Genomic DNA, 72089 nt, shown 5'->3' on the forward strand with positions numbered 1-72089 from the left:
CTGCTTGACCTACGCTGGTCTTGTTCTACTTAAGCAGGTTGCTCTTCCACAACTACTTGTGTTTCCTGCTCTAATTCCTCCATAGGTGTATCAATGCTTTGTGATTCTTGAATTTCTTCAAGCTCTACTTTCCTCCCACTGATTCCTTTGGAAATAAAACTCTTTTCTAGGAAAACTCAAGTTCGAGCGACAAACACTTTGCCCTCAGAAGGATTGTAGAAGTAATACCCTATTGTTTCTTTAGGATACCCCACAAATAAGCATTTTTCAGATTTGGGCTCAAGCTTAGTTAAAATTTGTCGTTTCACATAAACTTCGCAATCCCAAATCTTCATGTAAGACATATGTGGTTTCTTACCACTTCATATCTCATACGGTATCTTCTCAATCTTTTTGGATGGAACACGGTTAAGTGTGTAAGCTGCTGTCAATAGTGCATGTCCCCAAAAGGAGTTTGGAAGATCGGCATGACTCATCATGGATCGGATCATGTCTAACAAGGTTTGATTTCTTCTCTCAGATACACTGTTCCATTGGGGTATTCCAGGAGGAGTAAGTTGGGATAGGATCCCACACTCTTTCAGATGGTCATCAAACTCTAGGCTTAAATACTCACCACCTCGATCTGATATAAGAGTTTTAATATTCTTACCTAGTTGGTTTTGTACTTCATTCTTAAATTCCTTGAACTTTTCAAAGGACTATGATTTGTGTTTCATTAAATACACATAACCATATCTACTGAAATCATCAGTAAATGTGATGAAGTACTGAAAACCTCCTCTGGCTGGTAAGTTCAGTGGTCCACATACATCAGTATGTATGAGGGCCAAAAGATCATTAGCTCTTTCACGTTTTCCTGTGAATGGAGACTTTGTCATCTTTCCAATTAAACAAGATTTGCATGTCTCATATGATTCATAATCAAAAGAGTCCAAGAGTCCATCTTTATGGAGTTTGGAAATGTGTTTCTCATTTATGTGTCCTAATCGACAATGCCAAAGGTAAGTTGGATTTAACTCATTAGGTTTTATCCTTTTAGTATTAATGTTATAAATAGGAATTTCAAGATCAAGGACATATAGTCCATTGTTCATTTGTGCAGTAGCATAGAATATATCATTCAAATAAATGGAGCAACAATCGTTCTTTATTATAAATGAAAAACCAAACTTGTCTAAACAAGAAACGGAAATAATATTCCTGCTAATTGTAGGTACATAATAACAATTCTCTAACTGAATTATTAAACCACTAGGTAAAGTCAATACATAAGTTCCTACGGCTAAAGCAACAACCTTTGCTCCATTGCCAACTCGTAGGTCAACTTCACCTTTTGCCAAATCTCCACTCCTTTTTAGCCCCTGCACATTGGTACAAATGTGAGAACCGCATCCAGTATCTAATACCCATGATGCAGAAGTAGATAAATTAATTTCAATAACAAAAATACCTGAAGTTGAAGTCTCTACTCCATTCTTCTTATCTTACAGGTACTTTGGGCAGTTTCTCTTCCAGTGTGCGGTCTTACCGCAATGGGAACATGTGCCTTCCTTTGTTATGCCTCCACTAGGCTTCAAAGCAGGGACAATGGGTTTGGGTTTGGCAACTTCCTTGCCTTTCCCTTTATCACCCTGCTTGGTGGGTTTTTTGTTCAGTCTCTTTCCATTTCCGATCATCAGAATTGACTTCCTTTTTGACTTCAGATTCTGCTCAGCAGTTCTTAACATGGATAGCAGTTCAGAAAGAGATTTGTCCATATCATTCATATTGAAATTAAGGACAAATTGACTGAATCTATCTGGAAACGATTGCAAGATCAAATCAGTTGCAAGTTCCTTTCCGATGGGAAAACCCAACCTCTCAAGGTTCTCCACATACCCAATCATCTTGAGCACATGGGAACCTACAAGGGCTCCCTCAGCCAACTTTCCTTGAAAAAGGACTTTTGAAACTTCAAACCTTTCATGCTTTGCTTGCTCTTGATAGAGCATCTTCAGGTGTTCGATCATATCGAACGCTGCCATGTTCTCTTGTTGCTTTTGAAACTCTGAGTTCATGGTAGCTAGCATGAGGCAAGCAGTTTCATTGGCATCATCGACATGTTTCTTATAAGCATCTCTTTCTGCCTTAGGTTCAGAACTAGGAGATTCCTCTTCAGGAACAGGTTTCTCCAAGACATACAACTTTCTATCATGTTTGAGGACAATCCTCAGATTTCGGTGCCAATCCAAAAAACTTGTCCCAGACAATTTTTCCTTGTCAAGGATTGATCGCAAAATGTTGTTAAAGGTGTTTGTTGTCATGATAATCTACATGAAAATAATGAAAATGTAAGTATCAATAACATATTTAATTAGGCCTTTAATTAAATATGCTCCCACTATTTTACTCAAAACAAATGACTTTCCCCATTTGATTCGGGAAATTCCGTTGGAAGATTTTCTAGTGGGTCGAGATCCACATTTCACTTTGTTTTAAATTCGCGTAGGCAAATTACACAAAATTAGGTTATTTAGGTAGGAACTCCATCAAATTATATCTAATACAACTCTCGAATATTTTAGTTGGGTGAATAACTCCTTATTCCAATCCATCACATGGATCATTTCCAACTCTTGCTTCTAAACATATATAATCTTATTATAATTTGTTTGGTTAAGTTTGACCCATTGTTTTAGCAATTGGATATTACAATTATCCCATCGCACCTTACTAATATAGAATGTGCACCTCACATAGGCGAAATCTACATTATTCGATACTAGTCTTGATGAGTGCTAAAACATGGAAAACATAAACTTAATATTTAATTTGAGAGAATTTGCAATTATTCTGATCTCACCGGCTTATTTATCATATAAATCGTCTCTCACATGCATCAACATACATTCACATGCATCAACATACATAATGAAACAATTATGTCCCCCAGCTCAATTGTTCTCCCAAGCCAATTAGAGAATCTAAGCTAACCTAATAATGATCTAAGCTTCTCCAAGCAAGATCTTCAAGGTTGTCCTCCTTTGATATTGTATTCTTCTCTTTCTTCATAATATTACATTACATAAAAGAAACTCGTTTTACATGTGAGGGAGTGAGATGAGAAAAGAAGTTACATTAAGAGATTAAAAGAGAGGCACGACACGCAAGTCGTATTTTAAAATCCCAAAACAAAATAAAGGAAAACTAAGACCATAACCGATCACCACAAGACAATAATAAAAAACACATTATTATTATTAACTTAAATTTTGTTAATTAATTAAAACCAAATTAAATTTCGGCGACCGATCACACTAAGCAGAGTTAGCCGGCGGTTCCGCTGCTCGGTCATTTGATGAACAATTCATTTGAAATCGACGTCGTTTTACGCATCAACACTTGATACTTTAAAGCACAACTCTTGCGCAGTCACAACCCTAATCGCATAACTCTTTGACAGCATAACCCTTGTGCCGTCATGAATCCTAACGCACCAATTTCAGACCGTCAAACACACCTCGATTGTTAATTCAGTATGATTGATCAACATGTCATTGCTTCACCATACTAATGTCGGATCAAGAAGCAAATGACCATTGATCGCTAAAAGGAAAACAACCATTAAGTGTTTGAATGAACGAAACAGAAATAATATATCATATATACCGCATTTTGCATCAGGATTACTTATATCATATATATAACTTGATCGATCTCAATTGTGTAACCTATGGACGATCGATGTATCGCTACTTCACCATACTAACATCGGATTCCGAAGAATAGTCAACATCAATCATCTAAATCGTACACACATGATGCTGAATTTAATTACTCGTTTATTCTTTGATTCATTCTGTCTTTTAATCGTATTAATACAGAAAATACAGAAAATAAACAGCTATCAGATGCATGGTTTCGTAAGTGGCTCTGATACCAATGAAGGAGAAGAGCGATCCAAAATACAACAGAATTTAAAAAATTTCCTCCTTTAGTGATCCTTACGAATGGGCATGATCAGTGATAGAATCGTTACCTCTTGTGGCAATTGAAACCTTTGATGCAGATCTACGGAGCGATCACGAATGTTGAATGGTGATAATGCCTCTACTCAGTCCACATGAACAGATTCCTTCAATCTCAGTGCTAGCTGCTACGAATGAAGGCTCTGAGTGTGTGTGTGTGTGTGTGTGTGTATGTGTGTGTGTGTTGTGTGTGTGTGTGAGAGAGAGAGAGAGAGAGAGTGAGTGAGAGAGAGAGAGAGAGAAAGAGAGAGAGAGAGAAATGAAATTGCAACTTCACAAATGCTTATGCACAAGGGTTCTATTTATAAAACCACTTGTGTGGACTGCAAGCTAAAAATCTTACTTAAGTGTATGTGGCCCATATCTTATGATATGCCAAAATTACTTAAGCGTGTGGTACCTTACCATATTTCGTATTCTACTTAAGTACACCGTACCTTACGATGTTCTACAATTCACTTAAGTGCACCGTACCTTACGGTGTTCCTTAGTTACTCTATCTCTCATCAATCCGTCCTTTTGTGTGTGACCCTGTAGGTTTTCGAGACATTAGCAATCATATTAAATCACGTATTTAACATAATAAATAATGAGTGGTATCTAGCAACACATCACTGCTACCCAAGACACGAAAATGTCATGTGATATGACAAATCCTTTTGTGATAACACTTATGTGTATAATTACCCTGTTACCCTTATGTCTATATTGAACATAAGGCATAGACCGTGTCATCCTTGTCCATTTTAATATTGGGCCTGTAGACATTTATCCTATTACGCAGGATGGGCAAATTCCATCTAGGTCACTCATGTCCCTCAGCATGCTTCGTGGAGTACCCATCAACTGTCTTTATGTTCATCTAGTTACGGACAATGTTTGATCAACAATAAGGCACTCGACTCTACATCTAGGGTACATAGTGGTTTCAGGTCAAAGGGTGGTATACATCATTATCACTGTGAGAATAACTTATGACACTTAGCATAACATTCTATATAATATTCTCATAGCGGGTCAATCCAGTATAAATATTACTCTCAATATTCATACTTATGTTTAAGACTTGATAACTCCTTATCCATGATCCATGAGATGTGATCATCAGTCTATATACATAATAGTCTTAATGCTTTAATGTTATCCCACTTCACAATAAAGCTCGACTACGGATACTTTAAGAATAGTCTCCTTATGTTTAATGGGATCTCATGATTAAGTCACACTTGATACTAGCTATTCCAGGGACTTTATTAAACAAACATAATAAAGAAAAAGCCTTTTATTATTAATAAATAATTCGATACAAGTACCAAAATTATTGGCCTCTAGGGCTTACACCAACATTGACAACATCAAAAATAGACAAATAAATTTATAAGAAGTATCTTGTATCACACATATTCCAATATAACACACAAAGGCATTTGCAAAGATAAGATCATCAATAAAACATCACTCACATAGAATGATGTAAATATTGAAAATGCTTAAACATAAATAAAAGAACTTAAAGCAATAATATTACATGGTTTCCACAAATCATGCCAAATAATATATACAACAAATATGAAAGATGAAGGATACAATGCAATCAAAAACTCTTGAGTTACTTCAAAAGCGACACGTTTACGTGACATATACTTTTGGTTCTCTAGCAAGGTGATATATAGATTCATCATCAATCAAACCAAAAACAGATATGTTATCACAACAATGACACACTACATGAATTTTGTTGATATTATAACATGTTCAAACATATTTCATGCCAGAATAGATAAACAACATTCTCACATGCATCATGCAATAACTAATGATAGATACCATGCTTATGCACAAAGAACACATTTCAAGTATGAAAGAAGAATAACATAAAGTCATTATAAGCATAAAAATTGACATACATCAATTGAATTTTTTGGAAGTGAACGTTCATGAAATATTTCATATATCAAAATAAAAGACTATATGCTCACATATATGAGGTCATACCAGTTAGAGATCACTGTATATTCTGACTATGATTTTGCTGGATGCCAAGACAGTAAAAGATCCACTTCAAGTTATATCTACATGTTGGTTGGTGGTGCAGTTTCTTGGCGCAATACTAAGCAAACTCTTACGGCTTCATCCACCATGGTAGCGAAGTTTATAGCATGTTAATAGGCATCCAACCATGGGATTTGGATGATGAATCTTGTCACTGGGCTACGAATGAATTGAAAGGTCACTTAAGTTATATTGTGACAACAAATAAGCCGTCATGTATTCTAACAATAATAAGAGCTCGACCAAGTCAAAACGTATTGACATCAAGCTCTTAGTTGTTAAGTAAATGGTACAAATAGACAAATTTCCATATAAAACTTGAGGACAAACTCCATGAAATTAGATCCTTTTACAAAAGGTCTTCCACCCAAGGCCTTTCATGAGCACATTGCTCGCATGGGTGTTGTACCGTTAGAGGAGTCTTTGGTTTAGTGGGAGTTAGTTGATTATGAATTTTATGTTATGTGTTTGGTATTATGTATGCATACTATGATTTTGGATACTTTCCGATTCATAAAGTTTGATATTCAATAATTTACATTTTATACAATAAAGTTATTAAATAATCTCACTAAAGTGAAGTATGACCAGTTGAAAATTGACATATACATACTAAAGTCATGTGATTTTCATGCTGCACATTTCATGATGGATGTATGTCATTTAGTTGTGTCACTATTAGTGATCATTGAAGAGTTTTGTTATGATTGATATGACGAAAATCACATTGATTTTGTATACGGACATGACTAACGGCCGAGATACTTTGGATATGCTTAAAGAATACAATGGTAAATTTTGAGCTCATAAAGTGTAACAAATGTGGAAAGTTACATATGTGACCAGTGGGAGATTGTTAGAATTTTTGGGTCACAAATGTAATATTGTATGTGTTAGAGCCATTATTAATTGGTAAAAAATGCAATCGTCTAATTAATATTAAGTATGTGGTTAAAAGCATAAATATCATGAAATATGAGATTAGTGTATAGATATTATAAGTCAATATCTAATTTGATGAGTGGTTAAATTAAAATATTGAAAACTAAGAAATAACTCTAAGGTTATCTATAGGGGTTATGATCCCCATTTGTAGAGCGATTGAAAAATACGGCTCATTAAAAAAATTCACTCTTCATCCTCATCAGATGAAATTCAATGAGTCATAAGAAAAACTCTACAATTGGAAGATCACATATCCGATATACGTCAACGATTTTCAATGGCAAACTCAGATACGTTTTCATTTTTATTTCTATAATTGTATTCCGATATGGGTATAAGAGATATGAGTTGATCGCATATCTACCTCATAGATATTTGTTTATAGCTCTATTCTTAATTCCTATATAGATAAAAATCATAAAGTTATAAATAGATCTGACATAATAAATCAACAGTTTTATGTTGCAAAATTTTATATTTAAAATAAGATTAGATGAAAATCCATTACAATTTATATGAAGGATGATTTTATAATAGTTTCTTGCTTCATCTTTTCTTTTATATTTAATTATTTATTTGTTAATTAAGAAATTTATTTCAAAGTTTACATGATATTGCGTTTTCTAATTATTGTTTTAAGTTTTTATAATGAACTTAGCATGAAAAATGTTTCTAACTTTTTACTCTATGCCATACTTCATAATTAACATGCAAATATATAATTAATTTGATAGAATAGATTTTTAATTTAAAAGTTTTGATGGATAACAATACTAAATGTTAAAGCGTTTTGCCCAATTTGGTTTTTTTTTTCTCTGCTAGGGTTCTGAGTGAGTCCCAGCGTCGTGACTGCCACCGTCCGGCACAGTGACAAAAGAAAAGCTTCTGAATCTTGTGGTTGTATGCGTCGCCAGATGAGTATGGTTAGCCTAATTTGTCTTTATATAGAGCGAATCAAAATCTTCTATGGGGTTTCATCTGATTTTGGTTTAAATTTCTAACTCAAGGGTTAAGGACCTCATCGGTAGGGCTCCTACGGTGGAATTCTGCTTTCAATTTGTTTATTTTCCTTCTTGTATGGCTTCAATATATGCTCCTTCCTCTCAAGGTGTGTTGTGCTAACGAGTTTGACGCAATCTTTAGGGTTTATTCTCACAAACCAAATTGAGAAAGATGAGGATCATTTAAATTGTGTGTCCACCAAGGTTAAGGAATTTGAAGACCTTTTCGCTACAAATGGTGGGAAAGAAGATACTGCTGATAAACCTTCTCGATTGACAACTATATCCTCTAAAAATATAGTTACAGGTGATTCCTCGAGGAATTTGGGTTCTTCGAGAGATGATGAAATGGACTTGCAAGACACTGATGATGTTTCACAAGTTATCAGGGTGGAAGAAAAATGGATTGCTGGATATGAATGCCCGGAGTTCATCCTATCAGAATTGGAAGAAAGATGCATAGCCAAGCCTTGGGAGCAAGGTGTCATTATTAAGATGCTTAAAAGAAGCATTGGATACAGGGCGCTTGAAAACCGATTGCAAGTCATGTGGGCCAAATGGGGTTTTTTGAACATCATTGATCTCGGTCAAGAATTCTACCTGGTTACCTTTACTAATCAGGAAGATCAAGCCCTCGCGCTTCTTGAAGGATCTTGGTTGATTTTAGACCACTATCTCACGGTGCGTGAGTGGAGTCTAAACTTTTGGCCCTCGAAAGATTATGCCAATCAACTTGCAATGTGGGTGCGATTATTGGGTCTTCCTATTGAGTACTATGACATAAAGTGTTAACTTTTATTGGAAATAGAATTGGAAAAGCTATTAAAGTGGACAAGAACACCTTATCTAGAGAATGAGGGAAGTATGTGCGCCTATGTATTCAAGTAGACCTTACTAAACCCTTGTTGGCTATGTTCGCTATCAATGGTTGAAACTTCAAGGTAGAATACGAAATGATCCACCTGCTTTGTCTCAATTGTAGTAAGTATGGGCACTCGGTGAAGGGATGTGAATCTCATAAAGAGTTTTTGCCTGGAAAAGATGGAGGGAACAAGGATAACCCTTATGGATCAAATATCAATGAGGAGAATATGTATGGCCAAGGAATAACTACTGGACTTTGGACTACTGCCCAGAAAACCAAAAAAGGTAGGAGAAACAAGCAAGACAGTGCTAAGGAGGATACCTTTGATTAAAGACATAAGAAGAGTGCTAGCTCGAATGGTTCAAGGTTCTAAGTGTTGTTTTAGGATAACCAAACAGAAAACCATGTTAAAGTTTGTGCTGAACTGGTGCATTCTCATTAGGACAATAACAAGTATGATAGTAATGTCCTTTCACCTACTAATTATAGCGATACAAATTTCTCAAGGAACAAGTAATTGGAGAATACTTTTGTGTAAGATGCTCATCCCCACAAAGGCCCCAACAAATCCATGGTTAGAAGAGCAAAAAAAGAGAAGAATTTCGACAAGCTTCTGATGATAGCCTCAAAAGGAATTCTAGAGGCGAAAGATAAGGACCGAGTGCGGGAAAAGACCAAGGATAACCTTAATAAACTTTTGGAGGAAGAGACTATGGAAGAAATTATTAAAGTAACTCAAGTCAACTCTCCCCAATTTGACAATGCTAATCAAGACAATGTAAACTTCCATGCACAAAAGTCCAATTTGGAGCAACTGGGCCCTAAAGGGATAAGAGCACAGTGAACTATTGGTAATGTGGAACATAATTCTACCTTCTCAAACTTACTGAATTCCAAATCTGATAGCATAATTATGGCATCTGGAGACTCCCCTGAGCAAGTTGAGGAAGTTGGATCAGTTGATGAGGACATGGAGAATGGCAAGCTTAAGGTCTAATTTGGTTTCCTATTTTCTTATTGTGTCTTATTATTAGCAAACCATTATCTTTCCTTTTTTGGAACTGTCGTGGGGAGATCAACAAAGCTTTCTTCTATGTCTGCAATTATTATATCCTTGATAAACGTCCTGACATCTTGATTATTATGGAAACTCATTCTGACCCCGAAAAGTTAAATAGAAGTTTTGCTAGACTTGGTTTCTCTGGTTTCGCCTTTTCGGACTTGAGTAGTTTTGTTGTAGGTATTGATATGGATTTGGAAATCATATTAAATTTCCATATGTCATCCGTCATACGGTATCCGTGTAATTTAAACGGACAATCACATTTTTTCGATCCTGTGACATCTTGTTTCAACTTCCTAATTTGTGGTTGGTATGTGCCACTTCTTTCACATCTCATTGTTACAAATACTTGTCTTCTATCCGAACCATTGTCACACCTTACGATTACAATGCCAAACCCCAATTTCCCGGCCTCCATGCGGACTCATTATATCATATGTTCATGAACCATAATCTCTTATTTATTTGTAAATCATGCACGAACATCTACGTCGAAAACAACCAGTGGATCACCCGATTTAACATCATATAGTTTAACATAATCATTCACTTCATTCGGTTTAACATTCATCCTCACAATAATTTTGGGAAACATATTCAGACACATCATATCTAATACAACAAATAACATAAAAACAAACTTTAAAATTCAAAGTATCAGGCAAATCGGGAGATGCATATTCGGACCACACCAAACTTTGTCCGAAAATACATATTTTTGTGTTGAAGATTTGATTGAGAATGAAATGAACATTTTTAAGGACTTTGAAAATGAAATATGTTTAAGCATGAAGAAAAAGATCATGCAACATGGTGTTTCATCCAATTTTTCGTTTGACATTTCTGAATAAAAACACCATAAACGAATACATGAGTTATTTTAGAGATGCATCTCTATATACACCAAAATAATATACAAATATATGTTTTCGAATCATATTTTATTCAAATAAAGTGGATATCAGACCGACGGAGATTTGTGTGATTATAGATACATACATAAATGCATTTTCAAATACATGAAAAATATTTTTAAATTTTCAAAAGCGTGACGCACCCTTATAATTAAAAATATCATTTTCTTTTTTCGGTTTGACATGGATTAAATCAATTTTTAAATTTTATTTTAGTATAAATCGAATATAATCGGGGAATAAATGGAAACTCTTGAGTTAAGTTTTTTTTAGTTTATCCAAACTTAACCTTTAAAAATAATGTTGTTTCTTTGTAAAAATTAATTATTTTATTTTATTTGCCCGGCCTACTATTCCATCACTTTTTTCTCCGTTCATCATGTCCGAACCTTCCCAGTCCCAACCTTTTCCCAATCATGGCGGCGTAGCCTGATTCAAAACCCTAAACCCAACCCTTCACTGCCCCGTTCCTACCAAACTCCAATGGCTACTGCACTCGCTCTCAGATTCAGATCCAATCTAACCCGCACCGCCTCACTCCTCATCTCCTCTCTCCATCCACCACAATTCAAACCCTCGCCGCCACTCTTCTCTTCCTTCTCAATCACCCCTTCCACCCCCCTCGATTCCACCTCCTGGTTCTCCCTCTCAACCCACCGTTTCCTCTCCACCGCACGCCGCCAACCTACATCGCGGCCTAAGAAAACCATCGACATCGCCGCACGCGCTCGACAACTCCAAGCCAAGCGTCTGTGGACCTACGGACTCTCATTTGCGACGTTCGCCGGTTTCATCGTCGTCGTTCTAAACAACTTCCAGGATCAATTAGTCTTTTACGTCACTCCAACCGACGCAATAGATAAATTCCGAACTAACTCTACCAAAGCCAAGTTTCGATTAGGCGGTTTGGTTCTCGAAGGAAGCGTTGTGTATCCATCTTCTTCTCCAGGTGTGGAATTCGTGATCACCGATTTGATTACCGATATAGTTGTTCGCCATGAAGGCTCTCTGCCTGATTTGTTCAGGGAAGGACACTCTGTTGTTGCTGAAGGGTTTGTGAAGCCTTTCACAGATGAAATCAAAAAAGATAATTCTTTGAAGAAAGTTTCTGCGAAGGCTAGGAGTGGAGAGTATTATTTTTCTGCTACTGAAGTTCTTGCAAAGCATGATGAGAAATATATGCCTAAAGAGGTTGCTGCTTCAATTGAGAAGAATAAAAAGATTCTTGAGGAAGCTAATGCTGTGCTTGAAGTGAAACCCAACATCGCTTCATAATTTGATGGTATTGCTCAACTTTGAATTTTAATTTTATTGAGAAATATGTTACAATGTTGTGATTTTTTAGGGGTTTGGATTGGATATTATTTAACTATACGGAGAATTTTTTTATATAATAATTAGGAGGAACACAATGCTAAAAAGGAAGGGGATAATGGAAAAGAGATTAGAAAATTTTGATTGTTTATGAGGCTATTGTTGTCATGTTGTTGTAATGCATTATTTTGCTCAATAAGTATATACAGGTGATTAAAGAATGTTAACTTTTGATTAATTGCAAAATTCGAAAGGAAATATGTTTGAGCTCAGTGTTGTTAAATGGAAGCCATGATGCTGCCTTGGCATGGCAGATTTTTGGGCCACTGGCATAGCCAATTTGTGAAGGAGAGACCGCTATGGCGGCACCTTAAGCTGCAATGGTGTGTTAATATGGCAGATTTTTGGCCTTTTGTGATCGACAACACTATTTGAGCATGAATTTAGGTTTAAACTGGTGTTGTGTAACTTCCTGTGGTAGTATTGTGGGCATGATTTGTTAAAACTGATAATTGCTCTGAAATCTTTAGCATTGCCTGTTAGACAGTGTTGGTCTCATAAGTCTGTCATATATTGCACATACAATTAGAGTCTGCTTCTCAAGCAGCTTTTGAATCTTTGATTGTGAAACTCGAATGGGTGTAATTTTTGGCATCATAATCTTAATTAGTTGAAATAATGTCGTTACATAAGCCAAAGTTACAGGGTAGGATTTTATAATATAGAAAGAAAATAAATTATAGTGTTTGAATAGTTAAGATGATCTAGTGAAGAAAAGATGTGAGATTCTCAATGGAGAGAATCCATTCCCCATCTTTGGAAGTCTTCTATTCTGTTAGGATTATTTATTTGTGATATGTTTTTTTGAGGAATCAATAGTTTCCAGCTTTGCTGTCATTGTTTAGACCTTCAACAAAATAATAGATCAATTGCAACGCATTGTGATAAATACTTTTGTTTCTTCAAACTTTTGCTTAATGATTTTACATTGATAAGAAGCTTGAAGATATAGCTCTTAAGTTCCTAGGTTTATTCCCAATGGTTGTATTATGTATGTGTATTGTATGATGATGAATGAGCTCTTTATTAAGGGAACTTGCCAAAGGCATCCTTTAGGATTTTGTCTAAATTATTAGATTATTTAGGTAGTAGATGAACATAAGTTAATTACATTTTCACTACTCTTGTTTTCCATGTCATTTTTCTTGTGTCGATCTCATTGTGACATTATTATGCAGCTGCATTGCGTGTACTGTCATACTTGCCATTACCTTACTCTGCTTTGAGCTGGCTGTGGGTGATACCAACTCCAATAAGGGATGCTGTGTATGATTATATAGCAAAAACCCGGTACAAATGGTTTGGCAAGGCTGAAGATTGTTTGGTTTTGCAAGAGAAGGAGCTGCTTGAGCGTTTCATAGATAGGGACGTAATGATGAAACGAGATTCCTAGTTTTAATAACTGCTGCCTCATGAATCATGATAGATTAATTAACACTAATGTAACAGTTATGTTTATGTTTTGGTCCAATGAAAGGGCCTCCACAAGTAGTAGTATCCTTCACCCAACATCAATCACAAATTGTTTTAGTATATCTTTAGAATTATGTGAATAGCAAAAGAGTAGATTTATCATTCATCTTATTTAAACGCTTTCTAGATGCTGTATTGTGCAGAATTTGGAAATATTAATCAAACATCACATTATACACTTCATTTGATGCTGTATTACTCTTTATTTGTTATCTATATACAAATCATTCTTTGATTACCCGTATGGAATGGAGGTATAGGGGAAAAGCAATCTTCGTACCTCAAAAATAATATGCCTGTTTGACTTTTTGTATAAATCCTATAGAGGGAGCATTATCAGAAAGAAAAAAAGCATAGATTTATTTTAGTCTCTGAAAATAATGTGGAACTCAATTTAGCTCCTAAAAACTGCTAGTTTCACTTTGCAGACCGGTATGCTTATACTCATGTGAAATAAAAATTCATTTCCATTTACAAGAGTACTTAGAAATTATTTATTAGGGAACCTTGTGATGGTGATGTTTCAAAGACCTCAAATCTTCAAACACTTGGGATGAATCAACAATGAGTGCAAAGAGTTAGAGTAGCTAGTAAGTGTGGAATCGGTGGCCGATATGACCAATTTAGTCGTCTTCGTTAGTGTTAATTTTGTTTTCATATTTATTATTTATAATAATAATGTGATAACAAAAATAACTAGATCAACTTGAAAAGAATTATTTTTTTGATTTGTTTTGAATGTTCATGAATGAAATGTTTTGGAAAGATTTTGGAAAGAGATGAACCGTATTTTTTGATATTTGGAAGGTTTGTGATCTCATCATTTTTCCTAATAATAACAAATAATAATGAATTTATTTTTTCAATAACTAACCATAATTAATACTAATAATAATACTTGATTTTTCTTGTTTCTTTTTGTTTTTTACAACAACATCAGTTGGAATTTTCTCGATAATGTCCTTGATGAAGTTAGTTTTTCTGTGAAGCTCAAGAATTTGATTATGATGGTTGTTACTTTGGTTTCGCTTCGGGTGTTATGAAAGGTCATAAAGGGGATTTCTTTGAATCTAAAAAATGCCTTTGCCAAGGCGATCCTCTATCGCCCTATATTTTTGTGCTTTGTATGGATAAGCTCTCATATCTCATCCATGATGTTGTAGCTTATGAGTCTTGGCAGTGTCTGCATATTGGTTAATGAGATCAACATTTTGCACCTTATGTTCGTTGACGATCTCATCCTCTTTGGTTTATCTATTGAGCACCAACAACAAGTTGTTTTAGACATTCTTTACAAGTTATGTGATGCTTCTGACCAAAGAATCAACATGGATAAGACTAGCATACTATTTTCCAATAACACTCATGGTTCGGTCAGAAAGAGACTTACTACTAAGTTTGGCTTCAAATAAACTGTTTCTTTGGGGAATCACCTAGGGGTTCCTATCACGGGTAAAACTCATAAGATCAAAGACTTTCATTTCCTGATGGACAAAGTCCAAACTAAGTTGACAAACTGGAAGTGCATGCGGTTATAGAAGCTTTGGCCACTTATCCATGATGTCCATGGTTGTCTCTAAAGCTTGCCTTAAGAAATTCAACATTATCAACGATCTTTCATCTGGGGTGACACTCAAGATAGGAAGCATCTTCATTCGGTTAATTGGAATACGGTGTGTAAAGTTAAGAATCAACGTGGTTTGGGTTTGTGTAACCTCAATATTATGAATTCAACTTGTCTTGCCAAGTTGGGCTAGAATTTCAAATCTAGAAATTCTTCAATTTGGGCTTCAGTTATGAAGTATAAATACCTTTAGAGGAAGATTGTTTCTGGCAGAATTATTGCTAAGCTTACGGATTCTTATCTTTGGAAAGCCATTGTTAAGATGCGTCCTAAGATTGATAGTTTTTCCTATTGGGAGCTTAGAAATGGGAATCCTATCAATGTGTGGGATAATCTATGGGTTGTGTCCATCGTGTTTCTCAAAGATCCTAATTTTGTGTGTCCTTTCAATTTGGAGCACACAATTAGTAATCAAGTTTTCCTCTATAATTTTGGTAGGTTTCTGGCCCGTAGGATTCAAATTGTGAGCTTTAAGTCGCCTTCGGGTAAGTGGTGCCCCTTCCATTTGGTTGGATTTGCCTCAACTTTGATGGATCGAGTAAGTCTTTTGGTGTCGCTTAATGTGGGGGGTTGTTTCGTGATAATCTTGGTCATTGGCGTGGTGGTTTTCATAAATTAATCAAGAATTGCAATAACTTATGGGTAGTATTGGGGAGTGATTAGTGGTTTGGTTTTTGCCCGACATCATAATTTCTCCAAGCTTGTTGTTCAAGTGGATAATAAATGTGTTATGGATTCTCTTGCTAGGAAGGTTTTCGTCTTTAGTCAAGAATCTTCCCTTGTTCGGCGCATCATATGTCTCTCTAATCATTTTGAAGATGTTATTTTTAATCATATTCCTAGAGATTCTAACCATTGTATTGATATTTTTTTTTGACTAAAATGGAGCTTATTCCTTACATGGGGTGATGACTGGTTGGAAGATTGTCCGTCTGAGTTGTCTTTTTTAATCCCTAGTCTTTTTTGTTTGTGTCGTTGATCCTCTTGTTATAAAAAAATAGATTATTCATTTAAGTGTTAAAAATATAGTTAGTTTATGTATTTAAATTAATTATAATTTTATCTATAAATTAAATTGATTAAATTTTTAATTAAATTAGTTATATTTTTACACTAATTAATAAAATATCATAAATTATTGAAAATCCCCCAAAATCTATGAAGAATTTTAATCAATCTTGATGAACAAGATTGCTATTACCCACATAATAGCAATGAAAAAGGAAGAACAATGAAGAAAGAAAGAGTACAAAAAAATGAAGGAGAAAACTATGGAAAATTTCTTATTCACTTTGCAACTGCAAAAATACTCTGAATATAAATGTTATGAATACTCTACTCATCTCGTTACAAAAATAAGAGTTACTCCATCTATTTATAGATTTATGTTAACTTGGACCTCAAGATAAAACCCAAAACTATAAAAACCCAAAATAGTTAACACTACTAAAATAGGCATAAGTCGAAATCTTGTGTGAGGCAACATGTTTCGACATTTTGACACACTAACACAACTTAATATATTAGGTGATTCGATACTTCATTGTTTCTGTCGAACAATCTGATTCGACACAATGAATTAAAATTCAACACAAATATGTATAGAAAGAGATATACAATCATCGCTCTATAATAAGTGTCCATCTATAGAATATGTCTATATTTTTTTAAATGATTAGATAAAATGCACATGTTTTTACTTTTATAGACTAGTACGAGTCTTTCTTTCTTACAACTTTAATTCAAGTAAAATATACAACTAACCGGCTTGAGTTAAACACAATTCACAAGGACTTTTTTAATAACCTGGTTTTATCGCTTATGAAACACGATAACTTATACTATATATTAAAAAAATGAAAGATATTGGGGTCTTATCGTATTTTGATTATTTGGAATATTATAAAAATAAATGGATTGTTACACTAGAAAACATACACGAACACATCAAATATATTTGGGTCTATCTGATAGGTGTCACTATATTGTGTCTCTTATTCAATCAATGTCTGCAATGATAATACAATATGGGTCCATCTACTACTACTATATAGTCTATATTAAAGAAAAACGAAAAAACACCATTGAAATATGTGGTGGACAATGTCGAGTCATTTTGGCATGTTTTGTATGGTCAATAGGATAATGATAGTGACTCTCATCCACTCATCCTAGCTATATAGCACTCAACTTTTTTTTTAATAATTATTTTTTGATACGTTAAAGTTTTTATCTGCAAATTAATGTATGTTTTTTAATGTTTAATATTTTTAAGTTTTATCGCTAAATCTATATCACAAAAAATAAGTGATAATTTAGGTTTAATATATATATTTTTTAATTTAATTTTAAAATGTATTTTAAGTCTCTATTTGTTTTAAGAAAAATTATACTAGTATTAAGGAGTATAGGGATATTCCAACTCATAATTACAAAATATTAATTTCATTATATGAAGCGTAGTAATCAATATGTATTAAATTTAATCCTAATAGCAAGTTATGGCCGAAACAAGAGTTTGATGGTAGGTATCCATCTCTTCACTTACTCTTCTCATGTCTCTTTTAAAGAGGATTGCATTTCTCTTGAGCCACAATCTCCGGCATGTTTTCAACCAAATTATATTTTTTCTATGTTTTGCTATTTTTCACTTAAATCAAAGGAAAATGATAAAAAGTGTACAATGACTTAATTTTTTTCCACATTTAAAATATTCAACAAAACACATATAGTCTACTAGATTACAACATAGAAATTACATTGAATAATAAGTGAAATAAATTTTTTTATGCGATATAATAAGAAAAATATACTTTAGTTTAAATATTTTAACGTTAGCTCTGACTCCGTCATTAATGGTATTGATTTTCTGTAAAAGAAAATAAACTCTAATTAATTTATTCATTTAATATTCATTGTTAAATATAATTTAATTATATTGTCTATTAAAATCGATGCTAAATTCATTTTATATTATTTATTTAATCTTAAAAATTAATGTTTTCTTTGACCAACGCTACTTTTCTTAAAAAATAGACTAAATTTTTTATTTATTGATTAAAATGCTAATATTGGCCACTAGGTTATTCCCCATAAATTTTATACGTAAAAAAATTTCATTTCCCCACCTCAATTTTTTGTTCCTCCTCCATAAATTTTGTTTTCATGGTCCTATTTTTTTTTTAAAGCAAAAAATTAAAACAAAAAACATCTCTCTTTTTTATTTTTCAGAAACAAACAAAAATTAAAGGGTTTTCTCTACTTTAAACGAAAAAACCTCAGAGCAAACCGATTCATACATCTTTTTAACCGTTCACTCGTAATGGCTCACAATCAACATCAACATCATTGTCTTAATCTTGTTCCCTTTTAGTAATCGTCTTCACTTTTTCCTCAATGGCTTCTCATTCTCCCCCTTTCTTTGTTATTGCTCAAAATATCAACCCACAAATTTATATTTTCTTTGATTATCAATTTTTAGTTATACCTTTTTATTTTTCACTTTATGGTCTTTTATTTATTTCAAATTTTGATCGTGTATATTTCGACGCTTCTATAATTAAATAAGGGTTTGGGGTTTGTTTTCTTTTTTCTTAGTTTGTTAGATTTTGTTTTTATCTCTACATGGACAATACAATTTTCTTGTGTGATGATATTTTTTATAAGAGTTATCTTTTGATTGAATTTTTGGGGTTTATAAGCGTTTCTTGATATTATAATGATTTTGAGGTTTGACTTTGATATCTTTTTTTTCTTTGCTTTGATTTCTATTTGGTTGTGTGACAAAGGATTGATTAAGAAAATTTTACCCTATACCCCTACAATTGTACCCATACCCCTACATTTAAAATTTTTTGACCAAAATACCCTCATATAAATAGGGTATATTTTCCATTTCAAAATTTTTTTACCATTTTCGTTGAAGACTTCCGGAGAAGAAAATTTTTTGGCGTTTTTGCATTATATACCGGAACACTTAAGAGTAAGTCTTCCGGTTTGAAAATGGTATACCGGAACACTTCTCTTAAGTGTTCCGGTTTGTTGTTTTTTTTGGACACTGAACCGGAAGTCTTCTAGAAAGTCTTCCGGTTTGTATACTTATATACCGGAACACTTTCTTCAAGTCTTCCGGTTTGGATGATGTGTACCGGAACTCTTCTTTGAAGTGTTCCGGTACGTAATTTTTTTTTTTTTTTTTTTTTTTTTTTTTTTTTTTTTTTTTATTATTTTTGCAGTGGTTCGAAGAAGAGGTGCAGATGGCCGGATTTCAGTCCGCACGTTAGACCGGGGTGCATCTTCATCTGCAGCTGCAGCTGAGCCGACTGGATATCCAGGAGGGCCGTACGATACATCGCTTTTGGTGAAGTACGAGCATCATGTTGCTCGACATATATGGTTCGGTGAGGTAAGTAAACGGACTATATTTGAAAATGAATAATAGTTGAATATTTTATAATTTGTTTTCTAATATGTGTTTTAATTGTTTTTAGGAAAGAGGACCAAAGAAAGAGTTGAAGGTTGCCGAACATGGACTGAAGTTGAATTCTAGGGTTCCATTGGCTCTTCCACCACAGATGGAGAGTTGGGTATCTAGATCCGGTTTAGCTTCACTGCAGAGAACGAGTCTGAACAAGATAGACACAAATCTTGTCTCTGCATTTGTGGAAAGATGGCATCTAGAGACATCTTCATTTCACATGCCGTTTGGTGAAATGAGCATTACTTTAGATGATGTCGCATGTCTACTTCACTTGCCCATTAGGGGTATCTTTTGGAGTCCTCAGGATGTGACTGAAGAGCTAGCTGTTGAACTTGCTGTGGACTACCTAGGAGTGTCACAGAGTCAGGCACAGTCACATGTTCGGAGCTGCAGGGGGTCGTATTACAAGTTGGAGTGGTTATATGATATATTCGTACATCATAGGGCTGCTTCCAGCTGGGCATATGCGACTAGAGCATATCTATTGATGTTGGTGGGTTCCACCATATTTGCTGATAAGACATTTACACTTGTAGAGGCACGATACCTCCTCCTGTTTAGGGACTTGGATGGATGTTCAGGATATAGTTGGGGAGCAGCTGCACTAGTTACCCTCTACCGATATCTTGGAGATGCGTCCATGTACAGTTGCAAACAGCTAGGTGGATATCCTACTCTCCTACAGGTATATAATTTAATTTTGTTAATTAAGTGTTGGATTCATTTTAAAAATATTGTAACTTAATTTGTTTTATTTATTATGTTTTTATTTTGTAACAGTGTTGGATTCACGAGTATTTTCCAACTGTTGGAAAAAGAGGGGAGAATTGGAATCCTGCTGGAAACTGTGGTCTTCCCCGAGCGATGAGATGGTCATATAGACAGGGAGTCCTGAAGGTCGATGATTTACGACCTATTTTGGACGAGCTGACACCTACCGACGTCATCTGGCAACCATTTGAGGATCATAGAGCATGGCGTGTATTTGATGAGATATGTCTTTACAGGGGCTGTTTGAAGTGGGGTGAAACAGTTGTTCCATACTTGCCTGATAGATGTTTACGTCAGTTCGGGTATAGACAGTATGTTCCATCCCCACCTCTGGATTGTATGATGGCGACGGATATTGATGTTGATTGGATCAGTTACCATCAGAGTGTTGTCGATGTGATCGGTTCATCTTCCGTGGCCACCACTCCATCTGAGGTAGTAGACGGTTATCTGGAGTGGTATTATCGTGTTTCCCATCCACGGTTATCTGAAGGTCGATGATTTACGACCTATTTTGGACGAGCTGACACCTACCGACGTCATCTGGCAACCATTTGAGGATCATAGAGCATGGCGTGTATTTGATGAGATATGTCTTTACAGGGGCTGTTTGAAGTGGGGTGAAACAGTTGTTCCATACTTGCCTGATAGATGTTTACGTCAGTTTGGGTATAGACAGTATGTTCCATCCCCACCTCTGGATTGTATGATGGCGACGGATATTGATGTTGATTGGATCAGTTACCATCAGAGTGTTGTCGATGTGATCGGTTCATCTTCCGTGGCCACCACTCCATCTGAGGTAGTAGACGGTTATCTGGAGTGGTATTATCGTGTTTCCCATCCACGGTTGGTCCCTCCCCATCGTGACGCTCCTAGAGAGGTACCCGTTCCTGTATATGACGCCGGGCCATCTGATCCTGATTGGGCTCGTGTATCTACATTGATTCGTCGCTATCTGAGACAGGTTAATGCTGAAGAGGAAGATCCACAGTTTTCTGATTTATTTGAAGCTTTGCATATTTCTCGTTCACATTGATTATATGTATTAAGCTTTGAATATAATAGACATAATAATATAGATTTCATGTTTTGATTACATATTTATGTTTTGATTACATAATCATGCTAATACAGGTGTAAGTAATTGCCAATGTTGCATACGTCCTGCAAATCCTAGCATCCAAGTAGTTGCTATATGAGAACGAAATTTCTTCCAATCTAATGTGACCGGTGGCAATGGAAACCCCTCTTTCATGTTAACCTGATAAAGTAAAATAATTAAAAGATTAAGTCATATAACATAAAATATTAACTGGAATAATTAAAATATTTAGACATAAAAATACATACCTGAACCCAATGATTCTGGTTAACAAAACCAATGCAATAAATAGAGACATTTGGTGAATGTGAACTTGTCATCGGAAAGAAAGTGATGCACGGATTGCCTAAACAAACAAGTACAACATTATAACGATTGGCTATCAAGTAACCCATATCTGGTAGACTCATCCATTTTTCAGGTGGCTGTGAACCAAACGATTCTATCATCAAAGATTCTCTCACAGCTGACAACCGATTAGAAAATAACTTGTCATACAAAGTTGACCTATCCTTGTCTATTAATTCCAACCCCAACTCTCTGCGAACCATTGACCAACCATCCTCACCATATCCATGCAATGATGCAATGACTCTAAATCCACAATTACCATCTGATTCAACATTAACTACATCTTCAATGTATGACCTAATATGATTAGGAAATTGAACAATGAATTGTGGTTGCTTCTTTGATAATTTGATCTTCTTCGAAGTCAGCGACATGTTGCTTCTCATCTGTGGTCAACCTACCAATAAACGAATGACCTTCTAATCTATCAGGTAAACCATGATTATGTAACCCACATTTTACATCAATCTTCCAACCAGATCCATCTTTCGCCGGAGTCGACCTGATTTTAAATGGACATCCACATTTCTTGGACGCACTTTGGGTACCACTATCACTAATCTTGTGTTTCCCACCTTTATCACAGCCAAATATTATTTTGTTACTTCTCCCTCTCTTCCCCGTTTTAGTATCTGAACGACTGATAATAACAGTTACTTTATTGTCGATTCCAACCTCTTTAATCCATCTGATAACCTCTTCTCGTGTACCAAATCTTTCCGTCGTCATAAACGCATCAGTAGTATCTACACATATTTTGGGAAGATTTTCCATTTCTGTAAAAAAAAAAAAAAAAAAATATTAAAAAAAAAAAAAAAAAAAAAAAAAAAAACACGTACCGGAAGACTTAAAGAAAGACTTCCGGTACACAAAAAAAGCAAACCGGAACTCTTCTCCAAAGAGTTCCGGTATGCAAATTTTTTTTGAAATTTTTTTATGTGAACCGGAACTCTTTCCTTAAGTGTTCCGGTTTGTTTTTTTTGTGTTCCGGAAGTCTTCCCATAAGTCTTCCGGTTTGCAAAAATACATACCGGAAGTCTTTTTGCAAGTGTTCCGGTGCGAGGGGTGTGAAAGTGTAATTTTTGGAATTTTCAACTGAATGGTAAAAATGAAATGGTAAATTGGTTAAAACCAATTAAGGGTAAAATGGGAATTTTTTAATTTTTGTAGGGGTATGGGATTAATCGTAGGGGTACAAGGTAAAATTTTCATTGATTAATAGTTGATTCTATTAGGCCCAATTTAGTGCTTTTTGCTTTGTGCTTTTGTGTACTATGATGGATTCGTAAAATAATTTGTGGAAAAATACATGTTATGTTATTCAAATTATAATTCCAATATAAACAAGTTTGATGGTTTATTGCATGTTATTGGATTTATGATGAGTTATGTTAATCATAGAGAAATCATACTATGATTATCTCATAAAGGACACCGAAAGAAAAATAAAATAGTTATTAATTGATATATTTCTAATCAAATGTAATAAAAAAATTCTAACAAAAGAAAGAAGAAAAGATAGGAGAAAGAGTTTGATGGTGGTAGCTGGTGGAGGAGAAACAGAAACAGAAGAACCCTAATGTTTATGTTCATAAAGAAAAATTAGCGGTCAATTAACATGAAGGAACAATGAGATTCATAAAAGTCTCCTTCTCTGTCCATAAAAAATAAAAAAAATGGAATCACCAATGAACCTTCCATCAAACCTTCTTCTCCTCCTTCCCTCGTGTAACTTCTCATTCTTTATCTTTCTCCCCATTTAAATCTTCTTCAATTTATTATCAAAGTTAATACCAAATTTAGTTTTAATTTTATTATTGTTGTAATTGTATTTTTGTGTGTCGAATATGATCACACATGTTGTTTATTTATATGCAAATATGATCATACACAATAGGTAATAATATAATTTACACTTATGACTAATTGGATATCAATCAATACTAATTAATTGATAATAAATTCTTAACACTCTCTCTCAAGTCGGATAGTATATATTGTATGATTCGAGCTTGTTATAAATATAATTCACTTGAGAACTCTTGAGAGACTTGGTAAACATATCAGCTAATTGATCTTCAGATTTGAAAATGTATGTGGTTATTTCTCTTAACGGTACCTTGTCTCTTATATAGTGACAATTTATTTCTATGTGCTTGGTCCGTTCATGGAAAACCGATTTGAATGCAATATAGAGTGTCGCTTGATTGTCGCATATGATTTTTATGGCCTGAAGGTCTCCCAACCTAAGTTCTTTGAGAAAACTCTTAAGCCATGCAAGTTCCCTTGAGATTTCTGCCATAACATGATATTAAGCTTCAACATTAGATAGTGCAAGTATGTTTTGTTTCTTGCTCCTCCATGAGATCATATTTCCTCCAATAAGAACATAATATCCAAAAGTGGATCTTATATCTGACGGTGATCATGCCCAATATGCATGTGAATAACATGTGATTTTAGCATCACCCATGTCTTCATATAATAGGCCTCTTCCTGGTGCATTATTTATATATCTGAGAATCCGAATAATTGCATTCCAATGAGTATCACAAGAAGCGTTCAAGAATTGATTCACAATGCTCACTACAAAAGTAATATCTGGTTCGATGATGGTAAGATAATTGAGTCTACCCATTAGACGTCAATATCTTCCAAGTTCTTCCAATAGCTCCCTCTGACCCGAAATAAGCTTGTTGTTGGGATCCGTATGAGTATCAATTAGACGACAGTCAAACATACCAATTTCAGTTAGGATGTCTAATACATACTTACGTTGGTTAATTATAATACATGATAAGGAATGAGCAACTTCAATACCTAATAAGTATCTGAGTGAACCTAAATCTTTTGTCTAAAAGTTTTTGAAAATATGAGTTTTGAGTAGCTGGATACCCTCTGTATCATCTTCATTGATAAAAATGTCATCAACATAGACCATAAGAAATATGTGTTGACCGATGGTGGAATGAAGGAAGAAAACAGAGTGATCTGCTTCACATCTAGTCATACCAAATATATCAACGCATAACTAAAGCGATCAAACCAAGCACATGGAGACAGTTTCATCCCATAAAGAGAGTGATGAAGCTGACAAAAAAATCTTGAATTTCCATGAACAGTAAAACTTGGAGATTGATCCATATACACTTCCTTCTCCAACTCTTTGTGTAAAAAGGCATTTTTAGTGTTCATCTAAAGAAGTTACCAATAATTAATAGAAATTGTTGCAAGGAAGAGACATACTGAACTAATCTTGGCCATTGGAGAAAAAGTGTCACCATAAACAAGGCCAAATATCAATGTGTATCCCTTGGCTACCAAACAAGCTTTAAAACGATCAATTTGACCATATGGTCCAACTTTCACTGTATAAACCCTTCGACATCCTACTATAGTTTTGTCTGAAGGTAAAATAAAAATGTCCCAAGTATTATTTGAATGCAAAACAACCATTTCTTTCACCATCCCATGACGTCAATTGGGATCAGTCATAGTTTCACCCGTAGACTTAGGAATAAACACAAAATCTAAAGCATACATAAAAGAAACATAGGAAGTAGAGAAACAGTCATAATTTAAAACACAAGCATATTTAGGATTTGGATTGTGAGATCTAATACCTGATCGTAATGCTATTGGAATGTCAAGTTCAGGTGACGTAACTGGAAGAATAGTTGGAGCAGGAGATGGTCGTGATGGATCAATATCATCTATAACTTATGATGGACGGGGTGCCCATCGTTGTTAGACCTGCAATAGAGGTTTAATGGGTGTAGGGATGACTTAAGGGATATCTCGAACATCTAAATTACAAATCTCATCGGGTGACACAGAGGCAAATAAAAAAAGGGAACCTTCAAAGAATGTAACATCAGAGGAAATAATGTATCGTTGAAGTTGAGTACAAAAACAACAATATCCCTTTTTTATATGTAAGTAGCCTAGAAAAATAAATATGAGAGATTTGGTGGAAAGTTTGTCTTTACCTGGACTAAGATCATGAACAAAGCATGTGCAACCAAAAACTCAAAGAGGAATGAGGTAGAGATCATATTGCAGATTCAAGATAGAGTATGGAATCTAATCTTGAAGGGTCGATTAAGGCATTTGGTTTATAAGGTCATATGTTGTGATGAGAGCATCACCTAAAAAACAAGAAGGTGCATTATGGTGAAGTAAATTAGTCAGTGTGGTTTCAACTAAATGACGATTCTTCCGTTCAGCAACACCGTTCTATTGTGGTGTATGAGCACATGAAGATTGGTGAATAATTCCTTGTGATGTTAAAAAAGATTTAAACTGGGATGACCTATATTCATGAGCATTATCAGTGTGTAAAATTTTAATGGAAGTGTTAAATTGGTTTTTAATTTCAACATAAAACTCTTGGAATACACGGAAAACATCTGGATGATTTTTCATTAGAAATAATCGAGTGCATCGTGAGAAATTATCGATGAAAGTTACAAAGTAATAATATCCTAAAGTAGACTTCACATGACTAGTACCTCAAATATCACAATGAACTAAAGCAAAAGGTGATGCAACACTTTTACGTACTCGTTGAGAATAAGTACTACGAATATGTTTGCCTAATTGACAGGACCGACACTCAAAAGATAAAACTTAGAAAAACTAGGAACTAAAAGATGCATTTTATTAAGACTAGGGTGACACAAACGTTGATGTGTAAGGTCTTGAGAAGAAATAAAAGCACATGCCATCGGTGAAGATATATGATATAATCCTCCATATTCACTCCCTGCTCTAATCATCTGTCATGTACGTCGATTCTAAACACAAACAAAATTATCATTAAAAAAGACTGAACAATCAAGACTACGATTAAGCTTGTGAACATATATTAGATTAAAAGGATAACCAGGAATATAAATGATTGACTCTAAAGACAAGTTTGGATGCGGATGTGACTGACCAAAACTTTGAGCTTTGATTTTAGAGTCATCCGCTACAGTGACAAAAGGAAAAGAATTAGAATAATACAAGTGAGATAAAAAGGATTTATTCCCAATTATATGATCAGAGGCGCCAGAGTCAAGGACCCAAGGACCAAGAGAAGATGTAGAGACAAAGGCTATAGGATTACCCGACTGAGCAATAACGATATATGATGGTTGATGAGTTACTTTGAATTAAAGAAAATCATTGTAATCAGCGACGAGAATAGTAACGTTTTTATTTATATCCGGTTGAGCAACGACAACAACCTGTGGTTGTCGTTGTGGTTCTCTTGCCTTTGTACGACAATTGGCTTCAATGCGACCGTAACGATTGCAATAGTTACAACAAATACCATGACGATGCCCACCCCGTCCTCTGGTTCGTCTACCACAACCATGATAGTGGGAACAAGAGTAGATGAATTAGTGGGAGATAAAGTAGAAATTGGTCCAAAAGCATGAGGTGTAGCCAAATGTAATAGTTGTTCACTAACTGCTTCATAGTTAGGAACATTGAATCATGATAAAATCTGGTTCCAAACAAAATCAAGTTCTGATGGTAGTCTAGAAAGTGCTACGATCATGAAATACTTACTTTGTTGTTCAACATAAGTTGTTGCATCTTTTGTAAAAGGAATTAGGGTTGTTAAATTTTCCTTTAACTCATCAAGCTTACTCAAATAGGCTTTCATATCCATATTCTCCAATTTCAAATAGTTAAGTTTGGTGATGACACTGTAAAGATTATTGACATCATTAGAAAAACTTTTTTATCCTTTTCCCAAACCTAAAAGCAAGTGGATAAGGCTTGGTAATATGCTTGAAGATTAGTTGATATGGAAAACCATAACATAGTGCATAGAGAAGCATCTGTTTGTTCCCACTTATTGCGTTTGACAACGGGAATACTATCTGATTTTGTAGTTAAGTGATCCTTATATACTTGACCGTGAAACCACATTTTGACAACACCAACCCATATGTTGTAGTTGGTTATTCCGGATAGTTTCTCACACGAGATAAGTGGAACCTTAGTGAACATGATAGAATCGGTATCTCCCATGATATTTGATGGCTAGAAACAAAAAACTGATGGCAAATCTGGAAAGAGCACATGGAGGCACTGTCAACGAAGAAAAAGGCGGTGGGAGGGGCAACAGGTGGACCAGCAGGAGGCAGCACAGTTTTTGGATTTCAGCCGATTGGAAGGAGATGAATTTGGCAGTATGATTATCTCACCAGAAGGTCTTTGGGAGCGACAACGAGGCTCGTGACAGTGTAGTGGCTGGCCGAAAATTTATGGATAAAAATAAAATTTTGGTTAGGGAAGTTTAGAGAACGTGTTAGTAGAGAAAAACAAGGAAAGTTGAGGCAACCCTAGAAAAAAAGAGATTTTCAAGGTTTGAAACTTCCATCACCAAAAAAACTCAAGTGTTTCAACTTAATCAAGGTATGTGGGAGATTATTTCATGATGGGTGTTAAGATTAGGGATAATGGTGATTCTCTTAGCCCATTTTTCTATTATGATTGAACTACGCGAGGTTTATGCAAAACTTCCATGATTATGTTAATTGTAGATTCTGATTTTGCATTGTTGATGCTGATTCTGTTATCATTGATATGAAATTCATGTAAATTTTGCTAAGAATTTGATTAATGATTTTCATATGATATGCGATTAATTGATGAAGAAACATGAATGTTTAATATGACATGTGTTAGATTGATATCCTTTGATGTGAAATCTCTTGCTTATTTATGTAAATCGAATTTTGGATTTTATCTTACATGAATTGGGAGAAAATATGAGGTTAGGGTTCGTGTTCATGAAAAAAACACAAAAAATCACATGTTACAACAGTGATAGACGCCACCTGAGTGACAGTCCAACCATCATTGCACTAGAGAAGAAGACGTCGGGCTTTTAGTGATGACGGGCGTCAGCCATGTGACGGTCTAGCCATCAACGCCTCATGATGAACGTAATTTCCTTAGACCGTCTAGTGTGAAGGATCACTCAATAAAATTACTATGATATACATGACTTTGATCCACTATTTAGGACTTCGATCCAGTGTTAGGATTGGTACCACATGCATGAGAGTTAAGGAAGTAAACATTGCATAATGAAATTGTATATTATGCATATGTTTTGACTGAATATGTTTGTTATGTACTATCATTGTTGCTTATACACCATTTTAATTGTGGAATGTATGCCCACCTCTTTCTTGTCTTTATGTTTCTACCTTTGTACTTTGGTGCAAATAATTCTCAGGTTGTGACTGAGGAGTGATATTGTTGTTTTATGGAGGATGACGTAGTTAGACTCTTCAATAATTTATTTATGTGTTATATTCGTCGTACCTTTTGTCGGCTTTTTAGTATTCATCATGGTTTCGCCATGATATTGTAACATTGGGATGAAATGTCCTTGAGTTATTTTTAAACTAATTAGTTATGCTATGTTTTTTTATTAAAATTTCACATTAGAATTTGATAGTTAAATGTTTTGTTAATGTGACACCATAATATTTGTCAAGTTTTTAAATGAAAACATGTACATTTTCTTACACACTAACTTTCACTCTTTAACCCACTTTAGGAAATCAATTTGAGGGCCACATAGTCGTCATTCACCTTTTAGAAATTTAAATACCACCCCAGATTTAAAAAAAAAATTATAGTCATGTCAAAAAATTACACATTTGAACAGTAAAATTACTATCAACATTTTACATAATGAACTTGGTTTTTTTAGACTCCTCACTCAAATTACTAAACAAAAATTTGAAATTTTTACTCAACTAACCCAATTTTTCAAAAAAATTCCCAAAATAATTCACTTTTCATATTAATTCCCAAACTACCCCACTTTGAAGAGGTGATGTCAGATGAATTGATGCCTACTCTCTAAGTTAAAGAGGTGGTGCCAATTGGATTGGCTAGTGCATTTGGTGTTGCCAATTCAATTGGCGCCCATGTGTAAAAAAGGAGAGGAGGCGCCAATTGGTTTGGCGCCTCTGTGTATTGTGTAATTGTTTTTGAAAAACAATATACGTTTTAGATAAAAATCAAAATTGGACCAATTGATATTAATATTAATATGCGTTTACATAAGAATACCATAAAGACTAATGTCGTTGACCGGGATGACCTAATCGACCTGTGGTACCACATCCCCTAGCTACCCGAACACGTGACCCTAACCCACATTGATGATTCACCCTAGGTGTTTGAGGATCTGAGGGCCCAGAAACATCACCACCACTTACAATGAAGCGTTACCGCCATAACTGAGTTCGTGACCCATGCCAAAGTAGTTGGGATGTGTTTGAGTTATTGGAGGATGACCAGGACGATTGAAGGGAGACATTGGTATGAATGATGCATCGAGAAAAGGTTGAAATGATTGTTGTGGTGTTTGATAGCCATATGGTTTTTGCATCATCCATTATGTATGCCTCATTTGTCTGGTCAAGATCCATTCAAGGCCCACTTGTTCATGGTCTATTATGGAGGTTTCTTTGGTCTGTTTAGAATTCATTTCCTGGCCTTACATGTTCATCTTTTGCTTGTCTATGTTCATTGGTTCAAGCCCATTTCCATGGCATCATAACTTCCACTTGATTCAATTCATCCCTAGCATTTCATCTGATCATATCCTCAAGCTTAGTCCATGCCTAACCCATTTCATCTAGACAATGTCATTCATGCCATTTGCACTGCCATTGTTGTTTGGTCCATGAATCTTTGATTATGACCTAGTTCATTGTACATCTTGGGCCTTGCTAGAGTTTTTGTTTCATGATTGGCATTGTTCATCCAAGTTATGATCATGTCCATTGATCCATGATTAGGTATTCATCAAGTTCATCACTTAGTCTATTCCATGTTGATTCATGTTATCATGTTCATTCATTTTAATATCTTTCATATCCATACAATTCATTTCAAACAGTTAATGCATTCAAATATCAAATATCATTTCATACAATCACATTCAAAGTCCATACATGTACAAAGACTATAAAATTGACCATTTATACAACAATTGACTTTTGGTCAACAATTGACTTTTTACGCGACAACTACAACATTTAAAAACAACATTTCTAACTGATTACCACAATCAAACTGATATCATTTGGTCTAAACATCACTTTCATAACATCCTTATCATTTTTTACTCACACACATCCACGTAAGGCATCGAGTCTCTCAGTACTTATAATTTTTTTGCCTTTAAGTATGTTTCCGTCTAACCAACGAACCAACTCGCATCAACGTGGGTTAGGACCACGCGTTCGGGTAACCATGGGATATGGTACCGGAGGTCGGTTAGGTCCTCCTGGTCAACAACATTAGTCTTTATGGTATTCGTATGTAAACGCATTATATTAATATCAATTGGTCCGATTTCGACTTTTATCTAAAATGTACATTGTTTTTCAAAAAAAAATACGCAATACACAGAGGCGCCAGACCGATTGGCGCCTCCTCTCCTTTTTTACACATGGGCGCCAATTGGATTGACAACACTAGGTGCATTAGCCAATCCGATTGACGTCACCTCTTTAACTTAGAGAGCAAGCGCCAATTCATCTGACGTCACCTCTTCAAAGTGGGGTAGTTTGAGAATTAATCTAAAAAATGGGTTATTTTGAGATTTTGTTTGAAATGAGTTAGTTGAGTAAAAATTTCCAAAAATTTAAAGAACATCACACATTTTAATATGATTGAGATTTTTGCCTTATAGTAGTTGAGATTTTTCAACTTTAATATTTGTATTTCAACCAAACTAAAGATAAAGAAATTCATACAAAATATAAATTTTTAGGCTAAATAATAACTGTCTAGACAAATCCTCATACTCAAGAAAAAATAAAAGTCATTCTTCTATAAATCTGTGACAAAATCAATATCTGAAACCACAATTTACATCTCAATCAACAACATAAATAACAGAGAAAATATTGCCACTAAGGAAAACTCTCAAATTACCACGCTCTCCTAAATTAAAATATTCAAGTATTTTTTTCATCAAAATTCTAATTAATTCTAAGCAACACAAAAGGTTTGAAAGTCATCGGGTTATAGAAAATTATTTTCTTAATTCTAACTCTATGATGAGCATTTTTAAGATTTAAAATTCATGACATTTTAAAAAGTGAAAGAGGTACTAAAGATCAAATTCAATTTCATAGTATATGGGCAGTCATTAGGCAAACTCCAAGAATATAATCCTATGAATTTTTACCTTTTATCTTTCACTATGAATGTTACCTTATGCATCATGTGTTAACAACAAATGGGAGAGAGCTATATTTAAAACTGTGAAAAACTTAATGGACCCAAAATATGACATATTAATGAATGGGTCCTCAAACAAGTCTGAAAAATTTGAGACCCGTATGGAATGTCGCCGCCTCTCGATAGGGATGGAAATAGGTCAGACCAGGCCAAACCTTAGAACATATGAGTCTTGGCTATGATAAATTAAAAAAGCCTAAGCATGGCCTATGGCCTATTATATGCTTATTTTTTGGGTATGTCCTGACCTTTTTAAAAGTCTGACCCGACCTGAAAGCCTATTTAAAAGCTCGTTTTACATTAAGGCTTTCGAATAGTCTATTTTACCTATGAAGTCTTATAGGTTGATCTATATATGCATATATATGTCGATCTATTTAGCCTATTTTCTAATCAATTATATATATTATATATATATATATTATATATATATATATATATATATATATATTAGAGAGAGAGAGAGAGAGAGAGAGAGAGAGAGAGAGAGAGAGAGAGAGAGAGAGATTAATTACTATACACTGTCAGTGTAAAAAGTTTACACCGTCGGTTCATCACCATCACCCGTTTGTATTACTTTATAGATTTTTAAAATAAAAGTCAAACTTCTTTTAATATCCAACGTCTATAATTAAGTGATGGTGTAAAACTCTTTTACACTGACAGTGTATTTCAATTAATCTCATATATATTATATATATATATATATATATATATATATATATATATATATATATATATATTATATATATATATATATACACACACACACACACACACACACACACACACACCAACCTATTTAGTCTATTTTTATTATATTAAAAAGTCTAAGCTAGCCTTTTTATTAAATAGGTCTGACCTTAAATAGACCAAACTATAGGCCCGTGTAGGTCGACCTGACCTATTTCCATCCCTACTTCTCGCTACTTCACCATCCACTATTGTCGGTAGGCCGACTAGACTCTGCCAGATCGTGTCTCTATGCCACCATAGAGTCGTCTATTTCACGATTGTAGCCACCCCACTAATTCCAGGGGGTTAAGCCTCATATGACCGTCAAAAAATATGGTAGTATTGAAATATATATATATATATATATATATATATATATATATATATATATATATATATATTTTTTTTTTTTCTTTTTCTTTTTCTCACTTGAGGTTTTGTGACATATTACAACAATTATTCACATTTACTTTAAATCAATGATGATGCCAATTTAGCCACCAACCACCTTGTTCCTCTCTCCAAAGCTTGAACCACTCTTGACCAAATTTAATCAAGTCCAAGCAATACTTGAACCTTGATCCTGACAATGATTTGATGAGCATATTTGTTGCATTTTCTTCTAAGGGAACTTTTTGAACTTGAGTTTCCTCTAACTCTATCATGTCCCTTGTAAAGTGCAAGCATATGTAAATGTATTTTGTCCTTTCATGATAAACTCGATGACGAACCATGTGAATGACAATTAAACTATCACAATTTATTTCACACATTCTTAAGTTACCCCTAATTCCTGAATCATGTATTTCTCCATAAGTAGTAGATAATGCAATTACTTATTATTATTTGACCTTCCACTTTATAATTGTTCCAACAACGTAAACACAAAACTTGATAGGAATTTTTTGATGTCCACATTACATGTATAGTTTAAAGATACAAACTCCTCCAAAGTGTCTTCCTCTTAAGTTGATTTTGTGTACTTTAAATCACCATTTAGATAACCATTCAAATACCATACCATCCACTTCAAAACTTTCTAATGAACCTGGCCATGATTTGCTATAAATCGTCTTATTATTCTGAATGGATATGCTAAGTATGATACACTATAAACCATACCATACATAATGCTTCAAACCTCACATGCATAGAGAGTACTCTCCATTGTATTTGTCTCTTCCTAGGTTTATGGGAATTACTTAACTGAAAGATTCATGTGGTTAATCAAAGAATAATTTAAGGTTTTAGCATCTTGCATTTTAAATCGCTCCACCACTTTTTTCATGTGGCTAGATTGAGATAAATCAATTCACTCTTCTTGAAAATTTTCATGATATCACGATTCTTTTTAGCTTCACCAAAATCTTTCATCTCAAATTTACCCATTCAACACCTCATTCAACTTAGCCATCTATATCTTGATAGAGTTTGCCATCAAAAAATATCATTAACATGCATAAGGAGGTAGATAATGACTTTCTCATTTCTTTTCAATATGTATACACATATGTGATAATTACTTATGACAACCATATTTAACAAGAGTTTCATCAAACCGACGATACATTTACCTTGATTGATCTTTGTTTCAACGTGTACAAAGATTTCTTCAATAAACATAGAATAACCTTATATTCTATAAATCCTTTAGGTTGTTCCATGTAGATTGTCTCTTCAAGGTCTACGTGCAAGAAAATTTCTTTGCATTCATCTGTTTAAACTTAAGATTATATTGATTTACAATTTCCATAAATATCTCTATAGAACAATATTTTACCACATGTGAAAATATTCCATTCTAATAAATCTCCTCCACTTGAGAAAAAATCTTTGCTATAAGTCTTTCCTTAAACATTGGTTCTTGAACTCTTATAATACATTCTTTTTTATTGAAGATCCACTTGCATCTACCCACCATTTGTTTCTTAGGTAGTCTCATCAATATTGAATCATCTCATCATTTACTGTCATTAACCATCTTTAACTATCTTTATTTTGAATGCTTTTATGAAGGTCTCTGGTTCTAAGTCTTACAACCCTTTAACCACATTCATAGCATATAAAATAAGATCATCATATTTGTACCTTTGAGATAATATAGTCTTTCTCTTATCTCTATCACGAGCTAATTGACAAATAGGAGACAAAATATATTATCCTTTAATAATATTAGAAATGGGGTCTCAACAACCTCACCATCTATAATCTCACTAATAAAAATTTCCACCTTAATTTAAATTTCTTTCATCCTAATTTTCTATTTTGCATTTTATTCTCATACGAATCTCATAAAAGAATCCCTTGTTTGATCTACTCTAACATTAATTTAAATCAATATATTAAATTTATACAATACAATTCATTTCATTACAATTTTACAATATAACTAAATTTAGCACAAGTATTTAACTAATATTCTCAAAAGTAATATTTTTGTCCTCACTCACTCCCACACGAGTGTTAAGAAAAGGAAACATGTCCATTTTATAAATTTTAATATAACAACATCTTAACAATAATAATAGTATGATAAGGAGAAAAACAATAGAAGTAATAATATTATCAATAATAATATTTGTGAAAAGAGTTTTGAGAGAAAAAAGTATATGCTATTTATGCATAGGATATCTCCAGTAAAAGAGAGTATAATCTCTATCTCTCCTAAGAAATATGCTTTTAATAATTGGACATTCTCAAAAACAGTAGAGAAAAGAAAAAGTAAGAGAGAGATATAAACGCCATCGCTGCTCTATAAATAGCTCATAGGTAACTACACTTGCTTCCATTTAACACACTGATAACTCGCTGACACCAACTCAGTGTTTGTATCAACATTATTCTCACCAACACTGAGTCGAGTTACTGTTGTTCTTTTAGTAGGGTTTTTCTTTATCCTTTTTTCACAACGGAAAACGATTTCTGTTATAGAGAGAGAAACTTAAGAGAGTTAGAGAGATAGAGAGAGTTAATTCATTATTCATGGATGCGCACGCTGTGCATTTGGCTATGGCGGCACTCGTCGGAGCCTCCATCGTAGCTGTATCGGCGTACTACATGCACCGCAAGACGCTGACGCAGCTACTGGAGTTCGCGCGTACGGTTGAGCCGGAAGGAGTTTCCGACGACGGCGATTCGCCGGTGCATTCGAAGAGGAGGCGTGGGGGTTCTAAGAGGAGAGGGAACGGAGGTTATCGCCGAGGCTCGGGTTCGTTGCCGGATGTTACGGCGATTTCTGGTGGACTTGACGGAAATGGACTCATGCACGTTGAAGGGATTCCGGCAGGATTGCCTCGATTGCACACACTCCGTGATGGTATTTTATTCACTTGAGAATTTTTAGATGATATGGAGTTTTTTTTGTTGTTGAAAATTTCTGATGATGTTGAATTATGTGACTGATTATTTTAGTTGAGCTATAATTTGGCAATTTCTTGGTGTTTACTTGGTTCAGTAGTGTGTTAACCTCTTTTGGATTGATGTATGTAGCTTCGATTGTGTTATAAATTCGTTTGTGTATAAAGTAGATACTTTTTTTTAGATAAAGGAATGTGACTTTTCTTCATTTTACAAGTGGTTTTCGGTAACAGTTCCAATCATGTTTGTGATAGCTGTTGATGTTGTGGAGAATCACTATCAAATAAGGTTGATTTGGGCCTCAATCTGCAGCATCAGAACCGTTATGTTGCAGCCAGATGGCTGTCACCGACTTTTATCTGTAACCCTGCATTATAGTGTTATTGGGGGCATTTGGTTTGAAGTCAATTTCCAATGAATTGCAAAGGAATTATTACTCCATTGATGGTGTTTCCCCCCTTCATACACGTTCCCCACACATTTTTTTACAGAACTAGTAGTCTAGTACATATGTTTTACCAATAAGTATTGTCCGAAAGGTTTTCATGATAGAGGAGAAGATTATAAACACTGGTCTGATTTCATGTATATTTCATTGATCAAGATAAGTTTACCTGCAAAGAAAAGAAAGAATCAGTAGTGATGATGTTTTCTGTTTGTAGACGGTCTCCATAACAATTTAGAAATCTAAATTTTACAGACCTGTTTTTCTTTACATATTTTTACCACCAACAATTGTAGAAACCATTTAAGAAATTGTTCATGTAGTTAAGTAATGGGATTATTTTTAATTCGTTTATTGTTTCATATGGATTGTTGGAGCTAGAGTGATGGTTAATTGTAAGTGTAGCTTGTAGATACATCTTCTCTACCTCTCTGGTTTTGTTACAGACATATTATGATTTAGAATCTGAACAACAAATTGCTCACTAAAAATGTACAAAAGTGTTAGGCCCAGCAGGCCCTATGGAGAGTAAGATAGAAATTACGTAGTAACTTTGACAAAAACGGATGTTTGAGAAAAAAGTAGAAGCGAATAAACTGAAACATCAGAATAATGAGAAAACTGAAAAAGTTTATTCTAGTTCAATAATTGCTCTTGGTGGATCAATCTTCCTGGACCACATTCTTCTGCCAACCCAGATGGAATTCAACTATACTGCCATTTGGGAGAACTTTGTTTTCTTTAAGCTTTGTTAATTGTTACTAATATGCTCCAGTGTCCATAGAAGTTAAATATACTTCTGATTCCTTCATTTTTTAACTGTGAAGAAGCTAGGATAGAATTGTAGTAGAGTAGCATCAACTTATGGCTTTTGAGGAAAAGGGTGGGGGAAGGATTGAAAAACAGTTGTGTTAGATTACTGCTGCTTTTGCCTTATAGTGCACATCTTTCCTCATACAACACCTTCGTAAATGCATGAGCTGTCTAACCGCAAGTGTTAATCTCAGTACTTTTATCTTACAGGAAAATCTGCAAATACTGGTTCATTTAAGAAAAATATTTTAAGACCAACTTCTCCCAAGTCTCCTGCTGCAAGTGCCAGTGCCTTTGAAAGTGTAGAGGGATCAGATGATGAAGACGATTTGACAGATGGAGCCAAACTGGATGCGACATATCTGCACACAAATGGAAATGCAGTAAGTTGTAATGCCCTGTCAAATGACGTTTACCATTCATTTGATATTCTATATATAAAGAAAGCTTACTCTTCAGATGATAAGTAATTGTCCCAATCATTCTTTCTCCCATCTTTTTTAATACTTCCTCTCCTCTAGGCTTGCAATTTTAGCATTTTTGCCGTTAATATTTAGCCATGCATCGATCATCACATAATGCAATTTTCTCTAGTCGCTTCTGATATTGAATTTGAAATCATCCGTGTGCAGAGTGGAGAAGGGAAAAATCCATATGAGACTATGTCTAATCATGTCAATACAAATGGAGAGCAGATGGCAATCACTGCTTCAAGTATGATCCGTTCTCACAGTATTTCTGGTGATCTACATGGTGTGCAGCCTGATCCAATAGCAGCTGACATTCTGAGGAAAGAGCCAGAGCAAGAAATTTTTGCTCGATTGAGAATTACTCCTATGGGTATGAACTGTCTGATATTGGTCATTCTCTGAATGCAAATATATTTCTCGGAATGGTTTTCTCATGGCATGCATGAAATCTACTTCCTCCAAACAATATTTTTTGTGTGCTGAAAACAGTTGCAATTCTAGAAAATCTTTTAGCAAACACTGATTTTGATTTTTCTGTTTAGAGGCTCCATCACCTGATGAAGTTGAATCCTATGTGATTCTTCAAGAATGCCTTGAAATGAGGAAAATATATGTTTTTCAAGATGCAGTTGCTCCATGGGAGAAAGAAGTTATATCTGACCCCTGTACTCCAAAACCTAACCTAGATCCCTTCATTTACACACCTGAAGCAAAGTCTGATGTGAGTTATGTTATTTATTTCTTTTTATATTTTCCACCTGATAAAAGTTGGACCTCCTCATTTTATTTTTCCTGTAATTAAACAAGTATTTTCTCTGTTGTGCCACAGCATTTCTTTGAAATGCAGGATGGAGTTATTCATGTATATCCAAATAGAAACTGTAAGTTAATGAGGAACTAGTTTGTAAGTTTTGAGGTTATCGCTGTAGCTGGATTTCATATGCATGCTTGCCTATTACTTGCAGCCAAAGAAGAGCTTTTTCCTGTTGCCGATGCAACTACATTTTTCACTGACCTTCATCAGATACTTAGAGTTATAGCAGCTGGGAATATCAGAACTTTATGCCACCACAGGCTTAATCTTCTAGAACAAGTAAATACATGTCTAAACTACTGAATATAAGAAATATTCTGCTGCTTATGTTTGTGTTCGAGTTACAGATAAGAACTTGTGTGTGTATTCAGAAATTCAATCTTCATTTGATGCTCAATGCGGATAGGGAATTTCTCGCCCAGAAAAGTGCCCCACATCGAGACTTCTATAATGTTAGAAAAGTGGATACACATGTCCACCACTCAGCATGCATGAATCAGAAACATCTTTTGAGATTCATAAAGTCAAAGCTGAGGAAAGAGCCTGATGAGGTGATTGAATAAAATTCTTTGTCCCTGCGCTGTACCATTACTTTGCAGTAACCTTTTCATTATTTTTTCTTGGACGTCGACAATGGACCGTAAGAAGGAAAGAAATCACAAATCACTTGTTTTTTAAGACATATATTACATGTATGTGCAAAATGATCGCATTCTGTCAGTAAAACTAAATGCTAAAATAAATATCACCGGCATTGAGTTATATCTTAGGAAGTGACATGAATTGAATACTAATGTTCATTTTAACATTCTTCAGGTTGTAATATTTCGAGATGGAACATATCTGACGTTGAAAGAGGTTTTTGAGAGTCTAGATTTAACTGGGTAATGGACTTCTATAATTTAAATTGTTGCTATAATTGTGCTGGAAATAAATTTCATAATTAATATTTTTCAAACTTCTTTTAACAGATATGATCTCAATGTTGACCTTTTGGACGTTCACGCTGACAAAAGTACATTTCATCGCTTTGACAAGTTCAATCTTAAATACAATCCTTGTGGTCAAAGTAGGCTCAGGGAGATATTTTTGAAGCAGGACAACCTCATTCAAGGTATTTTGTTTAAGTACGACACATTTGAGTCATTACAAACATGTGCTTGCTTTTAACCACAGCCGTTGTGGCACAAATAAGGCAGAGGGTAAGTTCTACTTCAAAGTCTCAAATAAGGTTTTTTTGTTACAAGTTAAAATTCAAGAGACATGAATTATATATATGAAAACGCCATGACCTTTGAAACTAATCAACATGACTCCTTTCAATCACCAAACCTTGTATATTTTATGTACATACACGAGTGGGTCAATGTGCATTGGTATTTCAAAAAAAAATTATTCCAGGGGAATAATTGCCCTAGTTTTTAAAAGCTTTCTCAGAAAGATGTTGATCTATGATGCACATACCCGATATGCTGCTCTTTTAAAAATATAGGGTCTGATATATTTTTGGTACCTATACAAAAAAAATCACAGTATAATAAATATAATATTGTAGTTCAGTGATGATGATCGAAAATCTGATGAAAGTTTGAATATGGGTGGTGGAATGGTGAACTGATAAGTTGCATTTCTTGCAATTAATATGTAATTGGAAAATGGGGATATATAGTTGAATAAGTGAAGTGGCTATTATAAATTGTGTATGATGCAATTAGTAAGTGAGAGATTCAGCATTCAACATAAATATCTGAGATGCAAAGAGTCATGAAGAATAAAAGTCAAACTTGTTGACAGTATGCTAGGAGCCTGTCAAATTATCAATGGTGTATCAAGAGAGTGTTGGAATTTGTTTTATGTTTCGTACAATCCAAACTTGGGAGGCATCTTGGGTTGCATTATATTTGTAGACAATCACCATTTTCTATCTATTATAAAACAGTGTATGCTATTATAAAATGTATTAGTACTCATTTTGAAGATTATTGTTTCTGAGTTATGTTAATTTCTTCAATTTTGGAACATTTTTCCTCAAATTGACTAGGTCGATTCCTTGGTGAGCTCACAAAGCAAGTGATTTCTGATCTTGAAGCCAGTAAATATCAGGTGCTTTACCGAATCACTATAATATTTTTTAACTATTCAGAAAATATGAAGTTCTAATAGAACTCTTTTTTTCCCCCTCTTTTTCTGTCACGATCTTCTGTATGTGTGCTTCTCAGTTTCTTCATGATCACTATATAATATTCTACTTGAGTTAATGCCTCTAACTCGTCTGTGGTTGTGCCATAAGCATGCATTCTTTATTTAAATTTCATTTAAGGAAGGTGAACGTATAACTTAATTTGTATGTGTGCTTCTCAGCTTCTGACATTAACCGTATACACACGGACTAGTTTATTGTTGCTATTTTGCTTGAGTTAATGCCTCAAACTTGTCTGTGGTTGTGCTATAAGCATGCATTCTTTATTTAAATCCCATTTAAGGATTGTGATCGTATAACTTCATTTGTGGGTGTCCATTTATTTTTAAACACACTTTTTGTTAAATTGCATTACAAAGATATCTACTGAAATTTCCTTTTTTCTTCAGTTGTTACTGGCAATACCTTTCTCTAGCCTCAGCATTTGTGCTTACAACACTTGTTAGAACATTCTCTGGATAGACTCCGAAACATTTCAAACTGTTTTTAGGTTTATATTTGTAACCATCTTTTATTCATCCTTTTTAACCTTTGAGAAGTAAGTCGTAGCCAGATAAGGCATTTTTTCCTTTAAAGGAATAGAATTTGGCATTAATTTCTGTTTTATCTATAAATGATTTCCCACTTCCCTTCCTAATGTTAAAAGTTTTGTTTTTTGTGAGTATATGTTACTATATATTGATTTATATTTTTGTATGCTTATTTCCTCTAGATTATTTACTCACGTATTTCTGTACCAAATCCATTCACAGATGGCTGAATATAGACTATCAATATATGGTAGGAAGCAAAGTGAGTGGGACCAACTAGCCAGTTGGATAGTGAATAACGAACTGTACAGTGAGAATGTTGTTTGGTTGATTCAGGTATTGTCCAATTATTTACTTGAATCACTGATTAGTTTTATTTGTTAAAATGCTATAATAGATTTATTGTTAATTGCACACTTGCATAATTCAGTAATCTCTACAGTTCTTACTTCCACAGTTTTCAGTTCCATATTATAATGGTGCATGTCTGTTCCCATTTTTAGTTTAATATTTCAAGGTTAAACATTATTCCTAGTCTATAAATCATTCTTTTGATGATTCTCATAGGAGTGTAAGTAACTAGTAGTATTTCAGGAACATTGTCATTTAGGGTTTAGTCCATTCATGAGATTTTATTCCTTTGTCAATTGATGCTAGTTCATATAAAATCTGTCTTGCAGCTTCCAAGATTGTATAATGTATACAAAGACATGGGAATTGTGACCTCATTCCAGAACATGCTTGACAATATCTTCATTCCACTTTTTGAGGTTACCGTTGACCCTAATTCACATCCTCAGCTGCATGTCTTCTTGAAACAGGTCTGGTATTTAACTACATCCTTTAGTGTTGTTTATTTTTTCAGTTAAACATCCATTTTATTTTCTTAGAATATACAATTGTCAGCAGTTTGGTTCCACAAAATTACAAATTTTTTGAAATGATCCATCATTTTTTTTTGACATCAAATTAATCCTCTGATTGGGATCAGTTTTGATATTATGATGCAAAAGATTGAAAATGAAGGAGAATTTTGTTATATTTTTAAGGATATAGTGTTGAATCTATTGTTTATATTGTACGAGTTCTGCTTTTATGGATTGTACGAGTGTTGACTGCTGATTGTAGAACTGTTATATCATCTATACTTATTAAGTATCTAAAGGAGTGCAAATGACTATTACTATGCATTGCATAAACTTATTTTTGCTTTAGCCGGATCAATTATTGTCATCTAGTAGTGCCATATAGTATTAACTACCTAGCTGTTATTGTTTTCTTTTATAAGGTTGTTGGGTTGGATTTGGTGGATGATGAAAGCAAACCTGAAAGACGACCAACAAAACACATGCCTACGCCTGCTCAGTGGACTAATGTATTCAATCCAGCATATTCATACTATGTTTATTACTGTTACGCGAATCTGTACACCTTAAACAAGGTATGCAATTTTTCAATAGCATGGCTCTAAATTGCTGCCAGAGTTTTGGGTGCTTAGTATCTGTAATAATGTATTCTAAGTAATTGCTTAAGCTGCACTTGCAATTGTAGTAATTTGTATCTTACTGTCAATTGTCTATGCTTTTTTTGAGTATATTACTCTGCCCTCCCTTCTTATGTCAAAATATACGCCCTCTCCCCTCTTAGGCAAAACATATAAAACATATAAGAGAAAGTTACACTCCCCTCTATCGAGAGAAGCTATACATTCCCATCCCCTCTTATGTTAAAATCTACCTTCTCTCCCTTAATAGTTTCCCCCCCTAATAGTCTAGAGACAAAAGTATAACACACAGTGCAGAGAAAAAGGGTATTGGCGGCTCATTTTATTAGTCAAAAGTTTAATGCATATTTTTATTTATTTTTGATACAATATATCATTAACATATAGTTTTAAATCCTGTTATAAATTAAGGCTATTTTGAAAATGAATTTGTAATATAAATTATTAAATTAATAATAAAATATTCAAATTTAACTATCATTGACATTGCATTTAAAGAAAAAAATTATTTTTTAAAAATGATGACTCAAAATTAGTAGATATCATATAAGCATTTATTTATGGTAAAATAGATTAAAGTGTACCAATACATATTTAATTTTTAAGGTAGAGGACTGTAGTTCAATGATCTCTTAGGAGAGGGGAGTATAATTTACTCTAGATTGTTACTTCTCAAGGGAGTGGAGTGTAATTTATTCAATTTTTTTCCTGCTGTGACCATGAAGTCATAAACTACCCTTAACTATGTATTTCAAGATTTTATGGCTCTAACTTCATGAATATTTGATATTTTTGACTTTGTTGACACACTTAACTTATCCTAATATGAATATTTCTCAGCTCCGTGAATCAAAGGGAATGACTACAATCAAATTTCGTCCTCATTCTGGAGAGGTATATACATTGGAGTATATTTTGTGTTAATTAATTGTGGTTTGGTAACCTGATGATGTTGACTTTAGGCTGGTGATATTGACCACCTTGCCGCTACCTTCCTTACTGCTCATAACATTGCACATGGAATTAACTTGAGAAAGTCGCCCGTGCTTCAATATTTATATTATTTGGCCCAGGTATGGCTCTTCTATTAATTTATTATTACTTGGTTATGATAAGTGCAACAGCTACTTATTTTTAGTTGAATACTTTTTTTTACAGATTGGACTGGCAATGTCTCCTCTGAGCAATAACTCTCTATTTTTAGACTACCATCGAAATCCTCTTCCCCTGTTCTTCTTACGGGGTTTGAATGTATCACTTTCAACTGATGATCCACTCCAAATTCATTTAACAAAGGAACCGTTGGTTGAAGAGTACAGTATAGCTGCTTCTGTAAGACCTCTTTCTCTGTGCCTGTGAATGTGTACTCTATTAAAAGAAAATGCTTACATTTTATATTTATTATAGGTGTGGAAGTTGAGCTCATGTGATTTATGTGAGATTGCCCGTAATTCGGTCTATCAATCAGGTTTCTCGCATGCTTTAAAGGTACATTTCTTATTCTGACTCGTCTGAGAATGAAATCCTTCTGCCCCCAAGGCATTCTTTGTGTTGCATTCTTACATGTATTCAGGGAAATCCAGAGTTGTCTTAGACGGGCATAACCTTGTGCATAATATCAATATTTAATGTTATAATTATCGATATTAGAACACATTTGTGGAAACCATAATCACTTTTAGGCAACTGCCGGGACGTAGCATTGACCCTTCCTTTGCCTGATCATATGCTCTGGGATTTGGGTTCTTGATAGGGCAAATTGCAAAGGAGCGTTACCGTCTGAGTGACGGTAAAGGGGACCTAGCTTCTCTATTTACAATCACATAACTCTAGGTACTGTCCATCATGGGCCCTAGTGGTTGGGCATACACTTTGTTTTACACGATCAGTATTAGGTGTCCAAAGTCCAGTATTATTGACTACGTTTACCAGGGCTAAACATCATCAAACAGATATCATTCCGTTTTTATAAAACCAAAATCTACAATTGGTTGTAGCCCACAAAATATTAGAAAAATTCTAACAAGTTTATTATGATTAATTGATTATCTTTAACGTATTCTACTCCATACATGCTCAATGTTTCTTTTGAATTTTCCATTCTCAGAATTTTGAGGCAATAATTGCACTAAAAAACAAATATACAAATTATTTTCTGCAACCTTCGAAAATTATCTTAGATTATCCCGTAGGATTAATTTCTCAATTTATTTTTAATTTTAATATTACAGACATCCCTTAGTATTAGTCTAAATAAAGTTTAGTGCTTTGTCTTTTACCATCAACATTATATTAAACTATAAACATTACTCAAAGTCTCTATTTGTCTCTCTTTCTCAAATGTTAAATTGCCTTTTAGTTGATCAGATGAATTTTCTGTTAACATTAAGTTATTAACAAAAAATGTGACGCCCAAGTCAAGAGGGGTTTGTTGGAAAATTTTATGAAAGGGTCAAAATACACACTTCATATAATTTGGGGTTTGCATTGCACTTTGTTGTAGTTTAAGGACCTAAGTCCAACAACCCTGAACTGGAGGGGTATACTTGAACTTTTCATTTGTATGTGATGAAAATAAAACAAGAGTTTCTGAATCCATACCTGGTTGCTACATGAATAATGCATATACTTCCTTTGGAGTGTTAGCATAGCATGAAATAGTGTAATGATTATGATGGTAGATATTTATGTAAATGTGAATCTTATGCTCTTTAAAGAATTTAGTTTCAAAGTTCATTGTTCTCAACTGATCAATTTTTTTTTCAGTCACACTGGATTGGTAAGGAATACTACAAGAGAGGGCCAAATGGAAATGACATTCATAGAACAAACGTTCCTCACATTCGGTTGGAATTCCGTGAAACAGTAAGGATTTATTAATGCTTACACAATTTTTTTCCCGGCTGTTAAATTTCTCATGTGTAATATTGACTAATTTCATTTATGATTTAAGTATGCTATATAAACAAATTGGGACTGCCAAGATATTGGAAATAAAATTATTACCTTTCATTAAATCATCTGAATTCTTTAAAGAAAATATGCTGTCTCCTTTAACTTCAATTACTTTTATTTCTAATTCCTGAACATGGGGGGTGCTTTTAGGGTATATATCAGCAAAACTGTTTTTGGTCTATATATGAAAACGTGGCTCAATGCAGACTTTCATCCAGAATAGTTTCCCTGATTTGTTTTGATTACTATAATTTTCTGCCTTTCCTGGGTCTTCTTAGGTTCATGTGATTAAAGGTTTGGTCCCGATTAGAGTAACACCACTCTAATAGTCCCGGTGACCAATGCAATATGTTAAACTAAAAGGACCAATCCACGGAAAATAAAGAATTTATTTTTGATCAACAGAAACTATAAGTACTAAAATATATGAACCAGTACTTAATGATAGAAACTGTTGCATATCCCGCCTTCGATGCTGCAGTCTGCCTCTAGTCGTCTAATTGCTGCATTTGGGTTGTCTTCATTGTAGCCTCCAACACTTTGTGTTGGGTTTGAAGAGCTGAATTTAATTGCTTAGAGATATGACTTGTGTAGTGTTTATAAAGCTTGGGCAGCCTACTCCTTATAAACTGGTTTTATATGGTTGAGTTAGATCCAACCACAATTTTTAAGATTATATCTGAGTCAAGTTGAAGATCTGATGGACCAATTACTATTAGGTTTTGCTATTGGTTTTTTCTATCAGGTCACCAACCATTTATATTCTTGCCCCAAGTCTTGTAGTACTAGACGTGAGGAGGTGTTAAGACAATAACACAGGAAGTTAAAAAATTTTAAGAACCAAAATCTAATGTAAACTTAAATGGAGTGATTTGTTGAGTGTTGATAAGGGGAATCACACAAATAATTGCTTTCTTTGCAGATATGGAGAGAGGAGATGCAACAGGTTTATTTGGGAAAACCCATCATTCCCGAAGAAATAGAGAAATAGTGTGGCAGAGGCCTGTATTTCATACATGAGCAATGGAGGTTGTGAAATAAGTTCTACTTTCTTATCCCTTTCTTTCTTTTCCTTTGCTGCAGACTTTGGTTGTTTTCGTATGGCAATTTGGTGATCCTGGCCTGTTCAAAAGTTAACTAAATGTGTGCTCATTTGTGTAGGGAGAAAGCGAGCTCTTCAAAAACCCATTCAACATCAGAGATAAGGTTACAATATTGGGTCAGTGATATGACTGGATATATAATAATATAGATAACTAAAAACCACGGGGCTTAAGCATTGAGCAAGGTTTACAGCTAAATATCACTGAGCTTGAGCAATGGAGCTTGGGGAAGTGTTTTCTTGTATAGGCTAGAATAAAAAATGAGGCTTGGAAATAAATAATTACAGTATTTGTTGATGCACGCTGCTGTTAGAATATAAGTTAATATGATCCTTTGAAGAGGGAGATTCTCTCAAAATTTTGATTCCTAGTGCCTGTTAGCTGAAAGCTGATGAGCTTATATTTCAAGTTTGCGAGGTTAGATAGGCAAGTTAAACCTGTGTGCGGTTTAACTAACTTCGGAAATTAGAATGCCATCTTTTAGGCTTGGTGTCCTTATATTAACAAAGTTTGGCTTGGTATGAAATAATATATATCAACCATTTGATACATTAAAAGATGTTCTATTCACAAAACAGAAAACAACCTCTGAACTATATTCTTTGAAACAAAAAATATACGTCATATTTATTTTTATGAAAAATAATGATAGTTAACTTTTATTTGTTTGAATTAATACGTCATATTTTGTTGACTCTCCTTTTGAAATTACTTTGTTTCAGTTACCAATCAAAATGAATCGGCCATTTCTATACGAAATGAGCTTTAACATAACTTTTTTTTCCTTTCTAACTTGAGCTTCGCAACATCAATTTTGGACTGATAAAAGTAGAGCTTCGGCCATCATGATACGAAAATAAGCTTTGACATGATATTTGCGGATTGTTTTACATTCTCAGAGTTACTCATGCATCAAACAATATGTATTTTGTAAATTTTATAAGTTATGAAGATTGAACTTTAGAGTATAATTAGAGCAAATCAGAGCTTATACCTTGTATGATTTTAGAAAAAATGTTTGACAATCAAGTAAGATTGAGATATGGCAGAGTGGTCTAACATGCTTCTGTTTGCAGGAAAAAAACTAGACCCTCATGGACTGTAGTTGGAGAAATTTCATTTTTCGATGTGTCTACGACACTATCTTTTCGAATTCATATGTCCCATGTTGCTCCAGAAGTCCATGCAATCTCGATGTGTCTATGATATTGCCTTTTTGAATTCATGTGTCCCATGTTGCTTCATAAGCCCATGAAACCTCAAATGCTATAGTGCCTAATGGTTTTTCAGGAGGTCCCTCAAACCTTCATTGCTTCCTCTATATTCAGACCATATTGTCAGACATGTGAGTGAGGGAAATGTAGCATAAATATTTAATTAATATTTCAAACATATATATAATATATTTTGCACTATCGTGATAAATTAAAATTATCACCTATATCACATATAGTAGAAAGGTTACAAAGCTGATGCAATCGGATGAACGATGGTTTCAAGATGTCTTGCAGCTATATGTTGGATGAGAATATGAAAACAAAAAGGTCTAGAAGGGGGTTGAATAAACCTACCTCCTAAAAGGTAATCTGAAAAACATTTTAAGTCTCATAAAACGAAATTAGAGATTTTAAAATATGCAGAAGCAAAACACAACACGAAGAGAGCTTGAAAGTTTATCAATGAATTAATCCAATAAGAATACGATAAAATATCACTGAGGCATGATTCTTTCTAATGTAAATCGATGACAAGATAATCAAAGCCGCTTTTAAACAAAGAGATTTAAAAACCTTTACATAGAACTTTATTCAAAACATAATTGAATATATGATGATCTAATAGGATAGATGCATCACAGCCTAAACTTACACATTAAATCATTATAAGAAAGATCTAACCTAAATGATATACAAACGGTGCAATGATGCAACATTTATAATAATGAATTCAAAAAATTAAAGAGATAAGGGAAGAAATAAATGTACATAGATATTGATAGTGGTTAGGCGTTCGTCCTCGCTTTGCCTACTTTACTCCTCAACGGTGTTAAAATCATTAGAAAATAATCATGATCTTTCACTATCTCATAAGTTTGATATAAGCATTTTGATTACAATAAAATATCACACGATAATTTTCTCAGTTGATGCAGATACTCAAACTGCTAACAAAAACAAGATCCTCAATGATCTTGATCCGATAATCTTGCAATACACAATAACCTGCTTCAAATCTTCGTATGTGGCAATCCGCCTTGATCCCACCGATTTCTTGTCTGAGCGATTGCCATTAGCCATTCAATTGGACAACTGCCAACTTTGTCTACGAGCAGTCTTTACACAACTTCACTAAAGTTGGACAACTCCCAACTCCGTCTTACGAACAATCTGTACTTAACTTCGCCAAAATCTTCCATGGAGTCTAATGAAACTCTCCTCTTGATGGATAACTCAACATCAAAACGCATACAAGAAACAATCTATGCACCTGTTACAAACAACAAACTTCACACAAAATATTAGATACCCTAATGTACAACTAGTCTCCCTCAAACGCCCGATCTTTAGAAATAAGGGTCCATAAAAATGGATTAGGACTAAGGTTGAATATGATGAACAATTTGAAAGAATCACACGCACACACACATTCTAATTCACAATAAATAAAAAAGAATTATAAGTTGATGAATGAAGAGTACACACAAAGGTTCTCTCAAGTTACTAGGTAAAATGAGTCTTAGTTCTTGATGGTTATAATGAGCTTGATCAACATTGAATCATTACAAGATTGATCAACTCCCTTTCTCTGGTTTCTCTCAAGAAAAAATTACACACAAAGTTCAACAAAAAAAGAGATGTGATTTTTCATGGATCACACTCTGTTAGCCTGAAAGTTCTAGCTGAAGAAATTCAACAAAGAATGACAATAACAACGTTGGTAAGTGCTAAGTGTCAAGAGATTTAAACATAGTTTTGACATATTAACCATGTCGACTAGAGATGGTTCGACCACTTTGTAAGGTGATTTGGGACATAAGCCACGTAACATGGTTTGAAAGAGTCTCAGGAACAGATCCACAAGATTAGGATCACCCCCTCTCTTTGAAACATGTCCACAACATCGAAAAGAGTTACATAAAGTAGCTCTTTGACAAGTGTTGAGTTCGACACATCCACCAGATGTTGGAGACTTAAGATATTCTTAAGTCCACATACTAGGTGTTGTGAAAATGTCTCAGCAATATTATAAGACTCGACCGAAGACTTTGGAAATAGGAAATTAAGAGGTTCAAAAGCAGTTATCAACATAGTGGGTGGTTTACAACAGTTTCAAAGTGGAAGAGCGCGTGGAAGCTAGTTAGAGCGTTGAGGCCAGAGATATTTGTAAAATTCTATGAAAATATCCGTTGTTGATTGTTATCATTGTATTAATATATATAGTTGGTCTCATTGTTGGGATCAAGGTCACAAATCTCGTTTATTCTCTATAGAAATAAAGTACCCAAGTAACAACAATTTGTGAGAAATGTATGAGTTTGTGTCCTCTCTTTAAATTTTTTAAGTCTTTTCAATTGAAGCATTTTTACTTTAATGAAATTCGTCATGCTTTTTGTTTATTATCTTCATAAAAAGCTTATTTTTATTATCATTTATGTCCAATTTGTCATCATTCAAACATTTAAGATTCAATCACACACACTTTACTTTGTACTATTCTGCACAAATTGTCCTTGAGATTTTTTCAAGTTTAATCTCTTAAGTGAATTAAGACTCGCGATTGATTACTGAAAATACCAATAAATAAATTGGCACACCTGGTGGGAGCCTTTTGTCCAAGAAATATTTACTTTTGCAGAAAAGAATTATGTTTTTATATTCGTTGTTTTTCATATAAATGCTTGAGTATGCATGCGTGTGAGAAGTGATAGAGTTAAAAGAAATTTTACCAGTAAAAGGAGAATGGAAGCAAGAAAGTAAAAAATACTTCCCTCTCACAAAATAACACACCAAATATAGAAGAACAACCAATCGAGATGACGATTGGTGGTGTGGGAACTTCAACATCCCTTGAATTAACCACTCATGTTATAAGCCAAATATCGGTTTCAACAGTATCACCAGAAGTGGCGGTTTCCCCACCACAACCAATTTTGGGAGAACTTAGACCATACTTTCTCCCAATTTTTATCCTACCCCCTCCTGGTAGGGAGTATCCTTATGACATGCCAACTACAAGGATGACAAGCCTACCAACCAACGCATATACGTTTGTAGATAATGCAATAACTGATGCATCCTCTCTCAATCTATACTTAACATCATGATATGCGATAAGCAATCTTAGTCGAATGACACAACTACAAGGAGGGGTATGATATATCCCTCAAGTTATGCCATCCTTAACGACCAGTTCCCTCTAGTCCGTGAGGCAAAAAATGGATGAGAGTAACCATGAGATGATGAATATGCTTACACAACAAATTGCTATCGTGTTTAACCTTTTAATTCAAAACATTAACCATAGTTACCAGCAACTAGCGCACCAAATGGGTCAAATTGCTGATTTTCGTGCTCCTCAAGTGCCTGTAAAACAAGTTCCTAATAACCAAATATCACTGCAGGTTGCACCTATCGAACAACCCGTACCAAGGGTAGTCGAAGGCAACACATGCCAAAATGGAATTGAGGTAGTAATCATGCATATAAACCAGGAGGGAGACTAGGTGGTTAGGAATGTCAAATAAAACAAATTTGGGGGAAAAATAATATAAATAATGCGATCAAACAAATTTTGGACTAGAATGGCCTCAATGTTGGCGTTCATATGCCAAATTATTGCTCTGATTTGTCTAAATATGTGTTGCAGACTGAAATTCCAAGGGTTTGGAGAATCGGGGTTCAAGAAAATGAAAAAAAGAAGAGCAATCAAGAGAAAATTTTTGGGGTTCAAGAAAAGTAAAAAAAAAAAAGAGATGATAATAATCCCCAGCGGATATGTGGTGTTCAGGCCATGGTTATCCCTGCGTTACCATTTATTTTGGTATACAGGTCGACATTCTGTTTCGGTATTCAGGCCGACTTTCTCCGTACCATACAGATTCTTCCTTCGAGATTGCTTCTTCGCCGATTCTGACGGGCGTTGTTAATTATTTTCCCATCAGAGTGCAAATTGTTCGTCTGTTCTTGGTATTCAATCACTCTTCATCCTGATCATCTGAAAGCCGAGGCTGTTCATATCGACAGGTTCACAGTGGATTGAATAGGGGCAGCTGTAACACCTCGAAATTTGCCCTCCTCTCTTGGGACTAGCTTAGCATATTGCATATCATTTTATAGGTCATTAAGCATTGCATATTTGCATATCATGTGGTTACATGGAACAAGTCATCCTCCTAAGTCTTGATCAGAAGATAAAGAGGTTAAGATGCAAGCTAAGGTTTCATGGACTGATCATTAATCATCTGAGGGTTTGTGATTCAAATTAGGGTTTCTTGGTTGTCAAGGATGTTAAGCTTTATCTTGGTTGAAATGATACATCATCATCATCATGGTTTTGTCATCACCAAGAGATTCCTTATGCTTGATCAGATACCTTGAGATTAGGGTTTTGACCTCTGGTCAACCCTAATCATCTGTATTGGGCCAATCAGGGCTTGTGAAGAAGATGAGGTTTTCAATGGGTATGGGGATCATCATATGGTTATATTGAGCTTATGGAAGCTAGGGTTTCATCATTGAGCTATTTCATCAGGAGTTTGAAGCTCAAGTTCATCAGTCAAGCTGAAATTCATCTATCAGTCAGAAAAAGTCAACTGTGGTCAACTATGCCTGAACTGATGGATTTGGAGGTGGGAGAGGGTTAGAGACACTTCATTCATGTGTGAACAAGTTTCATTTGACATTTCAAACATCAAGAATGAAGAAAATAAAGTCAGATGAAAACTTTCCAAAAATAGAAAGTGACTTGTAATTGAAAATTGCCAAAAATGGAAAGTTTTTCTCCTCAAAATTACATGTCCAAAAATGTTTCAAATGAAATTTTGTTCAACATGAAAGTTGTAGATCTTGCTCTCACCTTTCCAAAAAGTCCAAGAACATGAATTTCTCATGTGTGGTTGGCAAGTTATGGATTGATCATTGTCCAAAAAGGTGGAATTTCAAAGTGGCATAACTTTTGATTCACAAGGCCAAATTGAGTGAGGTTTCTTTGAGCAAACTCCATTTGACATGTGCTATCATAATCCATCATCACGTTTCATAAATTTGGCTCACACAAAAAGTCCATTTTCAAGTGGACCAATTTGAAAAAGGGAGGGAAAAAGTGCATTTTGAGAAATAAGCATTGTTTTCACATGATTCCTTTTGCACTAGCTCACAAATGTCATTTGTAACTTGCTCAAACCAGAAAATTCTACCGTTGCATTGGATTTGCCTAAGTGAGGGTGGATTGGCTAATTACCATTTAGCATAAAAGTGCATTTTCACTAATCACTCACATTTGGCTAAACTTGATTAACAAAATGGATTAGTGCATCATATAAATGTTTAATCATAACAGAAAATCAGATTAACATTCATTCATCTCAGATCTAGATCCAAGATTGCACAATTCTCTCAACTTTTCATCTTTATTTTTCTGCAAATTCTCCAAGAACCTAGCCAAGATCTTCTTTGATTCATCACCTACAATCATTGTAGAAGCTTTTGCAAGCAAGGATTCTTCACATTCAAGCAAAATCAAGGACTGTTACAAGAAGGTGCATCCATGGCAAATCGAATTTCTGAGCAAATCAAGCACTATTGAGCCAAGGCCTTGCATCCATTCACTTCTACAAACATCATTGATCATCTGTTTTTACTTCTGGAAGCTTAAAGCGCGCGATTCACAACTGTCTTCAAATTAAGGTACCTTAGTTGCTATAGTTCATTGTGAACTTGCTTGTTGCTGCTGCTTGGTTGTGTAAACCAATTGAGGTAGAATCACTAACTCCATGTAGTCTGGAAGACCTGGCCTGTTACTTGGCCAGGCACCTGTCTGAAGTCCTCCTTAAGAGGCAATGTTTGTGCTTGTTTATTTTTGTCCCCAAGCAGGAAAAGACCTTTGTTAAGGCAATTGCCAGACACAAGAGGTGTGTAGTCCACCTCCTGCTAATCTGTTGAGTCGTCCCTTGGCTCACATCACATGTTGATGCCTTGTGGACATTAACCCAAGATCAGTTGAGTCAGTGTCATAAGTGTAGAAGGGTTCCCACTTTCTGGACCCACACTTCATTGTCTGAAGCTCTCCCAGGCCAGGGATAAGAGCTGTGAAGTCCAATCTTCACTCACCTTTCATCTGGCTTCACCCTGACTCTCAATGTCAGGGTTAAGAGCTAACATCACCCTGATACAGTTGACTTGCTTTGGCAGTCTAACCCTTGTTTGAGCCCCACTTGGTGTGTATATAGTGTGTGCTATTTGTGATTGTTTGCTTTGATTGTTTTGCCTGTTTAGGATTAGCTTGCTGCTAGTGCAAGTTAGGATAGAAACTATAACTTAGGGATGATATGCATGATAACATCTAGGCTCGAGTCCAGCTCCCTAGTAGTGTGTCTCCCTTTGTATCTGGTTAGAATTTCTTTCCCGTTCAGGGGAACTACGTTGCCCTGATCCTCATACCAGATGAGGTACGTAGGCAGGAGGCCGTGCGAGGTCTCTCCGGGCACCCTTTTTCTTTTTGTGTGTGTTTGCTTGACAGTTGCTAGGCTCGAGTTCCCGACTCCTTAGTAGCTTGTTGCTTGTTTGTTCTTGTGTGTGTAGGAGATGGATGTAAGCCCAGCCATTGGCATTCCGTATCCTCTTGTTGTGTGCTTGGAGTCCGGTATAAGTCCATCTAGTGGCATCTGGTTTCTAGTGTGGGTTTGTTTGGTTCGGAAGCCGATGTAAGTCCAGCGATTGGCGTTCGGGTTCCATGTTTGCCTTTTTGCGTGTGTTTTGTTTCGGCGTGCGTGAGCCGAACTACGGCAGCTCTGATTCTCGTTCCAGACGAGATACGTAGGCATAGGATGCGATATCCTAGCGAGCCCTCTCCTCTCTTCCTCCACCTGTGTTGTTTTCAGTGTGTGTGTGTGATGTTTGTTTTAGCAACCTTTTTCTATCGTTTGAGCGTGGATCCCGTCGAGTACGACGGATGCGTAGGGGTGCTAATACCTTCCCTTCGCATAACCGACTCCCGATCCCATTCTCTTTGGTCGCGAGACCATGCTTTTCCCAGGTTTACTTCGAGCGTTTCCTTTCCCTCCTTTGGGATAAATAACGCACGGTGGCGGCTCTGTGTTGTTTTGTTTTAGCCCGCCGGTTGTTTTTCGCGGATGCGACAGTTAGATGATAATAATGAATGAGTCAAGCACACTTGCCTCGAATTTCGGCCTATATGGATGAAAATAGAATAACAGCGGTCTTAAAGGCCGGATTTCAAGAAAAAATGGCTATCAAAGCTAACTATATTGAGAAGAATAATCCAAGGATTATGGATGATCCGGTTCTAAAAATCCAGAGGCTCGAATGCACCTATGATGATGAGACTATGATGAAATACCAAGACTCTGTAGAGAACTGGTGGAATTAAAACAACCAATTCAACTTGACAAAATACCGGTGAAGCAAATACCAAGGAAGTTTGTACTAGAAATTATGTCAAAGATTAAAGAAGAGATCGAAAGTCTTCTTTGGAATAAGTTCATAAGAACTGTTAAGTATGTCGAATGGATAAAAAACATTGTTCCTGTGATTAAAAAGAATGGAACTCTTAGACTATGTATTAACTTTAGAGACCTAAATGCTACTACTACAAAGGATGGGTACCCCTTTCCTGTAGCAGAAATGCTAGTCGATTCGGCGACATGCTTTGAGTATTTAATATTTCAGATGGTTATTTTGGATATAACCAAATTTTTACTGCAGATGAAGATGTGTCAAAGACGACATTTCAATTCCCTGGGACCTTAGGAACTTATGAATGGGTAGTGATTCCCTTTGGCCTAAAGAATTTTAGTGCAACGTACTAAAGGGCGATGAATCAAATGTTTCATGATTTCATCGAAACATTTGTGCAGGTATACATTGATGATATAGTCATTAAATCCTTGTCGAAAGATGGTCACTTAGACCACCTTCGACAGTCCTATGAGGAAACATAGAATTAAAATGAAACCATTAATATGTGCTTTTGGTGTTCATGCAAGTGACTTCCTGGGCTTTGTGGTTCACAAGAAACACATAAAGATAAACAAAAAAAAGGATATATTCAATACCAATCCTCCGTCGAATAAGAAGTAACTCCAATCTTTACTGAGGAAGATAAATTTCTTAAGGAGGCTCATTTCAAATCTAAGTGGAAAGACAATTCACCCCCCCCCCCCCCACACACACATTTACTATGATTTAAGCAATAAGAATGATCCATATGGGAACCCCAACATCAAAAAGCCTTCAAGGAGATTAAGACATACCTGCCGATTCCTTCCATATTATTACCTACTGATAGGAATAAGCCGATGAAGTTGTACATTTCTACATCTGACTCGATAATAGGTAGTGTGTTAGCACAAGAGGATGATGATGGCATTGAAAGGAACATTTATTACCTCAATCGAGTCTTAAATGATGCAAAAACTACATATAGTTCAATAGAGAAATGTGTTTATGTTTATACTTCTCCTGTACAAAATTGAAATCTTATATAAAGCCAACAAACATTTTTGTCTATTCTCATTTCGACATTATAAAACATGTGCTATCAAAAACTATTTTGAATAGTCAAATTGGAAAATGGGTCTTGGATTTAATTGACTATTCTTTAACTTAAGCGCCTTAAAGGCCAAATTATGGCTGGTTTTATTGTAGATCATGCAATAGTCAAAGTGACATAAAGTTATGTTGAGCTAAAAGTTGGAAGTTATACTTCGGCGGCTCCAGACATAAGAATACAAATGGTATTGGAATTCTGATTATTTCCCACAAAGGGATTCCAAACAAGTTGAAATTCAAAATCCAAGGATGTTGCTATAATAATGAGGCTGGATATGAAGCTTTAATTGCAGGCCTTAGTATCCTGTTAGACTTTGGGGGAAAAGGAGTGGAAATTAAAGGCGACTTAGAGTTGGTTGTGAAACAATTAACAAGAGAATACAAATGCACCAAAGATAATCTATTGATGTGCTTTGTTGCAGCCAATTCATTGTTAAAAAGATTTGATTTTGTCGACATCAAACATGTGCATCAATTGGAAAATCAAGAGGTTAACGACTTGACACAAATTGCTTCAGGTTATAGAGTTTGCAAAGAAAAGTTGGAAGAATTAATAAAATTCAAAGAAAAATTGATTTTGATCAGTATTCAGTATTCACCCCTCAGAATTGTCAAGGTCAAAACTAGTGGGGATAGAAAGGTTGGAAGACTTGCAAAATTATGAAATTTTTGAAAATTTTACCATTGACAATATATCAAATAATGATTGGAGAAAATCAATTATATAATATTAAATATTCAACATGAACAAAAATCGAAAGATTAAATACAAGGCATTGAGTTATGTTATCATTGGTAATGAATTGTTTAAAAAGACTCCTTAAGGGATTTTACTTAAATTCTTTAGTGAAAGTGAAACATATTTGGCAATATTCAATGTCCATAATAGGTCATTTGGCTCTTATCAAACATGTCACAAGATGAAGTGGCTTTTATTTCGACAAGGTGTATATTGGCCTACTATACTGAAGGATTGCATCGAGTTTACCAAACTCTGCCAAGACTATCAAAAATATGTAGGTATTCAACATGTCCCTGCAAGTGAACTTCATTGCCTTGGCCATTTAGAGAGTGGGCATTAGATTTAATTGGTGAAATTCCTCCTACTTATTCTAAGAGTCGTAGGTACATCTTAGTCGACATATATTATTTAACAAATGATTCGAAGCCATACCTTTGAAGAATGTTGATCAAAAAGTTGTGATCAACTTCATTCAGAGCCACATCATTTGCAGGTTTGAAATTCCTGAAACTTTAACCACTGACCAAGGTTCAGTTTTAAATGGACGAATGATGGTTAGAATTTCTTCAGAATCTGGAATTAAACTTCTAACCTTTATGCCTTACTATGCTCAATCAAATGGTCAAGTTGAAGCAGCCATCAAGATCATATTTGGCCTAATTAAGAGAGATGGTCTAAAGCTAAGAAATTGTCATAAGACGTTAGACCAAGCACTTTGGGCTCATCGAACGTCTTCTAGAGAAGCAACTAACTCTACCCTATTTTGACTCACATTTGGCCATGATGCAGTCATGCTTGTGGAAATTTACTTACAATCAGTTAGAGTCCAAAGGCAGGTTAAAATCCCATCAGACCATTATTTGAAAATGATGCTAGATGTGCTAGTCAATCTAGATGAAGAAAGGCTAACTCCTTTAGATGACCCCATAAGACAAAACGAACATATAGCTAAAGCATACAACAAAAAGGTTAAGTAAAAAACCTTTGCAATTGGGGAATATGTTTGGAAGGTGATTTTGCCCATGGATCAAAAGGATAAAACCCTAGGCAATTGGTCACCAGATTGAGAACGATCATTTCGAATTAGCCAAGTGTTTTCAAGTAATAACGCTTATGAAATTAAGGAGTTAGCTCCTAATAGTCAAATTCTAAGGGTAAATGGAAATTACTTAAAACGTATAAGCCTATGTTGCAAGAAATTCAAATAGCAGGAGAGTAGTAATGCTTGGAAGATAAAAAATTCCAAAATGAAATTGAAGTCGAAAAACGCCATAGTGGAAAAATCATTACTACAAATGGAAAGGAAATATAGAGTAAAATGTTTTAGGACATCAAGTCAGTTTTCATCTTCTCAAAGCGTAGTTTGGCAAGTCGAATCCTCTAGTCATTCATAACATCCTCAATCTTCAGCTTCTTCACCTCCTTCTCCCGCACATGAGAATTCTTAGCATGCTCAGTACTATCAGTGGCCTCTTCGACAAAATTATTCTTGATAGAAACCAATTCTTAAGTATCAATTTCAGCCTTTTCCTTTTCTGCTGCTTTGATCTTTTGTTGCAATTCATCCATCTGATGTGTCCAAGTCAGAATATTTGCTTCAAGAGTTTCCAGTCGATCCTTGTCTTTAGCTTTTGTTTCCCATTCAGTGATTCGACTTTGAGATTGAGTAACTAAGTCCTGTTGCTGATACATATCCTTAGTCCTTCGGTCGAGTCTACTAGCTGATTCCTTTTTAAGCCTGACACTTTGAGCATTTTGCTCAAGAAATGGCTCAAAGTCAAGAACAAAGCTGACGATGGAGTTGGGTGCTTCTGGTTTGTTCAGTTATGATAGAAATCCATTAACATCAAAGAGGGAACATGGTTGTCTTCTATGGTCTGAATCAGATCAATGTCAACAAGTTTTATCCTCAATTATTGTAACAACTCAGCAAATAATTCACCAGAAGTCTCATTGCATGCACCAGATGAATCGAGAGTTTTGTCAACTAGGGTCTCTTAGATACCCATAAGTATTTTGAAAGCTTCAATATGGTTTTTTTTCCTGATTTTCCTCCAGTCCTCTTTGATTAAGAAGGCAGTTGTAAGTGTTAGATGAAGAAGTGAAGTCTGGGCTTTCAAGGGATTTCGACAGAGACTTTGGAGTATGAGATGATATGGTATGTTCTTGTCAATCTTTATTTTTAAATTAATGATCTATTCATTCAGTTATCTTTAATAACTGAGGGATTAGATGATCTTATTTTACTATAAAAGCACTCGTTAATTAGACTTTACCCTAAACCTAACTTATATGTAGCCGCTCCAAACTTGTAAGTATCATATTTTGGGATGGATTACAAGACATAAAACATATTCAATGTTCTTCTATCATGAACAATTTTTTTCTACTCTTGCAATCCATCCTAACATAATGAGGTTGATGTTGTTGTTGTATTTTTCTAATAACCTTCCTATGTTGTCATTCAAAGAAAATACTTCATAATTTATTACTTTTCTCGGCTGATAACATTGAGCAATTTATTTATAAACATGCTGTAAATTACAAGCACATGTATCTTGTTCTATTTCTTGTGAAAACATTTGCCATGAAAACATTAGCTCAAGATAATGAAATCTTTTAACATATCTCTGGGATGGATTGCAAATGCAGAAAAAATTTCCACGGCTGGAACAAATAACTTATCATAAATTGGATGCATGCAATCCATTGAACTTGGAAAGAATGCGCACAAACGGTATACAACAAAATCTAGATAACAACAAAGATGTGTTGTTCTCCAATAATAACTTAAAAAGATTTGTTGCTCTCCAAGAATTCATTGTCAAAATCTGGATTTGTTTAAATAATTTATTTTAATATTGTGTGTAAACAATATAATTTAAAAAAAAAAGCTTACTCCCCTTGTTTTGTTTACAGAAATCGAGAGATATGTTGTGCTTGGGATGAAATGTATTTTATTATATTTTTTTATTAAAAAAGAAACATATTTTACCTTGACTTTAAGTAATAACAAAGACCCATAAGTGAATGTGAGTATAATTATATCCCATATCAGAACAAGATATAATTATACTCCATCTTACAAGAAAGCCTGGATTGCGAGGACAAAGGTTGTTGAATATGTATTCGGCAACTAGGAGGATTCATACAAAAAATTGCCACGGTTTTTATGGGCACTAAAAACATATGTCCGGGGAACTGTGGCAATTATGGAGACATTGCCAACAATGATGCCAGACGAAACCTGTGTTACAAGTAATAGAATCTTTCACCTTCTCTTTTGTGCGTTTGACCCATGCATCAAAGGTTTTGCATTCTGCAAACCTATTATTCAAATTGTAGGCACTTGGTTATACGGAAAATACAAGGGTACTTTGCTTATGGCGGTTGCACAAGACGGCAACAACAATGTCTTTCCCATTGCCTTTGCTCTAGTTGAAGGTGAAACGGCTGGTGGATGGGGTTTCTTTCTTCGACATCTCAGAACGCATGTGGCTCCACAAACCAATCTCTGTTTGATTTCTGATAGACATGCTGCCATTGAGAGTGCCTACAACAACCATGACAACGGATGACATGATCCTCCTTCTACCCATGTCTATTGCATTAGACATATTGCAAAAAACTTCATGCGTTCAATAAAAGATAAGAATCTTCGCAAGAAGGCGGTGAATGTTGGGTATGCTCTAACTCAACCGCAATTTCAATATTATCGTGATGAAATTAGACTGTCTAATAAAGATGCAGGAAGATGGCTTAATAACATACCAGTAGAGGAATGGACAAGGGCATTTGACGGAGGTTGTCAATGGGGACACATGACAACAAACCTTGTGGAATGCATGAACGGGGTATTCAAAGGAATTAGAAATCTGCCAATAACTGCCTTGGTCAAATTGACCTATTATAGGTTGGCTTCTACGTTCGCAACTAGAGGTGAAAGATGGAGTGCGGTGTTAATGTTTGGGCAAGTATTCGGTGAGTGTTGCATGAAAGTCATGAAAGAGGAGAGCATTAAAGCTAACTTACTATAAAAGCACTCGTTAATTAGACTTTACCCTAAACCTAACTTATATGTAGCCGCTCCAAACTTGTACGCATCATATTTTGGGATGGATTACAAGACACAAAACATATTCAATGTTCTTCTATCATGAACAATTTTTTTCTATTCTTGCAATCCATCCCAACATAATGGGGTTGGTGTTGTTGTTGTATTTTCGGAATAACCTTCCTATGTTGTCATTCAAAGAAAATACTTCATAATTTATTACTTTTCTCGGCTGACAATATTGAGCAATTTATTCCTAAACATGCTGTAAATTGCAAACACATGTATCTTGTTCTATTTCTTGTGAAAACATTTGCCATGAAAACATTTGCTCAAGATAATAAAATCTTTTAACATATCTCTGGGATGGATTGCAAATGCAGAAAAAATTTCCACGGTTGGAACAAATAACTTATCATAAATTGGATGCATGCAATCCATTGAACTTGAAAAGAATGCGCACAAACGGTATACAACAAAATCTAGATAACAACAAAGATTTGTTGTTCTCCAAGAATAACTTAAAAAGATTTGTTGCTCTCCAAGAATTCATTGTCAAAATCTGGATTTGTTTAAATAATTTATTTTAATATTGTGTGTAAACAATATAATTTTAAAAAAAAAGCTTACTCCCCTCATTTTTTTTACAGAAATCGAGAGGTATGTTGTGCTTGGGATGAAACGTATTTTATTATATTTTTTTATTAAAAAAGAAACACATTTTACCTTGATTTTAAGTAATAACAAAGGGAAAATATAAGCATGTTTATTGAGTTTCTTCACCGTTCTTAAGCATATATGAGTTGTCCATTTAATGAGTATCAATGTTTAAGACACTGCCATTAGTGATCTGTGTGAAACCTAAAAGACATTATAAAAGCATTTTAAATATTAAAAATTGATAATGAAACATTTGAATGAAAACTTTTAAACTTAAAGAAGCTTGAAAAAGTTATCTACGATAGATTTTAAGAGTAAAAAATTATTTGGGTAAAATGTTTATTTTATTTATTTATAAAAAATTATAAAACTGTTTTATTTATTTGGGGAAAAAATTATAAAAGCATTTTAATCATATAACTAAATATTTATTTTATTTATCTAACCTTTTTTTTAATCATAAACAGTTGAATGAAAAAACCATATAGAATATATTGCAACAAGTATTTGATCTTCCCCAAGATTCAACGAAACAAGGATCCAACATTTGTTGTTCCCTAGATATCCAACATTTTTTCTTCATCGACAACGATGACGATGAATCAGATTCAAAACTTGTTATATATTTTTACTTTAATATTCTATGTAAATAATGTAATATTTTGTGTAAATAATGTAGTTTGTAAAGAAATTAATTTATTAATATTCTATGTAAAAAATGTAATGAGTATTTTAAGAAAAAGAGAATTTATCTTTCCCCTCGATTTTGGCCATAAACCGAGAAATATGTGACGCTAGTTTTGAAAATATGAAAAAGCTATTGTTAGGGATAAAAAAATGATCATTTCAACTATTCCCCTCGGTTATTCTAAAACCGCGAGGTATAATGGAGAATTTTCATGATGCCATTCGTTACCTCGCCTCTGTAACTGAGGTTAAATAAACTTCGCGTCTGAGGTTAAATGTGTTTTTTGTAGTCTTGTACCCCAAAATTTACCCTTTTTTTTTCATCTTTCCATTCAAACCTTGACTAGAGAATCATTTATATACCTTCATGTTTCATACATATGCATCAATCATTCACTGTGGTTTCAAAGTTCTTGGCTGGTAAAGTTAAGGTGTTGGAGTGGATGAGGCCCTAAAAGCTCAGATTGGATGTCCATCTGGTTATAGGGGATGCAAAACCCTAATGCTTTAATCTGTGAAGATTAAGTTCTCTCAAGGTACCTTTCAAAGGGGCTCAAACCCTAATTGGCTAGTGATTGGGTGTAAGGCTTCATGTTTGTCTTGTGGGTCTTATCTTGACCTCTAAACCCTAGTTGGGGGTCTATATGTCGAAGACTTGACTGAGAAGCATCCTACTTCATTCAAGGCTTTTGGTGGAAAGGTATGCTTTGAAAACCCAAACTTTAGATGCTTGAAGGCCCATACACGTAAGTAATTGACTGAAGCATCTTGGTTGGGCTGAAACCCTAATCCATTTGGGGAGGGCTCATGCCCATCATCTTGTCTAGCATATCCATAACATCATAGATTTTGCAGAGTCATGTATCCCATGTATTTAGTGTGGATTGATAGTCCTTAATCCATGAATTCATGCTAGTACCAATCCTTTGATCTTTTGGGCATTTGTTTGCTTGTAATCCAGTCTAGGTCTTCCTTTTGGGTCCATCTATGTTTAGCCAAGATTCATGCCTATCTACACAAGTCCTTACAGGGAAACCCTCTTACAATTGATTTTGGTCAAGTATTGACTTTTTGGTCAACTAGTTGACCAAAGTTAACCACTTTCTATAAGCCATTTTCCAATCCTAAAACCAATTCTAGGCCAAACTACACCTCATAATATGCTAAACCATTCATTTTATTTTTATGAATCAATGCATATTCCATGGCCTTGTACAAGCAATAATTCATTTCTTTTCAAGCTTTCCATGACAATCTTCAATCATAAATCAACCACATTCATTATCATCATCTTTCACTTCATACATACCATGCACATTGAATTAAAATTGGTTCACTTTATTCATGCTTGATTAAGAATGTAATTTGAATTTCTTAATGCCATTCACATTCATCTATACATCTACTTCAAGAGGTACATTCAAATACTTGAATTCACTAATCCATTTCCACTTTCATACAGAGTTTTGGTCCATTTTTCACACATAAAGTTCAACATACACTCATGAATGACATGAAAGGAATATGAAAAATTTGTTTGAATTGATTACTAAAGATTATGTTGCATACATAGTTGATAATAGTCATTACATCAATGAAACAAGTTGTACAACTTCCAAATACACCAAATTAAATTTAAACTACAAGCATTACACTTCCATCTTCTTTAGCTCTTTCCATTCTAAACCATCTCCATCTTGACTTTGCCTTGCTTCAAGATTATTGATGAACTTAGCCTCATTTCAAAACATCCATAGCCAACTGTCAGGAAACCACAAAAAAATCAAATCAATATGATCCACTCAACCACATGTTAACATAGCATAAACTAACAATTAACACAAGCATAAAACATGACTATAAAATATATTCTCTTTTACCAACTTGTCGATGAGTTCCTCAAAAGTGTTGGAAGAGTATTTTCACTAGGGAGTATTGAACATTGTGGGACTTCTTCTTTTTAGAGCAACACCTTTGTGAGAGACACACCACATATTCACCCAAAATCTTAAGGTGATAGGTGAGTGAGTTCTCTCACTTATAAATGCTTAAGTCTCCATATTTCCAACCAATTTGAGACTATTACCCACACTACTCACACTTACTACATTATCAACACTCCCCCTCAAGTGTGAGTCCACAATGTTCCTCCTCAAGTGGAAGATCTTCTTACTTTCACAAACTCTTGTACCACACAAAATATTTCTTACTCAACACCCTTGTGGCGCCGTTGACACTCTTCAATGGAAGGTTTCTTATTCATCACCCTTGTGGCGTCGTTGACTTTCGATACAAGTAAGTCGGTCCCCTTCTCGCACCAAAGGCTCATGATATCTTATGTTGGAGGAGTTTTTTCAAAAGGGAGCATTGAACATTGTGAGACTTCTACTTTTTAAAGAAACACATTTGTGAGAGACACACTACATATTCACCAAAAACCTTAAGGTGATAGGTGAATGAGTTCTCTCACTTATAAATGCTTAAGTCTCCATATTTTCAACAAATGTGCAACTATTACCCACATTACTCACACTTGCTACATTCTCAATAAAAAACAATATTAAAGACTGCATATATTTCTATCTGAAATTCTTTATATAAAAGTTTTATGAGACATATATAATATCCCAACATATCTTTATATACACAAGTTTAGAAACCATTATTCATGCAACTTTCTTTCACATGGACACATAGAACCAAAATGTTACCAAGGAAAAAGTGAGAGAAGGCTATATATTTGAACTAGATCTAGTTACTTTCATGGTGATCTTTGAGTCCATAGATCTATTGTTTAGAAAATTTGAATACCTCAAGGTTGGATCTTCAAAATGTACGTAATATAGACCAAAACTTTTTTCAAATCCATTCAGTAATTGAAATACGTCTAAAAAGGCCCATACAAAATAACCTCTAATATTCAATCCATTCCTCAACATATCAAGCATGCCACCTATGTATTCATGCATATACTTCACTCTTAGCCAGTCCTCTAATGATGAATTCCTTAATGTTAGTTGACCTGAGAAGTTCAAATATTCGTCATAAACATTGTGTGTATCGGCATCATTGCCTTAGAAAGGAAGGCATACCACTTTCGTGAATGTAAATGGGAAATTTTCCGAAATCGTTCTTCAATGAATGAAGCATCCCTTGCAAAATCCATGGTGTAACTGGAAACTAAACAAACAAACCAGCTAGTAAGTGGAATAATAGATTGAAGCTTTAATGCTCAAAAAATAAAAGTGACCAAAACGTTCATATTCAAATTTCCCATTCTTAAGCATATATGAGTTGTCCATTTAATGAGTATCAACGCCCAAGACACTGCCATTAGTGATCCGTGTGAAACCTAAAAGACATTATAAAAGCATTTTAAATATTAAAAATTGATAATGAAACATTTGAATGAAAACTTTTAAACTTAAAGAAGCTTGAAAAAGTTATCTACGATAGATTTTAAGAGTAAAAAATTATTTGGGTAAAATGTTTATTTTATTTATTTATAAAAAATTATAAAACTGTTTTATTTATTTGGGGAAAAAATTATAAAAGCATTTTAATCATATAACTGAATATTTATTTTATTTATCTAACCTTTTTTTTTAATCATAAACAGTTGAATGAAAAAACTGAAGGAGAATTTGCGGTCCAAAACGCAGCGGAAATAAAATTTTCTCCTTTAGAGATCCTTACGAATGATCATGATCAGTGATAGAATATTTACCTCTTGTGACGATTGAAACCTTTGGTGCAGATCTCTTGTGACGATCAAAACCTTTAATGCAGATCCACGGAGCGATCACGAACGTTGAAGGATGACAACGTCTCTACTCAGTCCACACGAACGGGTTCCTTCAATCTCAGTGCTAGCTGGTACGAATGAAGGCTTTGAGTGAGAGAGAGAGAGTGAGAAAACGAAAATAATGCAACCGCTAATAAATGCTTCTACACAAGGGTTCTATTTATAGAACCACTTGTGTGGGCTTCAAGCTAAAAAGCCCACTTAAGTGTATTTTGGCCCATATCTTTAAAATATGCCCAAAATCACTTAAGCCCATGGTACCTTACCATATTTCGTATTCTACTCAAGTACACCGTACCTTACGATGTTCTATAATTCACTTAAGGGCACCGTACCTTACGGTATTCCTTAGTTACTCTATCTCTCATCAATCCGTCCTTTGTGTGTGACCCTGTAGGTTTTCGTGACGTTGACAATTATATTAAATCACACATTTAACATAATAAACAATGAGCGGTATCTAGCAACACATCACTGCTACCCAAGACACGAAAATGTCATGTGATCTGACAATTCCTTCTGTGATAATACTTATGTGTATAATTACCCTTTTGCCCTTATGTCTATATTGAACACAAGGCATAGACCGTGTCATCCTTGTCCAGTTCAATATTGGGCCCATAGACATTTATCCTGTTATACAGGATGGGCAAATTCCATCTAGGTCACTCATGTCCCTCAGCATGCTTCGTGGAGTACCCATCAACTGTCTTTATGGTTATCCAGTTACGGACAACGTTTGATCATCAATAAAGCACTCGACTCTACATCTAGGGTCCATAGTGGTTTCAGGTCGAAGAGTGGTATACACCATTATCACCATGAGAATAACTTATGACACTTTGCATAACTTTCTATATAGTATTCTCATAGCGGGTCAATCCGGTATAAATATTACTCCTAATATTCATACCTATGTTTAAGACTTGATAACTCTTTATCCATGATCCATGAGATGTGATCATCAGTCTACAAACATAATAGTCTTAATGCTTTAATGTTATCCCACTTCACACTAAAGCTCGACTACGGATACTTTAAAAATAGTGTCCTTATGTTTAATGTGATCTCATGATTAAGTCATACTTGATACATTAAACAGACTACCTATTCTAGAGACTTTATTAAACAAACGTAATAAAGAAAAAGCCTTTTATTATTAATAAATAATTCGATACAAGTACCAAAAGTATTGGCCTCTAGGGCTTACACCAACAAAAACCATATAGAATATATTGCAAAAAGTATTTGATCTTCCCCAAGATTCAATGAAACAAGGATCCAACATTTGTTCTTCCCTAGATATCCAACATTTGTTCTTCATCGACAACGATGACGATGAATCAGATTCAAAATTTGTTATATATTTCTACTTTAATATTCTATGTAAGTAATGTAATATTTTGTGTAAATAATGCAGTTTGTAAAGAAATTAATTTATTAATATTCTATGTAAAAAATGTAATGAGTATTTTAAGAAAAAGAGAATTTATCTTTCCCCTCGGTTTTGGCCATAAATCGAGAAATATGTGACGCTAGTTTTGAAAATATGAAAAAGCTATTGTTGGGGATAAAAAAAAAGACCATTTCAACTATCCACCTCGGTTATTCTAAAACCGCGAGGTACAATGGAGAATTTTCATGATGCCATTCGTTACCTCGCCTCTATAACTGAGGTTAAATAAACTTCGCGTCTGAGGTTAAATGTGTTTTTTGTAGTGTTGTACCCCAAAATTTACACTTTTTTTCATCTTTCCATTCAAACCTTGACTAGAGAATCATTTATATACCTTCATGTTTCATACATATGCATCAACCATTCACTGTGGTTTCAAAGTTCTTGGCTGGTAAAGTTAAGGTGTTGGAGTGGATGAGGCCCTAAAGGCTCAGATTGGATGTTCATCTGGTTATAGGGGATGCAAAACCCTAATGCTTTAATCTGTGAAGATTAAGTTCTCTCAGGGTACCTTTCAAAGGGGCTCAAACCCTAATTGGTTAGTGATTGGGTATAAGGCTTTATGTTTGTCCCGTGGGTCTTATCTTGACCTCTAAACCCTAGTTGGGGGTCTATATGTCGAAGACTTGACTGAGAAGCATCCTACTTTATTCAAGGCCTTTGATGGAAAGGTATGCTTTGAAAACCCTAACTTCAGATGCTTGAAGGCCCATACACGTAAGTAATTGACTGAAGCATCTTGGTTGGGCTGAAACCCTAATCAATTTGAGGAGGGCTCATGCCCATCATCTTGTCTAGCATATCCATAACATCATAGATTTTGCAGAGTCATGTCTCCCATGTATTTAGTGTGGATTGATAGTCCTTAATCCATGAATTCATGCTAGTACCAATCCTTTGATCTTTTGGGCCTTTGTTTGCTTGTAATCCAGTCTAAGTCTTCCTTTTGGGTCCATCTATGTTTAGCCAAGATTCATGCCTATCTACACAAGTCCTTACAGGGAAACCCTCTTACAGTTGATTTTGGTCAAGTATTGACTTTTTGGTCAACTAGTTGACCAAAGTCAACCACTTTCTATAAGCCATTTTCCAATCCTAAAACCAATTCTAGGCCAGACTACACCTCATAATATGCTAAACCATTCATTTTATTTTTATGAATCAATGCATATTCCATGGCCTTATACAAGCAATAATTCATTTCTTTTCAAGCTTTCCATGGCAATCTTCAATCATAAATCAACCACATTCATTATCATCATCTTTCACTTCATACATACCATGCACATTGAATTAAAATTGGTTCACTTTCTTCATGTTTGATTAAGAATGTAATTTGAATTTCTTAATGCCATTCACATTCATCTATACATCTACTTCAAGAGGTACATTCAAATACTTGAATTCACTAATCCATTTCCACTTTCATACATAGAGTTTTGGTCCATTTTTCACACATAAAGTTCAACACACACTCATGAATGACATGAAAGGAATATGAAAAATTTGTTTGAATTGATTACTAAAGATTATGTTGCATACATAGTTAATAATAATCATTACATCAATGAAATAAGTTGTACAACTTCCAAATACACCAACTTAAATTTAAACTACAAGCATTACACTTCCATCTTCATTAGCTCTTTCCATTCCAAACCATCTCCATCTTGACTTTGCCTTGCTTCAAGATTATTGATGAACTTAGCCTCATTTCAAAACATCCATAGTCAACTGTCAGAAAACCACAAAAAAAAATCAAATCAATATGATCCACTCAACCACATGTTAACATAGCATAAACTAACAATTAACACAAGCATAAAACATGACTATAAAATATATTCTCTTTTACCAACTTGTCGATGAGTTCCTCAAAAGTGTTGGGAGAGTATTTTCACTAGGGAGTATTGAACATTGTGGGACTTCTTCTTTTTAGAGCAACACCTTTGTGAGAGACACACCACATATTCACCCAAAACCTTAAGGTGATAGGTGAGTGAGTTCTCTCACTTATAAATGCTTAAGTTTGCATATTTCCAACCAATTTGAGACTATTACCCACACTACTCACACTTACTACATTATCAACACTCCCCCTCAAGTGTGAGTCCACAATGTTCCTCCTCAAGTGGAAGATCTTCTTACTTTCACAAACTCTTGTACCACACAAAATATTTCTTACTCACCACCCTTGTGGTGCCGTTGACACTCTTCAATGGAAGGTTTCTTATTCACCACCCTTGTGGCGCCGTTGACTTTCGATACAAGTAAGTCGGTCCCCTTCTCGAACCAAAGGCTCATGATACCTTATGTTGGAGGAGTTTTTTCAAAAGGGAGCATTGAACATTGTGAGACTTCTACTTTTTAAAGAAACACATTTGTGAGAAACACACTACATATTCACCAAAAATCTTAAGGTGATAGGTTAATGAGTTCTCTCACTTATAAATGCTTAAGTCTCCATATTTTCAACAAATATGCAACTATTACCCACATTACTCACACTTGCTACATTCTCAATAAAAAGCAATATTAAAGACTGCATATATTTCTATCTGAATTTCTTTATATAAAAGTTTTATGAGACATATAATATCCCTAACATATCTTTATATGCACAAGTTTACAAACCATTATTCATGCAACTTTCTTTCACATGGACACATAGAACCAAAATGTTACCAAGGAAAAAGTGAGAGAAGGCTATATATTTGAACTAGACCTAGTTACTTTAAGTGGCAATATGAACTAAGGGAGTGTTGGCTAGTACAGATGAATTCTACTCAGTTTTCATGGTGATCTTTGAGTCCATAGATCTATTGTTTAGAAAATTTGAATACCTCAAGGTTGGATCTTCAAAATGTACGTAATATAGACCAAAACGTTTTTCAAATCCATTCAGTAATTGAAATACGTCTAAAAAGGCCCATACAAAATAACCTCTAATATTCAATCCATTCCTCAACATATCAAGCATGCCACCTATGTATTCATGCATATACTTCACTCTTAGCCAGTCCTCTAATGATGAATTCCTTAATGTTAGTTGACCTGAGAAGTTCAAATATTCGTCATAAACATTGTGTGTATCGGCATCATTGCCTTAGAAAGGAAGGCATACCACTTTCGTGAATGTAAATGGGAAATTTTCCGAAATCGTTCTTCAATGAATGAAGCATCCCTTGCAAAATCCATGGTGTAACTGGAAACTAAACAAACAAATCAGCTAGTAAGTGGAATAATAGATTGAAGCTTTAATACTCAAAAAATAAAAGTGACCAAAACGTTCATATTCTAGTTTTACCTCTTCTGTAGATGTACCATTTCCAGAATAGGCTACCATCATGTAAGAAAAACATTAGTAGATTAAAGATCCTCAAAGTTGGAAGAAAGAGGATACCAAACACTGATTTAGCCTATCAGAGTTTAATAAATAGACATGCATCATGCATGTGTATTTTACTTGTTTAATTTCAATATAGAGTTGGTTATGCAATCAAAATCGGTGTGGTAAATGACAGAAATAAATATACAAGGATTGGTTTTCTTATTTTGTGTTGAATATAGTTTGGGAACCATACACAATTCTTCGACTAACCCATCCTTCCTATTCATCTTCAAGTGCTTGCGGTAGATCCCAATGATGCAATGTAACATGTGGT

At 34.6% G+C, this 72089-nt stretch overlaps 4 protein-coding genes across 4 annotated transcripts; 3 read left to right on the forward strand and 1 right to left on the reverse strand.

The window, feature by feature from the left end:
• Positions 1-11132: 11132 nt before the first annotated feature.
• Positions 11133-13880, forward strand: LOC127100538 (cytochrome c-type biogenesis protein CcmE homolog, mitochondrial). Its single transcript, XM_051037754.1, has 2 exons — positions 11133-12132; positions 13403-13880. Exon 1 carries the CDS (start codon positions 11334-11336, stop codon positions 12123-12125), a length of 792 nt encoding a protein of 263 aa, XP_050893711.1. The 5' UTR covers positions 11133-11333; the 3' UTR covers positions 12126-12132; positions 13403-13880.
• A 5717-nt stretch (positions 13881-19597) lies between these two features.
• Positions 19598-21088, forward strand: LOC127107529 (protein MAIN-LIKE 1). Its single transcript, XM_051044809.1, has 3 exons — positions 19598-19726; positions 19812-20486; positions 20582-21088. The coding sequence occupies exons 2-3, from the start codon at positions 19896-19898 to the stop codon at positions 21071-21073; spliced, it is 1083 nt and encodes a 360-aa protein (XP_050900766.1). The 5' UTR covers positions 19598-19726; positions 19812-19895; the 3' UTR covers positions 21074-21088.
• Positions 21089-21594: 506 nt separating this feature from the next.
• On the reverse strand, positions 21595-22374 carry LOC127107530 (uncharacterized). The gene is made up of 2 exons (XM_051044810.1): positions 21926-22374; positions 21595-21836 (listed from the first exon to the last, which is right to left on the reverse strand). The coding sequence occupies exons 1-2, from the start codon at positions 22226-22228 to the stop codon at positions 21696-21698; spliced, it is 444 nt and encodes a 147-aa protein (XP_050900767.1). The 5' UTR covers positions 22229-22374; the 3' UTR covers positions 21595-21695.
• A 13333-nt stretch (positions 22375-35707) lies between these two features.
• LOC127101027 (AMP deaminase) lies at positions 35708-47781 on the forward strand. Its single transcript, XM_051038336.1, has 20 exons — positions 35708-36357; positions 37867-38039; positions 38289-38496; positions 38669-38847; positions 38956-39007; positions 39092-39219; positions 39312-39491; positions 39757-39824; positions 39912-40054; positions 40982-41043; positions 41893-42006; positions 42351-42491; positions 42959-43111; positions 44015-44068; positions 44137-44247; positions 44333-44506; positions 44582-44662; positions 45941-46039; positions 47052-47158; positions 47291-47781. Exons 1-19 carry the CDS (start codon positions 36024-36026, stop codon positions 47118-47120), a joined length of 2523 nt encoding a protein of 840 aa, XP_050894293.1. The 5' UTR covers positions 35708-36023; the 3' UTR covers positions 47121-47158; positions 47291-47781.
• Positions 47782-72089: the final 24308 nt, after the last annotated feature.

Source organism: Lathyrus oleraceus, chromosome 7, assembly GCF_024323335.1.
Source record: "Lathyrus oleraceus cultivar Zhongwan6 chromosome 7, CAAS_Psat_ZW6_1.0, whole genome shotgun sequence".
Lineage (NCBI taxonomy): Eukaryota > Viridiplantae > Streptophyta > Magnoliopsida > Fabales > Fabaceae > Lathyrus > Lathyrus oleraceus.

Bases quoted from the DNA above. Each gene is read 5' to 3' on its own strand.
- LOC127100538 (XM_051037754.1), top strand. From the start codon at position 11,334: ATGGCTACTGCACTCGCTCTCAGATTCAGATCCAATCTAACCCGCACC.
- LOC127107529 (XM_051044809.1), top strand. From the start codon at position 19,896: ATGGAGAGTTGGGTATCTAGATCCGGTTTAGCTTCACTGCAGAGAACG. The intron at 20,487-20,581 runs GTATATAATTTA...ATTTTGTAACAG, and splicing joins GATATCCTACTCTCCTACAG to TGTTGGATTCACGAGTATTT.
- LOC127107530 (XM_051044810.1), bottom strand. From the start codon at position 22,228: ATGGTTCGCAGAGAGTTGGGGTTGGAATTAATAGACAAGGATAGGTCA. The intron at 21,837-21,925 runs GTATGTATTTTT...TTACTTTATCAG, and splicing joins ACCAGAATCATTGGGTTCAG to GTTAACATGAAAGAGGGGTT.
- LOC127101027 (XM_051038336.1), top strand. From the start codon at position 36,024: ATGGATGCGCACGCTGTGCATTTGGCTATGGCGGCACTCGTCGGAGCC. The intron at 38,497-38,668 runs GTATGAACTGTC...TTTTCTGTTTAG, and splicing joins ATTGAGAATTACTCCTATGG to AGGCTCCATCACCTGATGAA. The intron at 44,507-44,581 runs GTAAGACCTCTT...TATTTATTATAG, and splicing joins AGTACAGTATAGCTGCTTCT to GTGTGGAAGTTGAGCTCATG.